This window comes from Symsagittifera roscoffensis, chromosome 8 (genome assembly GCF_963678635.1).
Source record: "Symsagittifera roscoffensis chromosome 8, txSymRosc1.1, whole genome shotgun sequence".
Lineage (NCBI taxonomy): Eukaryota > Metazoa > Xenacoelomorpha > Acoela > Convolutidae > Symsagittifera > Symsagittifera roscoffensis.
In genome coordinates, this window is record NC_087069.1 from 42,292,129 (window position 1) to 42,364,217 (window position 72,089).

The window sequence follows — 72,089 nt, forward strand, 5'->3', positions numbered from 1 at the left end:
AAAGTATAAAAATCTCAAAAATACCCCAGATCACTTGACAAATAAAAATAAAGACAAAGAAGACCTCCCGATCACCATAAAATTCGCCCCCAACAATTTTTCACAAAACTCAGCCCACTTGTCAAAAAACCAATAAATAATCCGACCACACTTGAAAATTGCCTCAAACAACAAAAAATATTCGATCGAGAAGTCATTTCTTAAATGCTCTTCTCTCGACCAGTCAACATAATTCTTAACATTCTCATAAACTTTTTAACGATATTTAAACTTTTAATCATATTTCTTTTTGATACCTTTGAATCTTTTGTAATAATCTTAATCATTTTTTGCAATATTTTTTTAATTTTCTATTCCATATTCGAACTATACCTCCAGCTTTCAAAAGCTGTTGACTATATCCACAGGTACGATTCACAAAACTTATCCAAATGATACGAACCATTTTTAGTAGAACAGATATTTTTTTACTATTTGTAATTTTTATAACATTTCTATCATCCCTCATCTTGACAATATGCAAATGTATAAAGAAAGCAATCATCACTTTCGCCCTAGCAACAATCCTCCTAATTCTTTTTCTAGAAGAATACTATAATAAACATAAATTTTTTCACTAAAAGAATAGATCAAAAACCATCAAAAATTGCTAACCAACAATCACACAGTCAGTCTTCACCGACATCATCCCAGGAAAACCCAACACCACCTTCAATTACCCAAAACCCCCAAACATCTACACGAATTTCCGGTCAAGATAACCCATATACCTTTGAAGAACGACACGCTCGCTTATCAGAACCACTAGAACCAGTTCAACGACAAGCACCTCTAAGTGAACCAACATATAACCTATACCCAACACTACCACAAGAATTAAGTAGAATACGAAATCCTAGTCAAAACCAAAATACAGTCGAAATAAATAGACAAATTATACATCCTCGACTAAACAGAAATTTTCAAACTCCCCGAGTTCATTTTGATATACCTCAATCCCCATCACAAAGTACACCAGAAAACCCCATTGGCATATTACCAGAAACCCCTACGCTTCTTTCACAACGTAGCACCTCAAGCCTACCCTCAGATTACTTAGGTTCAACACCAACATCTGAACAAATCCGTGAAAACCCCTTTAACCCCACAAACCAAACATCACGACTACCATACTGGACAACACATTCATTCACACAAGGTGAACCAAATTTAATCAATGATCCAATAGATATTTCTACGGATAAAACAACATCCTCATCACTACCAGAAACATTATCACTACCATCAACACCATCAATAAGCCAGATTTCACCACCGCCTTTTAACTTAAATTTCCCAAATAACCTCGACGCTAGGTATCGAGAACAATCATCAACAAATATTCCTTTAAGACTAGACTGGAATACATTCACAGCACCCCCACCATTATTTGGACAACACCCAGAAAGTAACCGACTCCACAACTGGGCACTAAATAGACTACAATATAGACAAGACATTCACGAAGACATTCGTGCTCATAACATCCAAATACTCCAACAGAATAGTCTACAATTAAAATTTGAAATCACGGTTAAATTAAACAACATTACTCAACATCCCTATCCATTAAATCCACCAAATATAACAGCTCAATCCCTACCACCACCCTTTATAACAACTGAAGTAATATACAAATACGACAGATATACCAAAAAGACAATTGGTTACATCACATTTTATAACCCATACTCAGGATTATCATACACATGTATATTCTAAAAATATTGATTTTTCTCCAACTCTTTTTTCTAGTAATCTCAAATGAAAACATAAACCCTTCCCCCCGCACAGGACCCCAAGATTTATTAGTAACACATTACGATTGTGAAGAAAACGAACAAAAAACACTACACAAATATGCAATAAATCAAGTATCACAATGCGAAACAGAACCACAAGCCATAGAAACAACAAATGTAATAGCGACACTTTATTCAAAAGCCCGAGCAACAACAGTTATAGGATATAAATTCACAGCAACATTCTCCGAAAAGAAAGTACATTGTTCACAAGTCTCAAATGGAAATAAAAACCGACTTGACCACGAATCGTTCTACCAAAGTAATATCGAACGACTTCTACATCTCAATCCCGAAGATTGTAAAAACGAGTTACTAAGACTCAATATCACAAGAAATAAAAACACAGATAGAAAATTAGTATATTTCCAAGTTTTTGCAGATTCTGTACATCAAGCAGAACTTGAAAGATATCAAGGACATATAAAATTAGATGAAAAATACCCATACAACGGCGCACACGGAAGATTAACTTATGATATACACGATAAACACTGGATACCACACATTGGTATAAATGAACCATCAAACTGCAAAGCAGACACAAAAAATAAAGGATATCAAGAAATCATGTTTTTCGATTGGAAAATACAACTCGAAAAAATACAACTCACACGCGATTTATCAGACAACACAATGATCTATCAAGGAATTAGATTACCTTGTAAAAACGATCAAGGCTATTGTGACCCTACAACACGAACACAAGCAACAATTGTTTGGTTCCCCGAAGACACATGTACAACGTTTCAAGTAGCAAAAATACACGCTCGTATGATAAAATTTCACGAAAAATATTTTATACAATCAATTCCATATGAACAAGTCCATCCATCACGAAGACAAAGTTCTAATTTTAGAAACATAGACAATATAGAAAATAAATTGACACGTGTTCAAATTTATCAAGAAACAGAACTTGCATGTAAATACAGAAATCCACTTCACAAAACACAATACTCCGAGATATTAGTTGAATACGAAAAAGGATTCGACATGACCACTGGAAAAGTAAAAATCGACCCATACGCTACAAGTCACCCTATAAACGAAGGAACATCATATATACCAGTTGATTTTCAAAAAAGTAAAAGTCAACCTGGTGGACATCTAAAGCCCCAAGACACTAGAAGCACACGTTTACAAGAATTATCACTAATGAATAGTACATATTTCGGTAACATCCACTATGATATTCACCTAGATATGAAAATAGACTACACAATTAGCCGAATTTTTCAAGAAATGTCACTCTCTGAATTAGAAACACTTCACCAACTATGCGAATTAGAAAGGACACAAATCCTACAATCACTTGCACTAGCAGTATTTAAAATACCCTATGCAGGATATTTACTATCAGGAAATAGATCAAATTTTTTAGACTATGAAGGAAACATTTTATGGTTTTATACCTGTACCAAAAAAGTATCACCACTATATGTTTTCGAAGATAAACGATGCTATAAAAGAATCCTTATCTTTTATAAGAATAAAGTACATTTCGTTGACACGCTTTCAAGACGAACCTATTTTTGGGATACCGCAGTCCCATGTGGATCAGAAAATAGCCACAATGTAGTACAACTGAACCCTGATGAAGATAAATATTGCCTTCTTACCCCATATCCCACATTAATGCAATCACTCAAAAATTTTTCACCTGAAAGCATCAGAGCTATTGCTCGAAACCCAAATATTGACCTACAATCAATTGGAATATATTCAAAATCCGATATCCAACATCACATTAGAACACAACAATTCCAAGAAATATTAACACAAATGGACACTATACAAAGACAATCAATTGACCAAAACTTACGCAAACTTGCCGAAACCGCAGGATTTGCAGATATTTATACACAAGATTATAGCGGATATTTCAAAGACATTAAAGACTATATATATCTAAACGGTGAAAAATACAGACCTCAAGATATTTCACCTATAAATATTTTTAGCTTCGTTACACTAAAAATGAAATTCTCGATTTTCTAGGATGGCCCTACTACATCTTAGAAAAATTGACTATTTTACACGCAATGTTTAACTTTATAGGATTTCTTTTTTCGCTTTTAAAAGGAATCTACAATACATGCACTATACACACACAAGTAAATAGACAAGCAAGTGTAGCACGCATACTATTTGCAGGATTTTTTGGAATTTTTTCATCATCAATAAACAAAATTTTTTTAGACGCACAAATAAAAGAATACAACACAAAAATAGCAACAAGACAGAACACATATGACGAAGAACATAACAATGTAGACATAACGCCTACAGCACCACAGTTACCACCCCTACCACATAACCATCCATTATCACTAGTCCCACGAAATTTTCGAAATTTAGCAATAACACATAATCCAAATTTTAGACCAACCATATCACAAAGTCCCATTCAACATATAATGACACACCATCCACTAGATGAAAATACCTATGAACAAATTATAGAACAACCCCATACCACCGCTTTTCAGTCTCAAAATAATAATTTTTTTAGCCCACGATGAGCCGACAACTTGGATCCCTACATCGCTCAAATTCCCACCCAACCAATCTCAACACTCCAATTACAATAATTCCACTTTTTGCTTTCCCGCCACCCGACTTCCCAACCAATAATGTAACATCAGGCATGAATTCAGACACTAACTCACATATCTCAGTTTTATACTCCATCTCACAACTCAATAACCCAGATATTGAAACCCCTGATGAATTTGCAGACTCTGAACCATCTCCATCCAATAATTTTCAAACCAACTCCTCAGTTTTTTCAAAACCCCCTTTTCAACCAATCCCGCCAAATGACCCACTCCCATCGATTTCTACACCCTCTTATGCTTCACAAGTCACCCCAACCTACTCTTCATTTCATTCAGACCGATCATCCAATTCTCCAGATACTCCCCAAATCTCCCAGGAACTAGATAATTTTATCACCCTACAAAAACAACCCTTCCACCTCGGAAATTCCACTATAAACCAGATTTCATCCACAAAAGAATCATTAAACCCACCTACCCCTACACCCTCTTCAGCTTATACCGCATCATTAGCACCATCCTCCACGTCCACCGAATCATCAAATAGCACTAATAGAGCTTATCGCACTTTCAAAAGAAATTCCCGAACCATCCATTTCCGACAAAACCAGGAACAGCCCGTGAATATATTAATCATCCAAATCACACTAACACGAAAGATTTTTTAGCCATCACCCTACCCTCATTTCCACAGTATACCTTGAACACCCCTAACGACACTAACGACACACGTAGTTTTGTAGATGAACAAGTTTTAATGCCTACACTTCATTGGACATCATATTATCATTTTACTAACCCCCTTTGCCTACCTTTATCTAATACTCACATCGATATAGAAAGAAATAAAGATATGCTATATCGACTCACCACACCACTAACACATAGACAATTTACTTACATCGGATATAAAAAATCACTAAAAACATACACTGCACCCCGAGCTAACGAATATGCGCTAGAATATTACGATCATAACATCATCCGAACTAACCAAGATCAATTTTTAGATGATGATCGCTTCGCTAACCCACAAATCACAGAAAAATTTTTCATCAAAACACCATATGTTTTTACACTCAATATATTTGATCGCAAATTCGATCACATCATTTCTGAAGCACTAACCGACACACAATCTTACGAAAGTTTTAAAGAAAAATTTCAATTATTTTCACTAACCTTTCATTTCCTTGCACCACATGAAAGAGATTTGCACTGCTCACACGATATTATGTTACGCACTAAGCAAACCCACACATATACATATTATCGTTTTATACAAAATCACTTTGATCTACACACTCCATCAAGACAACCACACCATCGTTTTCAATTTATTAACTCTAAATACACATCACCAATTTTTTCTTAACTTCACATATTGCATCAAAGATACTAACCTTCACGGTATTCTCCGCAATTATGATCCCATAACCCAAATGTATATTTTTTGTCCCATCACAAAGACCTTCAACGCAGAAGAATCCAGACCCTTCCTTATCCCACATGAATTTGTTCAACCTATAGAAATCCCCATATTAGAATTCATCCACAACACTAAATATAACCACAAATTATATAATCTCATCCAAAACACACCTTATGAGTTTGTAGTTGGCACTGAAGAACTAAAAACCATTAAAGCACTTCAATTGCTTTGGCCACTGCTTCAAACTAAAAACATCATTCGCATACTAGCAAAGTTACTAACAAATTCCGACATAATCCACGACATCTTCCCCCACGGTTTATTCCCCGACGACTAACAGGTAAGTATAATTTATACATATTCTAAACTAATAAATTTAAAATAAAACACTAACCAATCTTTATCCATGTTTTATTTAGATTTTTAGTCTTCATCTCACGATCATCTGCAAAATACAATAAAGAAAAACAAAAAATTGAAAACTTCTTCAAATTCTTAAAAACTCTATTAATATTTTACACTAGATAAATTCAATAAAATTCATATCAATGTAGTAAATTAATTTATAAATTATTTCCCTAAAAGCAGTAATTCTAATAATGATGAAAATTTGTAACTTAATTTTTCCCCAAAACTAGCAGTAAAATTGAAATTCTATGTAGTAAATTGATAAAACGCAAATGCAGTACTAATCTTTTGATATTTTCATTCACTCGCACAAAGAATTCTATCCAAACTCGCACAACAGCTCGCCCACGAAGAATTGTTTAAGTAATGAATTTCAGTTTCAAGCTTTCACACTCAACAACTCTAACATACGATAACAAGTTTCAAACTTTCCTTTAACCCGGTTGGAAAGGAATTATATACTAAACAAAACCAACCAATGCAGCTTACTAAACACCACAGCACATAGAATAACAGCATGACTAAGAAAAGGAAACCAACGGTACCCAAACCGGATTAACCCAGTTTAAAACTGGATAATTTATTCTTTTGAAGACTATTATAAAGTCTAAGAAAGAAATAATAAAACACAAAAAAGTCGAAAGACAAACCCATACCAAAAACAATTTGATTTTTGAAAAAAGGACACAACCAACGAAACATAAGAAAAACCACAATAAACTCAACATAAAACGTTATCACATAACAGGACCTCTCACAGAAACCGCACGAAATCATACTCCCACTCCTGGCCTAACCCACCAGAGAGGACGTCCTGAGCATGCTCTATAGCCGGCCTAACCCACCGCGCTACATCCACGCTTTGTGACCACACTTCTATTTTTAATAAGAGGTACTCAGGGGTGAGTAACTCTTCAAAATAACTGAACTAAAACAAAATGCTTTTGTGAAAACAACTAACCAAAATCATAACTAAAACACCAAACTAATAAAAATTTTATAAAATGTAAATTATATCTTGCAGTATATAGATCAGCATACAACACCAAAGACGAACATCCAAAGACAAAATGAACCCACTACACTCGAAAAAGAATGGCCAACCACAATCAATATGCCGCCCACAATCACAACTCAAAGGATTTAGAGTACGACTTGACTTCGCAGAAAAGGACTTCATTGAACTAGAACAATGACCACCTCGATGTTCAAGTATACGTACAGATCCGAGTAACCAGGCATCCCCTCCACGCACAATCTCCACGCCATTCCCAGACAAGGTCAACCCAAAAGAGGTTCTCTACAAGAAACGAAAAAACCTGTCATAGCCAACCATTCTGAAATCAGATTTGAGTTTGTTGCGAAAACCCAGTCGTTGTCATGAGAAGACACAGCGATTGAACCTGGAACTTCTCTAACAAGAGAACCCAGAAGAATTATGATGTTCGCCAAATACCAACGTCCATCATCCATCCTTCGAATTGCAGAAAGACTATTCTAAAAAACTCTGTAAAACCCGGATGGGTGGAACCTGATCTAAACTACATTTTATGATTGGATAAATTAGATATTTTACCACTGTAAAGTATTTAATATTAACCAATCATGATCCATCTAACTAACAACCCACTTATTTGTAAGTGCTGGAATTACTTGTAATTTCAGCACCAGAGAGATTTGAATTTAACTTAGAAATTAGTTGACTCTCCAAGAAGACTTCAGCAGCCGCAATAAACCAGTATACCCTAGATCTATTGAGCCTAGCAGAGACTAGTTAAACAACCTGAGACTAGATAGTATAAGAGTAAGATTAGGATCGGTATTAGACTAAGAAGTTGCACGAATCTATCCGGCCGAAAATAAGATAGCGTGACGAGCAGACGGTGTACCCTATCCGAAATTACTCTATGAGTTAACCACCTCGGTCCTAACTCAGCATGGTAAAATACTTAAGCTTATCTCAAATATGCTGAAAACTTTACCCAGAATAAACACGGAATATAACTTCAGGAAAAAAAGGATCAGTTTTACAGCTTCTCAAATTTCGACCTTTTCGAAAATCGGCTAAAGAGTATATTGATTGCATTTGTATTAACCAAACCAACCAGTTTAATCAGTGCTTTTGTTACACTGAAGAATGAAGAAAATTGGGCAGAATAAGAAAAATACGACATTCAGGGCCTTCCTTCAATACAAGCAGTCTTGGTTTGAGTTATGAATGGAAAGTAATTATTCAAACAATGTTGGCTGTTTTGCTGTTTTTTTTTGGTTATTTCACATTCTTTCAAAATTAACATTCAAACTATTTCCATTTCTCAGACTCACTGACGGTTTTACCTGGCTCAAATGATTCTGTTAACAGCAGAGTATAACAGACTAAATAGAGTTCAGCTTATAGAGCATCAGAACGGGAAGAGATTCAATCATACGACAAATTTACATATTTTCCTCAGAAATCCTTAGAAAAGTTTATGAACTTTTATTTTTCAGAGAAGCAAAACACGCTCAAAAAAGTTTCATGCATCAGAAAAACCAATTACTAATCAATGCATTAGTTTAATGTTCAACTACGCTGTCAACAGACGTCGCTCTTTTAGTCAAACATAAAAAAAACACCTCAATTCTGCTGCTAAAGATCAAAGCCCTATTTCTCAGAAATAGAAAAACACATATATTTAAGACTGTAGTAGTTTGTAACATTATAAATCCGAAGAGCTCAACTACAACAAATACTAATAACCAGTGGTCAGTTCTATTTTTCGTTATTTTATAAATTTCCAGAAATGATCTTTCATTCAAAAATTGGTGCAAATGTATCTCAACAAAACAATCTACTGATCTCGTGATCATTTGACATCGGTAAAACAATTGGAATTTAAACCAAGCTGAATACTCAAAAATAACCTACTAAAATTGCTGCAATTTCTGCTAAAAAATAGCGTAAGGAGTTTGCAATGTATATTGTTATGATGTATCTACAGACAAAAATTTCCTTGGAAAAACCAACTTGCCGGCTTAAAAGATGAACATCGTTTTAGATTTTATTTCAGATCAGATTTTAAAAAAATTGAACCAATTTTTGTTGAACTGCATTAATTGTTACATCATTTCCTTCGTTTGGCGCTGATGACTCATGATTACTAAAAATTTCGTAAAAACGCACGCTTACTGAAGAATTTTGATAAACGCAAAAACACTGCATTTTTTTATAGAGAAGGAGAGATTGTTTTATATAGCAGCAAAACTTTTTGAGGCCTATTTCATTATTTTGATTAAATCGCAATTTGTTCGAACTTTGAGGCCTAGTTGATTTTATTGATTAAAACGCAATTGGTTCTTTGTTACTCGCCATGCTATAATTAAGTGATTTAACGGTGTCTTTGGATTTCGCGACTTTGAAATTCTTGCATTACGCATTATTCGGAAAACACGGTAAATTTAAGCTGGTTTGTTTTCTTTTGCTGGGCGGCGAGAGCACATTGATGCAAAATCTTATAAAAATCATAGCAAACTTTTTTCTGTAACAAAATTCCCATTGTAAAAACAAAGAGACAAGAACAATGAACCGTTTTATCTGCAGACTAGAATCTCGGGTTGACCAAAACTTCTTATCATACAATTTCCATATATGAGAAACTTCTTGTCATACAATTTCATACAATTCCATACGTACAGAAAATTGTATGAAAACTCTATGATATGCATTTTTTCATAAATGAAAATTGTATGATAATTGTTTTTCCATAAATCAAAAAATTGATTTTTGTTTCGAAATTTAATTTTGGAAAAATTTTGGTTGTGGTTGTAACCAAACACAAGTGACAAAGACCTTGGTTTACTCAAAGCACTAAAAATTGGACGGTCATGCATTTACTATGCATAGAAAACGATCTGAATTGTCTTCGAGCTGTCTTTCACAAATGATATAACCAAAAAAAAAACTTTCAAAGTTTGGCAAAATTTTGAACAACGATTGTTTTGAACATTTGAATTTTTAAATTATCAGACATTGATCAATCATACATAAACATGCCATACAAAAGAAATAAGAATTTTCAGCGTTTTCGAAGAAAATTATGAAGCAAAAAGGAAGAAACTCCCAACATAAGTGTATCCAGGACTACGTTATGCACACAAAAAAATTGAATTTTGCATGCAAAAAAAAAATTTTGGAAAATGTTTGCTTGCGTACAAAAATCGATTTGCGGTTGAAAAAAAAATTAAAAAAATTTTGGGGCAAATTCAAAATTACTTGCCATCAAAAAAAGGCTAGTCATACAATTTCTATAAATGGGAATTGTGTGATAAGCATTTTTTAAAAACGAAAACCTCTGATTTTCATCACCAAATTGTTTTATTAGAATCAAACAGCCGCAGAAATTAGTTTATGTCTTTTTTCACCCATTTTCCGAAATTATATGAAAATTGTATGACAAGTATTTTCCCACAAACTTGATGTATGGAGTTGTATGAAAAGCACTTTCGGTGTATGGAGGTCAACCCGGGATGTAGTGTTGGTTTTGTGAGAGCCAAAAAGATTTTTTTTTATAAATTCACGTTTTCTATTTCTTCAAAGGAACTTAGAAGACAAATGCTATCTTCAGAGTCGTGCTCCGAACTAAGGTTAAACTTAACGAATCTTAGCTCTTTTTTGTTCTACTTTTGTACAAGCAAGCAGTTGATGTGCTTAGCTGACGTGATAAACTATGATATAATATGACAAACTTTAAATTAGAAATGAAAAAAACAAACGATTTTAATGGAGATCAACGAAGTCGACAGTGTGCAGACGCAACTTACAGTCTGAAGATGTATCCGTGAAAAGGTGGGTCAAAACAAACAATCATCTGTTTTGTCAATTTATAACTAGTCTCCATAAAAAACTTAAAACCCTAATTATAATCAAGTTGAAATGAGTAATTATGCTACTGAATTTTTTCTGCTTCGCGATAAATTTACTATAAACTAATTAATTGCTTGCACTTTTAAAATTTTTATTATTTTGCACCAAATCTATCCAAGCTATACAATTAATTAAAGTTATATTCAAGATAGCAGCATTGCATGGCTGCAATATGCGGGAAACATCATAGCACAGCCAAAAAATACCGGAAAAAAATTCCTAATGTACAAAAATTATATAATTATACTATCAAAAATTTACTGTTGCAGTCGCTAAAACATGTTGCTTTGTGTAAGTTTTTTCTGTATTTATACTTTGGAGTTTTTCTCTTTTGTTATTTTCACCTCCGTCATTTTTTTCTTTAACTCGCCAATCTACTCGCCATTTTTACAAAACAACCCATTTGAGGATAGCTGAAGGGTAAATACGGGGTTAGAGAGTTAGGTATTCAAAATGCAAATCATATTGTTTTTCAAAAAGTTAGAAAAATGTGAGCAAGTTGAGAAATCGAATATGCCGTGAGCAATGCAGAAATTGTCGCATTTTTGTATCAAATCTATCCAAGCTATTATCCATTAGAGTTCTAATCTTGATAGCATCATAGCATGACTGCTAAGTAGGGTAAAAAGTTCTTGAATATAAGTTTGATCATCAAAGCACAGCAAAAACGCAGGAAAATAATTTTTATTGTACAAAAAATAATTTACATCAAACTGCGCACATTATACAAATAATATTTACAAGTCAATATAAACTTATTGAAAAAATTAGTTATTTTCATAAGTTTTACAAACAAAAGACGAAAATGGTTATGTTTTAAACGATCAATTGAACGTAATTTTTTTTAGCTTTGGATTGTTGGTTTTCGAATAATTCAGATAAATATAATTAAGTTTAAACAGGTGCAGCTTTCAATTGAAATATATGAACGGAACTTGTCGAACTGAACGGAACATTTTTACAATATTACAAATTAGTCAGTGATTTGTGTTGCTAGAAAGAATATTGCAACAATTGAACTGAGCAGAACAGAAAAAAATGAACGCAACCCAACAATTTACAAGTAAACAACAAAAATGCAGATATCGTTGTTTTTAAAAATTCTCCTTATTCTCATGTTCAGAAAATGTTATATATATTTAAACAGAAAATTATTTGCCAGAAAACTGTTTGTTGTTCAAAACTTTAAACTCTTTGAGCCACTGATAGAGGTATAGATCTAGTGCTTAAATTTCAGCATGTGTAGTCGTTATAACTATTTAGAAGAGTCCTTTCGATTGTTTACTTAAAAAAAATGATTAATTCAAATTTGTAATTCTAAAAGTAGCTATTTCTGGGTCTTGAAGATTTGAGACCCCAAAAACATTTATTTTTAGAGTAACAATTTTTTGGATAGTCAGTTATTTTAATCAATCTGCAGTAAATGATTCAAAAAGATCTACCTAATAGTGCAATTATAATGGCACTACTTAGGTAGATCTTTTTGAATCCTTTACTGCAAGTTGATTAAAATAACTGACTATCCAATAAATTGTTACTCTAAAAGTAAATATTTTTGAGGTCTCAAATCTCCAAGACCCAGGAATAGCTACTTTTAGAATTACAAATTTGAATTAATCATTTTTTTAAAGTAAGCAATCGAAAAGTCTCTTCTAAACAGTTCAATTAACGACCACATATAATTAAAAATAAGCACTGTATCTATATCTGTTTGAGTGGCTCAAAGAGTATAAAGTTTTGAACGGCAAACTATTTTCTATTAAATTCAACTTCTGTCTACATGTGTTTTACATAAAAGTTTTCCGAATAAGAGATTTTAGAAAACACACACTAGAGATAACGGTTACTTTTTTATGTTAATGGGCTGGCAATTTCTTTTTGTCTGATAGCGACCATTTGAAACTTTATTTTGTTATAAGAATGAGTGTGCATTCAAGAACCTCAATAAATCACATTGCATACAAATATATGAAAAACTAGAAATACTTTGAATTAGTTCGCGATGAGGAAGCTACGAAACTGGATCATGATCATATCGTATTCAGAGCTCATTTTCTCTTCTGTGTTGCTCCTTTTTGATATTTTGTCATCGCCGCATATCTAAACACAAATTAAACGTCTTTTTCTTACTTCCCGGGCTGATTTGCATCGAGCAACAATCAGTTTTGAAAAGGTTTCAACCAAAAATGTCAGAATTATCTTTGCGGAACTGTGAGGTTGTATGAAAGCAAAAAAAACACGTCAATTGCCTCAACAAGTTCGAATCATTACTCGGAGCAGTACAACAAAGCCGAAGTACAACAGTGCCGAAAAACAAAATGTTGTTCAACAGTGCAAAAATATTTTTTTATACTGTTTTACTCATCCCAAATCGCTGACATGATACTAATTCAAACGGACGGAAGTTGAAAAGACACAATTGGCCATTTTGATTGCTGTCTCTTGTCTTTTTGAGAATTTTAGGTTGAAAAAATCTTCAAATTTATTTTCCTAAACGAATTAAACTCAAAACCTTGTTTAAAAACGAGCTGATATAACTGATTTCATTTTTAAAAATGTAGTAAACTATAGCTATTAATTTTGGGCACTTACTTATTTGATTTTAATTGTTGTGTTATAATTGCGGAAAGGGAGGAAACTCGAGGTGTTTATACTACAATGGCAATTAAAGAAATGATTTTTTATAAGACTTTGAATGGATTGAGCGGTTTTTCAGCAGTCAGAGCGTATTTAGCCAACCGTTTTTTGCGGTTGTTGAGCGTAATCTCCAGCCGGTTGTTTCACCTTAAATACTGAAACGCAAAGTGAATATTTGAAATATGTCTCGAAAACAAAATCAACATTCAAAGATAAGATCCAAATTTGAAATGTCAATTTTTCTTACCTGCCAACCTGTCGCAAAATACGCTCATCCAATCACAGCCATTCAAACCAGCCAACTTCAAATCATGCGTGGACGAAATTTCATCTCGATTTTGGTTGCTGGCAGACGACTGAAAGCTCGGCAAGTCCGAGAAGTGTTTCTGAAAATTGTTCACATGACTTAGAAAGACACGAGTGCTGTTCTTGACTTCGTCACTAATCCAATTATTCAATTGCAACGTTTGGTAGCCCAGCTTAATTGTGTTATAATTATGCAAAAAGGAAGTTTCATTGTTTTTGTCGGACGACGTTTCACATTGTTTGTTGTTACCCAAACAAAGATTGTCGTATAGTTCAGAATTATGAAGGTATTTTTTCCAATCCGAAAAATCAGAATGACTAATTGGATTTGTTTTGGCCAATACGACAAACAAAATAAACATAACAATTAGCGAAAAAAGTTTTGGATTCATAATTGAAGCTACTGCTTTTCAATAACAGGTGAAAATTAAGAATAATTTTTGGAGATTTCATTTTGAGATCTTCGTTTCAGGCGCAACAATTTTCAGTTTTAGTTTAAGTTAAAATCATCACCGAGTTATGACGAGTAAATGATGATTAATCAACACTTTTGAGAGTAATTGTTACAATAAAAAATATTGTTCGTTGGTTACGTTTGATTGGTAACTGAATATATACGTGTTCATCATTTGAAGCGTCTCTAATTTGATACTATAACTAAATCAGAACTTATTGTGTCTAGATACTGTTCAAATACTTGAAGTTGCTTATTGAGTTCCAGTTTGAAACGACTTTTGAAAACAACTTCCAGAGACCGACCCAAATTTTAACCAGGAGATAGCAGACCACCTTCAATTTTTTCGGAACTAAGTTAGCGAAAAAAAAAACAATTAATGTAAAACGCAGTTTTGCTTGCAATACTTGATCAACGAACGAAAAAGAGAATCCAAGCGAAAACCGTTGGACTCCATTCGGAGAAGCGATATCTGCTTCTTGATTTCAACTCAAAAATGATTTTCCCTTTTTGTTAGCGAAAGTGTGATCGTGAATTGCAGACCTCAATCAATGCCGGCCCAAAAGTACCTAAAACGATTATAAGCAGTAAGTATTATTAGAAAATGCAAAAAGGGCTTGAAAATGTCCAACATTCTAAACAAAGCACGAATCAGTTTGATCATCGAACTACAATACCCCGGCTACTATTCCTAAATATGAACTTCAGTTTTGCTACTTAATTTTTTCATAAATTTAGGGAGATATGTTTAGCAAATAATCTTTGAAAACTTAATCAATAATTCGCTCATTTTCTTCCATGTTTTTAATTTTCACCAGGTTCAAAAATATTTCCGAAAAAGTTTTTGAACATGATAAAATTAAAAACAAAGGAGAAAACATAGGGTTATTCAATGAGCGAATTATTGCTTAAGTTTTCAAACATTTGAAAACATATGAAAACTCTATAAATTTATGAAAAAATCAAGTAGCAAAATTAAAGTTCATTTTTAGTAAAAAGGGAAAAGCGTACATGAAATAGTTCAAAACTCTATCGTTACTAGTTTAACAAACTCAATGAAAGTTTTTATCATACAATTTCAATATATGAAAAATTTCTTACCATACAATTTTATACAATTCCATACGTACACAAAAAAGTATGAAATCTCTATGATAAGGATTTTTCCATTAACCAAAAAATTTATTTTGTTTCTGAAATTATTTTCTGAAAGTTTTTGGGCTGTGCTTGTAAGCGAACGCCAGTGCCAAAACTCTTGGTTTACTAAAGGCTTGAGTCACCACAAGTTCGGCGGCCTTGATTTACAAGGCGTAGAAAACGACCTGAATTGTCATAGAGTTGTCATACACAAATGATTGAAGGAAAGTAACGAGCTTTTAACTTTTGGAAAGTATTTTCAACAATGATTGATCAGACATTGATCAAGGCATACAGAAGCATGCCATGTAAAAAATAATATATGTTTACGCATAAAGAGTGTTTAGCATTTTTGAAAAAAGTTTTCAAGCAAAAAGCAAAAAAAAGTTCCAAAAGTAGAGCATCCAGGACTACTGTAGGCACATTAAAAAAATAAATTTTGCATTAAAAAAATTTGGTAGATGTTTATGAGTACAAAAATGGATTCCCAGCTGATAAAAAAACAAAAGAAATGTTGGGACAATTTAAAAATTAATTGGATAAAATTTTGTTGTCGCCATCAAAAAAAAAAGCTAGTCATAAAATTTCCATAAATGGAAACTGTATGATTAGCTTTTCTGCCAAAAGTTTTTTTTTATTCAATAAGATACACCGAGTTATATGCCAAAACAAGAAAAAATTCTTGAAAATTTGAGGCCACCATTTAAGCAAAATGTATGAAGATGTTTTTGATGTGTATTTTTTCATAGACTTAGCTTATGGAATTGTTTGATTAGAATTACGCTCAAAATCTTGCTTAAAATGAGACGTATGAGAGGCTTACGAAAAAAAAATGAGAATTTTTAATCTCATTTTTATGAAATTTAACCAACACCGAAGATTTTTTTTCTTGACGTAGGAAGCTTGAACCTAAACATTACGAGGCCAAACTGTGCACTGGATAGGCGCATAAGTTTTGTGGCTGTATACTCCTAGAATCCAGAGAGAATTCTTTGAACTTGTTAAAATTTTATCGGAACAATCAACGGAAATAAAAGAACCAAAGAAAAACAAAAGGAGCGTCCTTGTAGCGGAATCTGCTTACAATTCTCAAAAAGCACAGTTTGGCTTGGTAATTTATTTTTTAAGGATGTGCTTATTTTTTGTGTACAAAAGACAGGTTTTTAAAGAACTGGCTGGCTTTGCGGTGTAACAATTAGTCCAATTTGGGCTACCCTTGCAAAAAAGCTCAATAATGGATAGGTTTCAGTGGTTTTGAGCAAAAAGGCTCACTTTTTGCCAGGTTGAGTGTTTTTAGTGTTTTGCGGGGTTTTTAAAAATTTGAGATTAGTCTGTTTTAAAAAAAAAAACGCACAAACGGTTCAATTCATTTCGGTTTATGAATGTTCTTTTGATCCAGTAGGGATGAGAGATCAAAAACAAGTTTTGATTCCATAATCTTCGATGAAATTTCTGAGGAAGATCTTTTATTTTAATATTTGAAGCTCTTGGGATGTTACAGTCTAAAACTGCTAGTATGTCTACAATGGACTAATCAAACCGTCCTATAATTCAATTTAACCGGTCTAAGCTGCATCGATGCCAGGCTCAACTCAAAATCCGTATTCAAATCTAGGCGTTAGTTTTTTGTTTTTCAGAAAACACGCGCGACTGTAAACTAAAATTCATTTCAGTGTGAAAAACTTCTTTCGCTGTTGTTCCGACCATTGAAAAGGGAGAGGAAATGTATTAGGGTGTGCTTTAGTTTTTTTCGACCCAAAATCAGGTACCAAAATTAATCATTGGATTGGTTCGAGTGGTATATGATATTGAAACAGTTTGAGTCTTGATTCAAATGACCTGATTCGAAAAAAAAAAGTTTTGATTCCATAATCTTTGATGAAAATTCTGGGGCAGATCTTTCATTTTTATCATTTAAAATTTAGTCCACCATCCTAAAGTTTTCTAGTCTAGGACTACTAGCATGTCTAAATTGAACTTATCAAAACGTCCTATAATTCAATTATCCGGTTTAAAATGCACCCACGCCAAGCTCAACCCAAAAACCGTATTCAAGCCTGGGCTTTTAATACGAAATTTATTTTTAAAATGCGAATTAGCTTCCAGTCGATGAACGCTTGTTTTATTTCACAAAATAACATAAAAAGTAAAAAAAGTGTGGAGTGGTTCGGTCTTCTAAAAACGTATTTTATCTGATAAAAGCCCTGTCATGCCTTGTATCAAAACGAGTTGTTGAGAAATTTTTTCTTTGTGTTTGCGTCCTTGTACTGAAGTCATCTCGAGTTACTCAAGTTTTGTCGAGTCATCGTTGTGATAAGGTCATCGGTGAGAACCTTTTAAATTGTCGATTGAGTTTCTTTGCAACATTTCTGGATAGTTTTTGCTAAATAGTTGTCTGTGCGTATGAAAATGTATTGTCGAGTTGCTAAGATTTTGCTGAAATGAATCATCTGTTGATGCAAATGCGTATTTTTTGCATGATGTTTTGATTTCCTCGTGTTGTTGTTTTTTCGTAATTTTGCATGCCTTCTCTTGGCAAAAAATTGTGGCCAAATTTTCATTAAATTGTCACCCCTCGTGACTTTAAGCTCCAAGTGTTCTGCAGTTGTCTGGGTTCTGCTGTTTGAGCCAAGGTTATGAATATTGTCCACAAGGATGTGCCAATATGCTCCTTTCAACTATGTGTGTAAGTTAACCAAAAACTGCTTGTCTTACATTTCCATAAAATAAACAAAAATAGCCATTTGCTGTGCATTTGTTGTTCCGACCATATTCATAACAAGTATGATTCAAAAACTATACCATTGCATAGTGATTTATTAAATGCGACATGATCCTCAATAATTGTTTTCAAAAAAGAAAACCAAACAAAAAACGAAAACAAAAATAATTTTTTTTGTTTATTGTTACGAGGGCAAACTGTGCACTGGATATAAGCACAATTTTGCGTCTGTATACTCCTGGATTCCAGAGACAAATCTTTAACCACGTTGAAAATTTATCAGAACGATCAAAAGGAAGGGAAGAACAAAAAAAAACAAGGGGAGCGTCCTTGTTATGGAACCCCCTTACAATTCACAAAATGCAAAGTTTGTCTTCGTAATGATTTTTGTACAATAGTTTTTTTTCGGAAACAATTTCGGAATGAGCGAACGATTGAAAAGCCAATGTATTTTCTCCTTCAACGGTTATCATTTATTCCAAATTTGTAATGAAACAAACATTTTCAAAAAAGATTGCATGCAAAACTATTTTTTAGTGCATAACGTAGTCCTGGATACACTAAAATTGATTTTTTTCCCTAATTTTGATCAGTTAAAAATGCTTAACACGCCTATTTATTTTGTATGGCAAGTTCTTCTATGTCTTGATTAATGCATGATTAGTCAAAAATTCAAATATTAAAAAACTAATCTTCGAAGATTTGTACCAAAATTTAAAAGTTTGATACTTTCATTGTATCATTTGTGTGAGACAAATCCAACACAATTCAAGCGGTATCCAAAGCATTGGAATTGCAAGACAGTCGAACTTGTAGCAAATCTACTTTTAAGTAACCAAGTTCTTTGTCATTTGTGTTCGGTTACGAACACCATCCAAAAGCTTTGGCAGATTAAATTTTGAAAAAATCAAATTTTTTCATTTACAGAAAAATGCTAATCATATGTTTTCTATATATGAAAAATCACTAATCATACAATTTTCAAGCAATTTCTGTACTTATGGAGCTGCATGAAAAGTGTATGATTAGCGTTTTTCCATATATGAATATTTTAGTTTTAGTCAACACAAGAGAGCATCTAGACTTGCTATAGTGTTTATCTTATATGGTGTTGTACATCTTTGTTGTTCTTCTACTGGGTAGTTGGCGTTTTTCCACAACTCTTAAATACGAGCGTGTTCGGCGTGCGATCTCAGTTCATTTTTAAAGAGCCACCGCAAGTTTTTATTGTTATGCTTTTTTTGACCGGAAAAATGACGAACTCGCAAATTTTTTTTTCTAGCTATTTTTCCTCGGTTCTCTTTATATTGAGACTTGTTTCCCAAATTAAAGATACAACCTTTTTGAAAGTGCAAATTGCATTCTTTCTTTGGGAGAAATTCCACTTTTTTCCTGGTAAAATCGGAGAATTAGAGAAATAATAAATTAATATTTGAAACATTTTAATCTTTATATTTTAACTATCACCATAGCCGAGCGTTTATATTTTGGTCTCACTCGCAGGATTACCAGGTACAAAACCCAAGAGGAGCTCGCATATTTTATAGCAATGAAACAATTCAAAATTATTATTTTTTCTGTAATCACAAAAAAATTGATCCATTTATCTGTTGCTCACTCCTAAATTGAGTAAACAGGTTCGAACCTCTATCCGAGATAGAAAAAAAACTATCTCTTGCATCTATTTTAAAACTTAACGTACGTTCCGTTTAATTCGAATTGAAGTTTCGAAATTTTTATAAATAAAAGTCGTGAAGACATAGTTTTTATTGAACAAGGACAGTTTCAGGAATGATATTTATGATGTTAAAGTTTCAATTTTTTCATTTTATGTCCATTTCATCAATTCAATGACTTTATGTCAGAACATTTTCACCCTCTCATCTTTTCTTGAGTGCCAATGAGTTATACCAGAGTAGTCTCAGGTTGAGTCTCTGATAAAAACACAGATTTTTTTCACTTTTCTATTTTAATCGATTTGAAACTACTCAATTCATTTGAACTAAATTGTCTGCAATGACTTTTAAAAGACTGATTGAGCACAGGTATATTGAGCTGTTTCGCGTCCCCTCAGAGGTTTGAGCGGAAAAGCTTTTGAGACAAATTTTCACATAGAATTCTAGCTTCAATTGTTCAAGTCATTAGGTAATTTTAAAAAAAGTTTCTAGTTTAAGCCATTGTAATATGATCTGGACAGTTAGGATCACGGGTGAATGGCAAGCAGTACGGAAGGATTTTAATCCAGATGGGACTTCAGTAGAGTGGTTTGACAATAAATTAATTGTGAGGAGGTTAACAAAGCATGTAAATAGCATGGAGCCAAGAACCCTGTTCCTCCGTCGCGCCCTGACTCTGTTCGTATTTGTTCTTTTGACTGCCGCAATGGATGATGTCACCTGGGACCAAAGTAGTTTGGGGGAGGATGTTAACTTGCTTCTAAGTGAGATGTTTTAGCTAACCAGGATGGAGCAGTTTACATGCATCGCTTAAGGAATTTTATATGAATTTAAGGCTGGGAGATGAATTTGACTTGATCCGTCATCTGCCTCATTGTTTTGCAAACTACTGAAAATTAGTTTTTTTAGTATGTACCGTTCAAGCTAGTCGTTGCCATAGCCGTAAAGGGAGCCCATTTCTTCCGCTGCCTACGCGGGTTTGAATTTTTGCAATGAAAAAAGTGACAAAAACAGCGATCGCCATTCATGATTTATCGATGTTCTTTGCCACACTAGCAAATTTTTTTCGATATTATCACTGATTTGGCTAACTTTTAGTGATAAAACACCGACACATAACCTATCAAAATGAGCAAAAATAGTGAAATACTTGGGTGTGCTCCCGTAACCCACAGCTTAGTGGACATGTCTTCTACCTCTGCGCCACCAGGCCTTAGCTATTAAAAAGCGTTTGGGTTAACCAATACTCTTATTTGAAAACTGTTAGAATTTGTTAACTTTTCTTAGGTTTTAGCGCTGATTTTCTATGGAATCATTACTGAATTAGCTCTGAAGTATCGCAGCTTTATTTATGCAAAAAACTCTGAAATTTACAAGAATCATTGCTGGAAAATAGCGATCACTGGGATAGTACAGAAAAACAGAAAAAACAGTAATTAAAAGTGCACCGTAATTTATCGCTTTTTCTGTAGTGTCCCAAAGATCGCTATTTTTCAGCGCTGATTCATGTTTAAGTCAGAGTTTTTTTGCATAGCTAAATCAAGTTGACAGCATTGACACTAACCGTGTTTTCGCATTTTTAGTGTGATTTTCGTGTGTTTCATCTGCATAAGGTTCTGATTGATTTGTTTGATGAAGTAGGCGATACCCGGATCCGCATGCGTGTTCAAGGTGTCGCGTGGTGGAAGTTAGAGATTTCGCATATTGATTTTATTTTTTTCAAAGCTTGAATCTGTTCGAGATCTGTCAGCAATGCTATTGATGTTCGTTAGTTGTTCATTATGAGTATTTTTTTCTGAGAAGCGCAAAAGTTCCAGTCGTCTAGGAATGCGTGTACCAGGTGCGGTTTTTCGATCCGGCAAAACAATTGACGCAAGCTAATTTGAAGAACGAGCGAAAAAACGCTTCTGTTTTGTTTTAAAACGGGCAAAATTCCATTTTTGAGCAAAAAGTTGTTCAATTGAGGTATCAAAAATCAGTTTCTTAGACTGAATGCTCGCTTGAAGAACTTTATTTTGTTTCCAACTGATTCAAACTATTGGAAATTGACGAAATATATGTTTCCATCCTTGAATAGATTGCTTAATGCGGCCTTGACTTTTCCAACCTTCATTTTTAATACTTAGTGCGTGCAGTCCCTAGTTTGCGAGGCGAAATTTTCGCTCTCATGTCCGAGATCAATAAATCAATCGAAAGAGTAGTATTTGGAATTTTTTGCTGAGCCGCTGTTTCCCAATTTGGACAAGAAAACCGCTATGGAATCGAGAAAAAACCATTTTTTTGGAATGTTCTCTTGAAAACGACCCTGCCGATAAAGCACGTTGTGAGATTCTATTCTGCATAATCAGATACTCGCTGATTGTGTTGATGATACGATGTCGCTATGGACTTGGGAAAGTCCAACTTTGAATTTTTTTGACAGTTTTCAGACCTTAATTTGTAAATTTTTATCACGAAAACAACCCATTAGGTATCGATTTTTGAAACATATATTTTGCTGCGAATGGATTGCAAATTTGAAAGACAAAACTCTATACGAATCAAAGGATTTCGAAATCTGCCCGCATAACCGATTACACCCTAATTTTTTGTAGAAAAGCAGGTATGCTTCAGGAAAAGTCCATTTTCCGAAACTTTGTCGTTTTTTTTTGGAAAATTTCCCACTTCTTGAAAATTACCCTGCAAAATCTGTTTTGAGTTAAATTCGAAGAATGCAAGTTATCTCTCCCCTAGATTAATTAATAATACTTTAATTCAGTAGAAACTACCAATGATAAGGATTAAGATCAATTTTTGAAATTCGGAAATTCTACAAATTCTTTAAGACTCTTGAAAATTTATTATGACAGCTGTTTTGTTCGGCTCAACAGGTGAGCAACCAGGAAGTTTTTGACTTAGTTACCGTATGGTAGTCGACCTTTTTTCAACTTAAAATTTAAAAAAGTCTGACTTCCGTCTCTTTTTCTGTTCTTTTTTGTATCACAAGGTTTTTGTTGCAACTGACCCGTTGCGAAGCTCTGCTTTGCATTTTTGTTTTGTTTTGTAACACAAGAGGTGTGAGGTTTCGCTTCAACTGTGTAAATTTTGAAACAACAAAATTTTGGTCTTTTATGCACAAAGTACGCGAGACTGGCGGGTGCATACAAACTATATTACACCTCACAGGGAAAACTTAGATCCCTATTATAATTGTGACATGGGTTTCTAACCCTGTCTGGAGATAAAACTCAATCAATCGACTCACTAGAAACACCCGAAGAGCTCACAGTCTTCTTCACATGTGAATTACAGAAGTCTTGTGAACCAATTATGTTTTCAAAAACATCCCCTGCGCAACATGATGCATAAAAGTGGGCACTGATTTTACCACGGTAATGAAAAACAAAACAATATACATAAAAAGAGATAAAATATGAAATTGTTCAAAGTATTCCAACAATTTAGCTCAAATTCAACATATTGCAGTTTAAACATTTCAACTTTCAGAATTGTTAAAATCAAATGATTTGAATTCGACTACTGTTGAAGTCAAGAATTATCAAATTCAGAGATTTACCACCTAACCGATATTTCAGACGATAGTTATCATTTTTTAAAATTTTATGCAAACATGAGAATGATATGATGACAAAAAAAACTTGCTTTAGTGGAAGTCAGATTTTCTATACAAAATGAGTGTTTCAATCAATTGAATTATCACTCAAATCAAAAAGTTTTGGTTTCCAGTTTCCTATTCGTCTGAAAAATTTTCAGTCCTAATGATTTTGCATTTCGTGGCACTTTTATGTGCTGCTAGACACCCAATATAGTCATCCAGATTTCCAGATTTGATCCAGTTTCAGTTGATCATTAGAGCTTCAGTTGTTTCTGGCTCGCTTTGACTTAGACGGTTATGATGTCGCCAAAATTGCTAACTTGATTGCGATTCTTTTTCTTGCTACATAACTTCCGGTACAATGTAGTTATGACTTCTCTGAAATTGGAAATGTTGATATCTATAACTATTACCATGAAGAATAAAGTTGCAGCAACAGTTGTGGCCCAAAGGGAGGTGTTTTTGGTGGATTTCAGAAAGGAAGCACAAAAATTTAGTATTTTCCAATCATTGTCTAAAGAGTGGCCTTCAAATTCGAGGTAAATCATAAGTTTTCCATGAGGACCATGGGAGTTTACTCTGTAAAATACAGTTCCGTTGATTTTGTCTGTATCGAACTCAATATCGTTGAAGATCGTCCATTGTGAAATGGAAGCCGCGAGGGTGCTTAATATAAAACAGGGCAGAACTACGTTACAAATAAAAGCAGTTGACTGTACTATACGGATTCGTAGTTTAGATTGTTTGCATTCACTAACAGGCGGCAAACTTGTAAGATCGGGCGTTGATTTATTACTATTTAAGTTAGTTACCATGGAACCATCTTGATGAATACTTATTGTATTTTCATGATCTTGCCCTTTGTTTTGAAGTAACATAAATCCTTGTTCGTTAATATTGTCAGCCCCGGTATTGCGTTTACTGCATGTGGCTATATTCTGAGTACGCGTTTCGGTCAAATTGAGAGTTAAACTCAAACATATTTCTAACTCGCTCTTGATTGTCTGAAGGTGTTTTTCGTCCATACAACGTGTTGTTTCTAAAATCTTTCTAAGATTGCTCGCCATTTCGATCGCTTCATGCACTGAAAGCTGATTCACTCTTAAAGATTCCGGAGTCTGTTGAACGTTCAAATATTCAGGGTTGTCTCGTGTCAATCGAACAGCGTCCTCTTCAGCAGTTTCTCCTTGATTTTCTATTTCGGTGGCCATGGAAAACATTAAATTTGAAACTGAGTTTGAAAGAGGAAGGTTGTCGGTTCTATTTCGGCTCAGGTGAGATGATACCTCATCGGCTAAATCAGTATCCAGATGTAAGGACGGATTATTTTCCGTTAGATTTTCCGGTTCGCCATTGACCGCTGAAATTGTTGAATTCGAGTTTGAGTTTGTTTCATGCAGATTCGGGTTGCTATTTTCACTCAGGTGCAGTGATTCCCCATCGACTAAAGAAGAACGGAGATCTAAAGACCGAATACTCGACCCGCAACCACTGGAATTGTCAGGTGAATTCATTGCGCTATTAAAATCTAGGAGTTCTTTCTTTGCTCTTATTCTTTTTCCCAGCAAATAACTTTTTCTTGAACTGTGCAAATATGTTAATGAGCAACTAAATTAAATTTTGCTAAGATAATTTGGTTCTCATAAAAATTGAGTGTAACATCTTGGTGAAAGCTAGTTTTTGATCGCTGTTATTCCTTCAAAATCAGCCGGCCTTATGAAATTTGCTCAAAACCATTCCTTAAAAACAAGTCTAAAACTGAACAAGCAACTTTTTGACGAAGTCCGGCAATTTCCACCGTTTTGCTCTTTTTCCTAAAAAAACTCTCTATACTTAATTGTTATATAGATATTACATAACCGGTTTACGTAATTGTAATATAGATATTAAAATTGCTCAGCTTATTTAAACTGCCTGTAAAGTTATGTGTCTGTGAATCAAAAACGAGAAAACTGCATCAATCGACTGAAAATGCATAACTCTCTTACGTCCGTAGTGTACATGTATCGAGGAAAAAGACCGAGTTCTCCATTTTTAGCAGTCTGGTATCAATTTTCTGGCTCAACAATGACCCTGAAAATTGATGAATTGGACTTGAGTTTGTTTCCATCAGATTTGGTTTGGTATAATCACTCGGGTTCTGTGATTCCACATCGACTAAGTGAGAATCGAAAACAAGAGACTAAATATTGGACCAACGCCATTGCAATTTTCAGGCTAATTTATTGCGCAACCAAATCCCGCTAGGTTGTTTCGGTCGTTTTTTTCATTCTCCTCAAAATAGATTTTTTTCTTGAAGCGTGCAAATGCTTTAATAAGCAACTATTTTATCTGCAACCAAAATTTATCTGCAAACATTTTGCAAGTGGTAGTTTCGACTGATACCGATAAATTGGACTTTTCCACTCAAGATATGTAGTTTCAAAAAACTGCTGAACTTAAAGTTCACTATAATTGATTATTAAATTTATTTTATTGAAGGTTTACTCTATAAAACAATGAATAAAAACTGGTCTGAAATCTGTATTTGTTTTGTATTTCATCAATTATTAACACTGGGAGATGGTTTTTGATTTTAATTGAGTACATATCATGCAGAGGTAGTAGTGCGGGAAGAAAAACAGACGTCCCTCCCCTCAAATTTAAACTGCGTCTTTTCTTCACTTGATCACCTTGTCATCTATGATTTTGCAAAACCTAGACAAAATGGCTAATGAAACTAACCGTCATAGCAAAAACTGGACCGATAAGCAACATAGCAAAAAAGTTCAGCTCGCAAATACGCAAAACAACCGCGCAAAAAACTGACCGTACCCAGGCCGTTTGTCTCAACAGTTTTACTCTATTGCTGAGATATCAGAAGTGGAGAACACGATTTTGAAAATTCAGTTACATCGTAGGCTGCGTAATTCAAACAAACACTTTTAATAAAACTTCTTATGCTACTTGCACAGCAAAGGCTGAACTGGGATCAAAAGTGCTTGAAAGACCTAGCAAAAAAACTTCATTTGAACAGCAGGTTTGCAGAAGAGCAGTTAAAAACAACAACTGAAGTTTCATAGATCGTTTCACGTGCTCAAATTGTATTGAAATTTTTTAAAGGAGACACGCCAGTTCGAAGCTCACCATAATCTGCGTTTGTTGTCTATGAAAGCAAGTAATCAGAAAAAAATGACCTAAAGTGTCAACCATAAAAATAGATGACCTAAACGCTTTTTATGGTTGACACTTTCTCAACACAGAGTCGAAGCTGAGCTTCAAATTACTTGCGATACAACAATTATATGAGTCGAAAGAATGTGAATTTAGCATCGCAAGAAAAATTATCAAGAGGTAAAAAGGTCAAAAACACCTTAGCAGAAACCCTTCAAGACAAAAAAAAATCAAGAAGTCCCCCTCGCCCTTAATACACACACCAAAAAATATACTTGCGACCGTTTTGATGTCCAGCGCGCGTTTAAAATAACGGCTCCAATAAATTAGGTTGCATTCTGTTTTTTAATATTTTTTTTTCAACGCAAAACTAGGTACCAAATCGAAAAGTCCATCAAATTTGAGTGATATGTTTTATTGAAACTTTTCTAGTCTAGATAAAACCGATATTTATAATTTCAAAAAACAGCCAACAAACAACTGGCAGTGTCAAAGAACTTAGGTTAAGCAAAAAAAACTTTAAAAAACAATTTTCAACTTTTAATTTTATGATAACAGATTATTTCACGTTTAACTTTTTAGATTCTCAAAATTTTTCTTCTTGACCCTTTTTTATTAACGCACTCAAGGAAAACTAGGTTAAAAAGTGTTCTTTTAATTCTGCAGAAAATTCTGAAACTCTAAGTCCATTTTTAATAGTTTTTGGGCCATTGGCACTTTTGCCATGGGATAGCGTACTTTGTCATCTTTCAGCAAATGACTACCAATAATTAAACACAATAAAGAATAACTTGAGACAATTTTTCCTAAAAAAAAGATAAAACCAAGAAAATTTGTACCGAAAAACAAAAAAAGGACATGAGTTGAAGACAGAGTCGAAGTTGCCCCGGCAAACAATCGAAAAAACGGCGTAAAATAGCTTTAAAAATAGAAAATGAGAAATGCAAGAAAATTAAAAACCCAACATTTGAAAATACTAAATTCACTGACCCTGTCGGTCTTATTTCTCAGGCATTTTTATTCTTAGATATTAGGCAGAAGAGAAAAGATTTACAACCGAAATAGATCATAGGCTGTGTAGTTAAAACGAATTTTGAATTCAAAATTCGCAGTTTTCTGGTCAAAATTTTTCAATAAGCCTCAATGCGTTTTTTTCTGGCGCGTTTTTTTTTAAAATTAATGCATCCTTTTTTGGAAAATAACGTTGGTAGACCTAAAAAAAATTGAAACTATACTGAAAGTCCACCATACACCCCTCGAGAAAATTCGTTATCCTCACTTGGCTCATTAACTAAAATTTTCCAAAATGTAGACAAAATAGCTGATATAAATTGGGAAAAAGTCACCGTGCTAAAAAAAACATATATCTGCAGATAATTTCGAAGCATTCGAAGAAAAAAAATTGCACGGCCCCAGCTTCAGTATTTAGTTACTAAATTTAGTTCAAAGGACAAGAGTCAGTTATTTTATAGCTTTTTCACGTATGCTCCTGAGCCATTGTACAAAATTACAATTACTGGAAAAATCTGTGAGATCTGTAAATTTTGTGAGATAGTTTGTTAATCAATTATTTTTACATTACTTTCTCTTCGCAATGATGAACAGAAAACGAATCCTCATTTTAAAAAAATTGGATTATTTTATGGTCTTTGTGGGGAAATCGACTTCAGTTTCCCACCTGAACTCTGTTCATCCCTCTGACTGAAGTGTTTTTTCAAGAATTGGTTGCAGTGACAATTTTGAGCACTTTTTGAAAGCAAATGTAAATAACTTTAATAAATTTCGAAGTATCATTTTTTGCCATTTCGCATATTGGCTCTTAAATTTTTGCTTTAATTTCAAAAAAAAATTAAGAAGTTCTTCTTTTTTGAATTCATGGGTATTTGCTATTTAACTTATGCAATGGAGATAAATTCCAGGAGTCAAATATTGGCTTTCAGCTTAGATTTTTGTATACCAAAAACTCAGGACTAAAATATTAAGACGAATTGTCTGAGCTCTCTCCGCAAAAACCAGGCTCTATTGTTTTCTTTGATTTCCAGTAAAGTTGGAAAATAAATGCTTTGAAAAAGTCGGTAGCCAGCACAAAGGTGACATCAACTTTATATCCGAGTAGTTTTATACTTCTTACCTTTTTTCCATACAAAATCAGTATCACATATGCTACTCGAATAATTTTGAGTTCTTTTTAAACCTCTTCATTCTGGATTTTAAAATTTTTAAGATTTTCGAGCCAATAGACAGCTGGCAGTTTCAATGAACAAAATTTACTCTTTGATTGATTAAAAAAAATTTGAATTCCCAAAAATAAACTATATCACGTTTGAATCTCTACATTAAGAAGATTTCGCGCATGACTACTTTTTCATAAAACTAACCCATTGAGAGAAAGCAGGATAAAAAGGCAACACCGACCAAGTTCAGCTCGCAAACATGAGGCGAAAAAAAGGGCGCAACAAAAACTGACCGTAACTCAGCCACGGCCTATTAAATCACAATTGCTAGCGACAAATAAAGCAGAGAGCAGATGTTATGAAATTTCCAGTATTACATATCATGATTATAACTAAATTGCCACCAAATAAGAACACTTATAATAAACACTTTTATATGCGAGCAAGGTTAGAAAAAAGAAGATTCGTACTAATACTCTATCGCTCGCCAGTGTCGCAAGTGTAAAAAGCCAATAAGATCAGAGGCTGCGTAGTTTTAACTTTATTTTTCAAGTAAAGATTCGTTTTTGATTAGAAAAAGTGTGCTGACCGTCGAACACTGCGTTTGCAACTGTTTCAATTTTTTTCAAATGTAGTTTCTTGTCAAAAATTACTAAAGTTGAACTTCAAATGCTACCTTCACACAATCGACTGATGTGGCTTCAAATTTGCTTAAAAGGCTGATTAAAAGCATGAATATTGAACTGCAGGTTCGCAACAGAGCTGTTAAAACCAACAACCGAATAAGGCAAAAAGTATAACAATATGGTTAGGAGGAACTAGGACAAAAGCAACAAAAAATCAAATTTTATGGAACGAAATTATCCTACAGATCTCAAAAGATTGGAGTTAAGATTCTAAACATAGCCAGCAGACAATTGGAAAAGAGTGAATTAAGGCGAATAATTAGAAAAAAAAGCTTTGTTTTTTGGCGACCAGAACTTGAAGCTGGGTTTTAATGACACCTTACTTAATTTAGGTTGACCAAGTAAGTGAAAAAGCAACATGCAAAATAGTTCAATTTAGGATCAGATCAACTGTTTGAGATTCCATTTTTAGATAAAATGACAATCTAGACAGGGTTTACAGGTTAAAATGTCATTGAACATAATTCTTAACAGATCCTCCGTTTGCCTACCTCAGCAAGATTCGTGCGGCAGCTGTTTTTGTTGTTTACTTCGACCTCCACCCCCTGAATTTGATATTCGCTAAGTGTATTTGCTAAATTGAGGCTTAATGTCTTTATTAAATTGAATGCGCTGTTTTTTTCTTCATATGATTTGCGGACTTAATCTCAACTTTAACGAAAAAATAGATGCCCTGAAAGCTATTTGAAATTCTAGAACAATTTATCATTGCACTTTTTTGATAAAATTAACCAAATTTGAGAAAACTGCAATTATTACTCCGTGGAAAATCTGAAAATTAAATTCCGATTATGAAATTAGAAGTCAATCGCGTTTTTCGAGGCCTTGAGATATTTGCTGGTCGATATTTGCTTTTCTTTTAGCAAAGGATTTGAACTGAATGAAAAGAAATCTTAAGACAAACCGCGAAAAAGTAAATTTGAGCCTAAATAAATTTTGAGACTTTTTCCGAAAAAAAAACGAAAAAAAATCATCAGCACCTATATGAGAGACTGAACTACGTTCATCGACTCTAAATAAGTGTTTCTGTAGGTAGCTGGACAGCTTATACCTTGCAGAATTCCTTAGAAACACGCGTCTTGATTTGAAAAAGTTACGCAATCCTACAGTTGAGGGCGAGTTTAACTTGAACGCAAAAACTGATAACGTGATAAAGTAAATTTATTGTATAAGGCTGAAAATTTTGAATTGCAACAAACATATTTTTCATCGCAACTGACATTTTTTCTGGACTTTTAGTCAGTTATCAATTAATATTTATTAACTACAATCTATCTACGCAAATTTGTAATTATCCTGCTAAAGTAACAACATATCATATTTCATAGATGTTTTTAAGTATGCATCGCTGTTGAACTCGATTCTGATTTATTAATTTACATTTCTGCGATGGAATAAGAAAATATCACAGCAGTTTAGAGTATATCAAACGGAAAGAAGAAAGAAAATAAATGACAAAGATGACTCAGCCCGATTAATCAAGTCTCAAAAAGATTCAATGTGTCGAAATGATTTTGATACGGTCAAATTTTCAGAAGACGCGACTGGGATCAATTTTTAAATTTCATGTAGGATTTATTTTTCATTTTTTAAAGAATTTATCAACTATTATTTTCAATGCGTAACTGGATTTTTTCAGCCAATAAAAATCTTGCTCTGATTATGGTTTTTGATAGTTTTACAAAACGCGTTTGTGAGACTCAACGCAATTGGGCCCAGTTCCTATAATTAAGACAGCAGAGGATAATTTTAGAAGATATTTACAGTGATGATACGACATGTTTCAGCATAGGTTTATTGCATTGCATTCCGGATTTCTAACAAACGAATCACTATTTCGCACTAACTTCAGATCTTTAAACTAATGATACAATTTAATGGGTTTGCAAAAACAAGATAGTTCGAAATTTGCATAAAACCGACAATTTCGAAATACTTGAGCCCGAATTTGAACAGAAATAGTTAGAAAATGACAATCGAGGTTTCTGTTTAACGACCCGATAATGGAAAACTGTTTCAACACAATTTTGTCTGAATTCATTAAATCCGATCAAACATAAGCTATTTTCAAAAGCAAAACTTGGAACCCAAAACAGAAACTATCTCGACGTTTTACATGCTATTTTCTTGAATCAAACAAAAATGAGCGATTGAACTGCTTTGCTTCAAAATAAGATCGACCACTACCTAAGGCGCGACAAAACAATTCAAATTAGCAAAATTTGATTAACTAAAGCACAAAGTTGAATATTTGCAAACAAGCAGAAGTTCGAGTGAGGTCAAATATAACACGAAAAATCCCAGCAATTTTAGCGAACCAATGAGAAACAACCCAATTTTCTACGCCTATTACAACCCAAATTAGGGAGTGTTTTTTGTATAAATCTCGCACAATAATACATTCGATATAGTAGCACCAGAATGATATAAATGGAACGAAATGTTTGAAAAAAAAATCAATTTTTACTTCTAAATTTTAAGGAATTTTTAGGGAACCACAACCAAGTTTTTTAGATTCAGAAATTTTCAAAGCTAACGCTGAAACCATCGATTTTGAAACCAGCTGATGCTTCTCCAGTTTTGCTACAATAGCAATGAATCTCCGATTTTACATTTAAAGCTCACAAAATTCCGGATTCTTTGAATCTTGGTTCGTGTTTTGCGTCTGACCAATGCCTTTCGGTAACTGAACTAATATTGCCCTCATAATGATTAGGTAAACTTCTTGGATTGGCGAAAGGGGGTGAAAGCGAGATGGCGGGTTGGCACTTAGAATTCTCTCAAGTTAGTCGGATTTTCCGCCTAGCAGATAGCGTCGTCGCCTAAATTGCAAACAAAATTGGTAGCTATTTCTGTGCAACCCTTAATCCACTGATAATGCTCGAAACAATGAAAAAAATATATTTAATATAAATAAACACTATTTTATCTGTAACTCTAAGACAAACCATAGGCCCATCACAGAGTTTGTTGATCTCAATTTGTGTTTGTTACTAAATGTTTTTTATGCTTATTTAGGACCAGAAAAAAATGACCATCGTTTCTTGTGAGCTAAATCAAAATCACTTTAATTTTATAGATAATGCCAAATTGTTGGCAATATCGGTGACTTTGAGCAATTTAATCGGTCAAAACTACAGCTTATAGGTTAATTAGTTTTTTTAAAATGGTTTTTATGTGTGGAAATCTGAGAGAAGCTAAAATCCGACGTCGAAATGAGCAGTTTTAGGTTAATTAACTTCGTTCAGATTCGTTGAATTCTTGACCGATAAGGATATTGCCTACAATTTGGCATTAGCTATAAAATAAGCTTTAAATGCCTTTTTACCTCCTTTTACCATGAAAATTTAATTACCTGACGTTTTTGTTTTTACTCGGCGTCTTGGGCGACTTCGGTGGTTCCGAGGGCGGTCGTGGCAGTGCATTACTTGTCGCACTGAAACTATTATTGTTGATTGCATCGTCAGTCTGTTTTTGAGAAGATTGCTGCTGATTTCTTGCAGAATTCGTCGTCGTATTATTTGATTGACTGCACCATGAAATATCTCCTTCTAGGGCCGCCAGAGGAGCTTTCGGGTATGCATAAGCCCTTGTTGAGTCACTGAACCCTACTGATTGCGTCTGTTTTGCTAGGTTGGAGTCTTCCACATCACTCGCGAAGTTCTTGTCGACGTTGGAGTCCGAAACCCGTACTGATGTTGGAGTCGTGCCGACGTTGGAGTCCAAAGCCCTTGTTGATGTTGGAGTCGTACCGATGATGGAGTCCGATATCCTTGCCGACCTTGGAGACGTTACGTAGTTCTGAGATGTTATCGAACTCGTTTTGTAGGGTGGTTTGCTGGATGTCACTTTGTTTACGGGTGGGGGAGAGCGGGGGAGAAAAGAAGACGAGGAGTCTTCAGTATAATTTTCGGTCAATTTTCGGCCAGTTTCAAAATTCCCATTCACATCACTTCTTGTGTTGTCCTGTTCTTTACTTTTATCCACAAGATCTTCAGCTTGCTCCAGGATGGATTTAAAACTACTTTGGGTCGTTGACCTGGGAGTCCGCGCCGACTTCCGAGGACTATCGACTAGTTTCAGAGGACTGCCTTTGGAGTTGTTCAGACCACAGATGTCGATACTGCCTATGCTTTTTGATCTGCTTTTGCGAGGAGAATCAGATGCCGCTGTAAAATATTTTATATAATTGGTCAAAATTGTTCGACTAACTCAAATAAGGCAGTTTAAATCCTGAGCAAACATAATTATCAAAGTCGGATAATTTCTGAAGTGGTTTCCAGAAAACTGACTTAAACTGTCCCAACAAAAATAGGAAAAGGAAATTTTAAGTGTGAATTTTTGCATGAAAAATGTCCAAGTTTTTGTCTTAAAAATAAAGCAAATCTAATGAAACACTTCCGTCGCATCGCAATAATGATTCAGAATAACACATTTTATCGGTCTCACCAAAACAAATTGGTCTCACCATTCTGGTTATCCGTGTCGTTCTGTGTGGCGTGTCCGAACTTCACCCTCAGTTTCTTCAACATCCCATTCTGTCCTGAGCCCCATGACTTGGAGTACTTGTCAGTCGCTGCCTCGGAGCCAACTCCCTCCAAGTTACCTCCTGTACAAAATATCATTCTCTGTTAAATCCCACTGTGACGAAAAAAGTTTCAAAAAAATCGAACGTGAAAAAGCAAAAAATTAAACTATCTAAATAAGTGTCCTGATATTGAATCTGAGCGAAAAAATCACGCCATTATATGTTGTTTTTTATATAAAATTAATGTCAAAATAATATGAGTGCTCACCTTTACCTCCAGTTTCCGAAGTAGTCATAAAATCCTCCAAACTCTTCTCGTGATCTTTCACCGAGTCATGTCCATTAAGCATCGCAGAAGAAGAATCAGGTTTGAGTCTCCTTTCACTTTTGGACGCACTACTGCTGTTATTCGAGTAGTTATTATCCTGAGGTGCTAACTTGAAGTAGTTATAACTAGTAACTGTTCTACCTATTGGCGTCGTTGCTGTAATTTTCTGACTTTCGTCTAGAAAATTTTCAACACTGTCGTCCAGATTCAAGTTCCAGTTAGTCGCCATGAGTTGGTTTCTGCTGACTAATACCTAAATAACAACAGGAGTAGCCAAGCTCAGCAAGTAGAAAAGAAAGTTCCATCCAACCAGCAGCCATAGCAAGAAGTTCCAAAAAACGCAAAAGTTGAAAAAGCGAAAGAACAAAAACTCTGCAGTTATATTAAATCTAAAACACTAGTTATTAGGTAGAATGCAATTAAACTGTCAAGCGCCGCTTTCAGAGCAACGGAGTATTCGCATGCACAGAAGTCGTCAGGAAATTCTCAGCTTTGATCTAAAAACTTCCACTGAAAGAAAATATTACTGAAAAAAGAGAAAAATTGTTTATGATTCTAGTGCCCCAATTTTTTCCTGCCAAAGTTTCATTTAAAATTGAGCATTACCTCACTGGAAAACTCTTTTCCACTTTTAGGAGACCTTTCAGATGATTTATGGTTGGCATTTGGATCAGAAGAAGTCGACCTCTGACTGCGATTGTTGTTGAGCTGCATTGAGTTTGGACGAGGCGATAGCTAGAACACACCAAATGTTGAAGTAACTAAGACGTCAGCTCCTCATCAACTCTTTAAATAAGAGGTTTCGACAGCTCGTTTAAAAATGGTATCTTACGATTTGCTCTGGGTACCAAGCCCGACCTCACAAGTTTCAGACAGACGTTTGAACACCTTGATATTTGATTATAATTTTATGGCAGTAATATTTAATGCATTAAATTGTCGTTTTTGAAGATAAATAAAATGGCCTAGTTTTTTTCAGCTGAATAAAAATATTTGAGTTGAATTTTGCAAAGAAAAAACTGCATATTGTTCTTGTTTCCACGTCATGCTTTTTATAGCATAGCAAACAAATAGTTGAAAAAGTGCCAATGAACTCAAGTAAAATAGAAAATAATATGTCATTGAGGCTACAAAACTAGCCCAATTAGAGAAAACTGGAACAATATGTAATTTCATTAGTCAACTTGGAAATCGAAAAAATAAAATTTAAGAGTCATTCACGTTTTTTCAAACAACTTGCAGTTTCTCACTAAAAGAGCGCAGTTTGCCTTCCGGTTAGCAAATGAATATGAATTAAACTTAAAAAGGCACAGGCGAAGCGGAGCTTTTCTTCGCAATACTTGAGATACAATTAAAACAATGCATTACCAGATACTGATAGAAACAAAGGAACTCAATGGAAAAAATTTCGAAGCAACCACAACTAAAACACTTCAAATTTTGTCTGAAATGATACTCTATTTGCAGAAAACACGTCCAGAACACACATTCGATGGGGTTAAATGAAAATAAAATAAAAATTGAGCAAAAATAAATTTGTTGTCTTGAAAAACTTGAACATCTAAGTCTATTCTGAGAATTTTAACGTTTCGTGCAATCCAGAGGAAAGCATACAAACTATGGTTCCTTCGTCCTTCGACCGGCCCAAAATTAGGTGAGTAAGCCAACAAAATAAAGGCCGAAGCAAAAAAAGAAAACACACGAAGTCAATGTAGGTAAAATTACAAATTGCAGGAGAAAAGGAACACACAAAAATAACTACAATGAAAACTGCATACAGAAAAAAATTTTAAGATGTGACAACTAAGCCGACAAAACATAGGCAGACAAATAATAAGCCGACAATTTTTTTGAAACGGAGAACTTCCGTAAAAATAACAGATTTTGGTCAGATTCAAACCCAGGACCTTTGCTGTCCCAGGCGTATTCGTTGCCTCCAGACTAAGTGCGCCGGAGACGCGTGAAAATTTGAATTCATTATGAACCAAGATTATGAATAAGTTTTTAACCCGAAAAAAGTCTGTATGCCGATTTGATAATTAGTAACAAAAAAGCATCAATTGATTAGGCTTTACTTGAGCAGATACAGTTCTAATAACGCTTAAAAATTGCATGTAAATCACTGACTTGTATCTAAACCATGAAATTTGGCTCTTGTACATCTTAAACTGAAGCTTGCTTATTAATGGTAAAAACGTTTTGAATAAAAAATGGTAGCTCGAAATTTGAAACCATGAAAATGGAGATATTGAGATTAGTTTTTCGACGAGACTCAGACAATGATAAGAAAAATACTTCTCGGAATTCTAATCAAAACGGAAATACTTAGATTTGATACCGCATTCGAAGTACTACGAGTGTTCTTTGTTTAAAAACACAATGTGAAAACTCATGTTCATTGTTTTTTTTTAGATCCGCTGTAATATGCCCTGTGGCCCTCCGAACTGCATTTAACCTTGAATCTTTAACTCTGGTCTTTTTCTGGAGCCCAATCGACTTTTAACAGCACTTACTTCTCTGGATATTGTTCCGTTGTGCCCTCTGTTGTTGTTGGCCACTAGTGTTGAACTGCTGATGTGGTTTGTACACTCTGGTTGCCGAAGTAAGTCTCCTTTGCTCTTGCTCTGGCTGCTGCTTGTTCTGATAACGTGATGATATTGGGAATTTTCCGCTGGTTGCGAAGGCACTGCTGCCGATCTTTAAATCACATCAATTTTGAAGTTTTGGTTTATTTTGGTAGAACAAAGATCAAAAAATTACCTGCTAAAACCTACAAATTGGCTAATAACACTTGCCCAGATCATAAATGGATCTGAAACCTTGCCTGCGAACTCAATTTAACCTCTGTTCTGTTATTGTAGGAGAATAACTCTATAGAGACAACCGCGGCTCATAAAACTTATCGAAACACCGAGCTATGAGTTAAAAGTCACGTGTGCAAAGACAGGACGAGTTTGCGTCGAGCCAAAAAATCAATGATTTTTGTAGCTTGTAATTAAGCTAGTTTTTTAAATCGGATTCAAAGAATAAGATTTCACAAGCTCTTACCTTTGACCTTGGTTGATGTTGTTGTTGTTGTTGTTGCTCTCTCCCACCCGTTGGGCTAAACCCTGGTTCTGTGTTTGTTGTTGTTGTCGCTGCTGTTTCTGGTATTCCTGGTTAGTACTACTACTAACCAAATTAACTACATTAAACTCATTGGCATTATTCTGGTTTTGATGAGGATTATGATGATGATAGTAACTCTCTAGCAGATCGCTTGTTCCTGCATTTCCAACATTTTTCATTTCACTACTTATGTTCATGTATAATGGCGCGTTTGCTTTCTGAGCAGCTGATGTATTGGTAGTATAGCTAGAGGTAGTGTTACGATTGGAATGATTTGCAGTTGTTAATTTGGACGACACACTCGCTCCGATTCCCATGGTCGGAGAAATCGTTTCTTTATTATTCCTACTTTTGTGTTCGTCTCGTGACTTTTCATTCGTCGACGGTTCGAAGTCGGATTTGTTCGTGTCTTTTGAAACATAACCCGAGTCTGTTTCGTGCTTGATTCTTCGACTCACCTCTCTCTTAGCCAGAAAACTGCTGGAGTAATTTGTTGTCGAAGTTTTCGCATCCGATTTAAAATCCGACATCTCACTTTTTTGGACCGCAGTGGGATTCGAACCTCCTTGCTGTGTGTTCGAATTATTACTAATCAGATTCAACCTTGTCAAATCCTTCTCCATTTTATGCATCACAGCGTCTGAAGGCATTCTGTTGTACAATTTCAAACCAACGCCGGAAGTTTTTCTGGAAGTATTTGAAGCTTCTTGCCCTGATGCGGTATTTGATAGGGGACTCGAGGGGGTATCTTTACTATACGGCAGCACTGTTGAGGTATTTTTCGGTTGATTAGATACTAACGGTTGTTTGTCAACATCCTGAGCAAGTGCGTTCGTTAGACTTAATCGCTTGCCGACGTTTAAAGGCCTGCGTTGCTGATTTGTATTTTTACTCGTTGTTGCCGAGGACACCTGGGAACCTTCAGAGGCATTGCTCAATTGTTGCGGGGATTGCTTCGCATCTACATTATTACCTCCTCCCGTCAAACTTGACAAACTAGTTTTGACACCGTTCATATCTTGACGAAGATTATTAATCCGGTCGCGAAATGATATCGTGCCGCCTGTAGGTTTAGTACTGTTTGCACTTTCGCGATCATTCGAGCTTAAATTATCACTGCTGACGTTAAAAAGAGGTTTGATTTCGACTAAATTTCCGTGCGATTGTGCACTTCCTAATGAGTAGGTTCTTTGTTGATGCTCTTTTACACCTGGCAAGGGCCTGGCAGTCGTACTTTCTAAAGGAATTGAAGACACTAAGTTGATACCACTGTCGCCTTCTTGGTCAGTGATCGATTCGAAATGTTTAACAGCGTCTCGCACTGACTTGTAGTGCTCTTGGTTTTTACTCGGAGGGTCAATCAAATTGGGGGCGGAGTCTAAATTATCCATGCTTTGGGCACGGGCCGGGGGCACTTGCGGCAATTGGCGTCTTGCTTTTTTCTCCAACCTGTGAGGCACTTGCGAGGATCCGCCACTTGATTTATTTTCAGGGTTATTCAAGTTCTCATTACTTTGCACTTTTTCATGGGGCTGTTGTTTAACTTGCGGGTTCAGAGCCTTAATCGACCCTCTTGGTTTATCTGCAGATTTTTTCCGACCACTTTTCAGCTGCTTGAACAAGTTGCCAAAATCGGTTCCAGGCTTCTTTGGAACCGGAGTTGGAATTCTAGGCTTGGCCCTACCACTGCTTGTTAAACCCGAGTAGGCTGAGCTTGTTTTCTGCTCTTTAGAATCTAATTTTGAGCTGAACTTTGAAGCTGAATTCAATGATTCTGCAAACTGCTTACTTTCACGTTCCGCTTTTTGTTTCTCGTTTGAAAATTGGTTTCTATTTTGAGACGTATTATCGTCAGGAGGTGTTACCGCAGAATCAACGTCAATTGGAGGTGTTGCTGGTTTCAACAGTCCCGACGATTGATGTTCGAAATCATATCCAGGAGTTGTTGTGGTATGATCTTGCACTTTGTCGTTATGGAAATCAACAACACCCCCTTCTTCCTGATTGTTTCTGATGACGTCAGAGAGGAGTGGTGGGTCTGGGTTATTTGAGGTCAACTTTGTTTTATCTGAGGTACCTAAAAGAAAAAAAAACATTTTTTTATGTCAGAAACTTTTCAACAATGAGCATAATTAACGCGCTAAGTTTGTTATTCTGTAAATGAGATTGTATTTAAAAAAAGCACCGAGGATTTTTGAACTTCTTATGCTTGACATTTTTTTTATTTAAAAATTTATATGAAAAACTTAAACAATCCCAATACTTTCTTATACCGCTGACAAATTGAGAACATGGAATCTACCTTAGAAACTATGAGTCAACCTCGATATTCCGCGCCATTTTCACATTGTTACTAGAAAATATAATTTGGTTTCTACATGGTAATAGAAATTCGCGAGCTCCAAAAAAAACACCTAAAACACAAACGCTGGTTATTTAGAAAGTTTGACCCTAAAATTATTTTTTATCCGCATTCCTATCCTGAATGAAATTCGGTTTGAAAAAACTCTCCATTGAAACCCAGACAACAGCTGGGCACTGATTGCAAGCTTTAGCATTGCAAGCTGTACCGCTGCAAGCTACCGATTAAAAAATGAAACGGAAAGAACTAAGTTGACGCAAAAAAGAAAAAAAAACATTGAAAGATTTTTTAGGAAAAAATTAGAATGCTTTTTCGAAAAAAAATTAAAAAAAACAGACGCCAATATTAAATCAGCTTGTAATCTGTGGATAATTACCGAACGGCCACTAAGCTGAAAACTAAAATCGCTAAAAATTGTTATCTGAAAAAAAACCGCGACTCGAACCTCAGACCTGAGTTTGCAAAGGCAACTGCATAGCCTCTACACAAAGTTAGAAGTAGTCTGCAAGCTGTTAATTTTCAACAAAAAACCAAGCTCAGTTTCTTGCAGATTTGCTGTTTCCTTATGGTGTTAACTGGATAAAAATCTATTTCCCAATTACAAGACGCGCATTCTTGCAATTGCGAAATGTGTCCATGAGCTCAAAGAAACCAAAACAAAAACTTTATTGAAAAAATCAACTTTCAAGTTCCAAAGCAAAAATATATCACCATGAAGCATTTTGCATTTCTGGAATCTTGTATTACTGAAACTTTTTGAAACTAACCCTATTTTGAATACAATGGATCAAAAACTAAAAAGAAGAAAAAAAATTGAATAGTTAAAAATTAGTAGAACAAAATCAGAAGTTAGTAAAGCCGTAACCATAAAGTGAACAAGTTCAAGAAATTTGAATATACCGGTTACAGGGGCCTACGAATAGCGAGTTTCAGAATTACAAGGAATGCTTGTGCAAATTTTGGCAAAACTATAATCTCGTATTTGTTTTGCCAACTAATATGATCAATTGGATCAATGCCAACTTATTAAATAGTTTGCTTTCAGGTTAATGTTTCTCCGGAGTAGCCGTGGTTGCTCCGTGTAAATGTATAGACGTTATCATCAATTCAGAACGTCTTCATCTAGAAACCTGCTGATTGCAGACTCTCAAGTAAGGAATCTAATTTTCCCGAATTTCAACATTTTGTCTCTACCTGGAGCTCGGATTGGCAGTGTGATCGACTTCTTGCCGGAAAAGGCTAAATACGATCTAATTGTACTTTTCATTGGTGGTAACGACGCATACGAACACAACGTACCATCTTGTCTCCGAACAGGACATAGTCAACGAGATTTCAAAATTAGCAGACGAATTATCCCTACGCGCCCCAAAAATCTTTATCCTTCGCATTCCACATCGCGGTGAGTACAGAAAGAGAGCATCAGACGTGAACGGATTTCTGAGAACAAAAAAAGGAAACTGGAAATACAGAGGTCTGTGCTACAAAATTTACTGCATATACCATCTTAAAGAAGACGAAGACCATCTAAACAAAGAGGGTCTAAGAGGTATCCAGAGCATCCTGAAAAACAAGATTTTGTACACAAAATACTCGGACTCGTTCAATAGAGAAGGTCACCTGGCAACATTTGAGTGTCGATTTCGGAATTGCAACTGCACCTATTAAGTAAGTTTTTCTCGTTGAATAGAAACTGAACTGCTGGTCTCCCCTCTCGGGAACCATAGGTTTACATATCTGTTCCCAGCCTCAGAGTAGAAACAGTAAACCGCAGGACTCCCCTTTCGGGAACCATAGGTTTACCTATCTATTCTCCCAGTCGTTGTAATGGTCGATAAAGCGAAAGTTGCTACTCGTTCCCGAGTAACTTCGGCTTCCGATGAAGCCTGCAAAACATGTAAAGGACCAGTGCGTGCACGTGACCCACTTTTCATCTGTATAGCTTGCTCTTGCAAAATTCACCTAACCGAAAAATGTACCAATCTGAGTTCAACAGCAATAGATGGAATAACTGAATTGAAGACAAATGTAATGCTATTGTGCAATGACTGTGTGGAGCAAAACAAACGCGATGAAATCATTTCTCTCATTGCAAAAATGGAGGTAAGTGAAACCAATCAAAGCCAAATTACGAATATCGAGAAAGAAATTATTGAACTCAAAAATTCTCTTCTCGAAATCAAAACTGCAATGATCGATAAATCTGATCCACCTAAAACAACGCAAGTAAATCAACCAGCAGCAACCATTCGCAAAACACCTGAAGCAACAATGGTCCCTGAGGGAATACGAGTGCGAGGAATCAAAGAATCAGACGACAGAGATCCTAGAAAGCGACAGGAACACGACCTTTCAGAAATCCAGCAAGTATTTGCCCACATTGAAGTTAACTGCAACATCAACGATTTACTGAGACTTGGACCACGAAACGATACGAAAACCCGAACAATCCTAGTCAAAGTGTCCAATCCTTGGCAGCGCCGGCTTATTCTTTCCTCGGCAAGCAAACTAAAAACGTACGGCAAGCCAGTCTATCTCAGTCGTGAGCTATCACGAGAGGAAGCAACACTAGAAAATGTGGCGCTACAAAAATGTCGCGAACTTTTTAACGAAAAAATTGACAAAAAAGACCCCAGGATCCGCGATGGGAAACTGTTAATACGACAAGACAACAAATGGGTTGTCTATGAGGACCCAAAGGAGGCTAATGATTGACTAAACCACTACGCAACTGTTCTTTTATTCAATGTACGAAGCATCCTAGATTACAACAGAAGAGCTGACCTCTCAAATAGTCTACAAGTTAATGATAACTATGATATAGTGTGCCTTACGGAAACCTGGCTCACCGAAAATTTAGACATTGCAGCGCTCTTTCTGCCGAAGTTTGATATACATAGAAGTGACCGTCCCAGTAAAAATGGTAATACTAAGCATTGAGGAGTCCTCATTGGAGTGAAAAAGAATATAACCCACACGAGAATCATGTTTGACTCACCAGACTGTGTAATCACTATACTTCACTTCAAAATTCCCTTGTTACTCTGCTGCATATATAGCGCACCGTCAAACAGTTCTTACTGCTGGTCAGTAAATAAACTAATGATACTACTAAACCATATCAGATACCATATCAGATATGTGCAACAAGAAAACTCAGTTCGAAATGTGATATTATTAGGAGACATTAATTTTGCACAAACTGACTGGTCTACACTGACATCCAGAGCTGAAAATGAACAGGTGGTATTGGATGCTCTCTGCAGCTTTAACTATGAACAAGCGATTAAAATCGACCATAGAAAATACTTACTGGACGTGATCTTATGCAATATTGGGGATATCCTTTCTGATGTTTGCATTGATAACTTTCTGAAAAGCCACTTCGCCAGCGATCACTTGCCTTACAAGGCAAGGATTCAATTTCAGTCTAACGAATCGTTCCGTCGCGACAGACCACATGAAATTGAACTCGACTTTGCAAAGTTTGCTTATACCAAAGCCGACTGGAGAGCCATAAACGATCAAATAGCTGAGGAGCCTTTCATGCCATACTGCTACAGCAATGTCGATGTTATGACTAGACTGTGGTACCAGTGGATTTATAGTATTCTAACAAAGCACATTCCCTTACAAACTAAACATCGGCTGTCCCTGGCGCCTTGGGTAACCCCCTCAACCTCTAATCTTATTAAAATCCGAGCTACATTAACTAATAATTTTACTAAAAAGCCGAGCGAAGCTAACCTCAGGAAGTTGGAAAAATCGCAAAAAAAGCTGGCCTATGCTCTTCTGATGGATCAGCAAAACCATGAGAGAGAACTTTTCAAAGAAGGGCGTTTTGATAAACTTCAAAAATATCTGCGTAACGTTCGGCGTTCTACTACTGTGCCTAGTGAAATGTATCTCGATGGTGAAAAAGCTCGCTCCGACCAAGATAAAGCTGAACTTTTCAACCGGTATTTCCATTCCGTCTACAGCAACATTCCATATGATTCAAACCTAGACAGTGATAATACGACCCTCCTAAATCATTTTCATTTTAATATCATCGAAATAGAAGACATTTTAAAAAATCTTAACATAAACAAGTCAAAAGGACCTAATAGAATGGGAAACCTGCTCTTTAAACAGCTCTGGAGCTCCATCTCTAAATCACTAATGTTACTTTTCAATACGATTGCGAACAAGCAGCAATTCCCATCTACTTGGAAAGTAAGTGAAATAGTGCTTATCCACAAGGAAAATAACAAACAGGTAGTCTCCAATTACAGGCTAATCAGTCTTCTGAATGTTACATCGAAGGTATTAGAAAAACTGATGTTTGATAAAATGTACTCGAAGGTGCAAAAACTGCTGCATAACTCACAACACGGTTTCAGAACGAAACGCTCAACCATTACTAACATCATACTCTATCTCCACGAAATCTATCTAATGTACGACAACAAGAATGTAAATAACCTTTCATCCCTGTATCTCGATTTTAAAAAGGCGTTTGATAAAGTCAACCACCTGAAACTAATTGAAAAGCTTTCTCATACCGGCTTCAGGGCGCGTGCCTTGGTCTACTGAAAAATTATCTCAGTGATAGATACCAGCAGGTGCGAATCGGGCATTGCATCTCAAAATTACTGCCAATAACAAGTGGGGTTCCGCAGGGATCAATACTTGGCCCACTCATGTTTATTTTGTACATAAATGACCTGCCAACGGTGGCCATGTCCAACTGCTTCGGCTATGCTGACGACTATAAAATTGTCTCAGATAACGCAATAACCCTGAATATCGACTCGAATGAAATTTGGAACTGGTGCTCCAAGAAATTCATGAGTTTGAACCTAAGTAAATGCAAAACCCTTCAGTTTAAAGGCAGTATGTCTGTTTGCATGAAAAAACAGAATATACCAGGAACGGATCTTATGAAAGATCTTGGACTTATAGTCACAAACAACCTGTCTTGGACGGAACACGCTAAAACTAAATCCGCTAAAAGCTTTCTTCTCTTTAAAAAAAAACCTAGCCAATAGCTCGACCATAAGCACTAAGAAGAATGCATACAGAGGATATGTAGTGCCAATAATCAGCTATGCATCGTCTCTTTGGAAACCATCTAAGTCTGAACTGGCACTCATTGAGAAGGTTCAACATCGAGCAAGTATCTGGATATTAGGCACAAACAACCTTTCATATAAATCGCGTCTTCAAAGACTTCACTTACTATCACTGTCCTTATATCATGAAATGCATGTAGTTTTACTTTTTGCTAGGATTATCAACTCGAAAACTGACATTGATTGGGAGAAGTATGTACAGATTATTGATACAGGCATAACAAGATCACACGCAATACCCTTTTATACCAGCAAATGCTTCCGACTGAGAAAATGCGAATCTGATTTTTGGCAACGAGCATGTTCACTTTCAAATATATTTAATAGACATCTCAACCAAGATGTCATCAAATCAACGCAATGCAAAGAAGAACTGTCAACTATCTACTGGCGCTACTTCACTGCGAAATTCAACGAAAACCTCCCCTGCACCTGGAGATTATGCTGCAACTGCACAAACTGCATCAATACTGCAAAACTGAATTTCTATGAGACTCAATAAACTGAAAGTGCAAGTAAGCAATTCCACTGGAACTTATCCTAAATCCTTCATGATTATTATTATTATTATTATAATGTCATGGTAACAAACCAAATACTGCTACCAGAGATGGTACTACGGGACTTTGCGTTGAAACAGTACAATAAAAAATTAGGTTAACATTTAAAAATATCCAATCAAATTAACTCTTCATTTACAGTCTAGTGGGGTTTTTCTTTGGAAAGAAAAAAATTTGTTTGTAATACCCAGACATTAGGGTCAGCGTCGTGAGGGCGAATGCCTGCTGCTGATACTAGGTAGAGATACTAGCTTCGTTTGAACCTGTTTAATTTAAAATAATTTGCTGCTAAATTTGTTACACACAGGCGAAGCGGAGCTTCGCATCATTTGCGATACAACGAAATTGTACCATTGCAAGATGCTGAATGGTCAGTGAGATGAAAGAACTAAGTGATAAAAAACTGAAATAGCCAAAAATCGATAACAGAAAAACAGACGAGAAACCCAAACAATAGCAATAAGCCCGTTTTAAGTATTTTCCGAGCATCCACTAAGCCACGACAAATGGTTAGACGCCAATTGCTCCGAAAACAAAAACACCAAACGATAAGGATGTCATAAAAAATTCAATTTTTTTTGGATGACGAAAAATCAATCTCTGAAAAACAGACTAGAAACGCAGCCACAAAAAATAAACAATCTTTTAGTGTTATTCAAGCGTTCATTAGCCGATAACTCGCAGTTAGACGCCAATTAATTCTGAAAACAAAAAATGTCAAGGGAAATTGTTCAAAAAACTTTGAGCGATTAAAACATTTGAGTTTTAACCTTTATGTTACCAGCCGAGCTGATGTAAGAAAAACATGAATTTTCACTTTTTATCCTTATACCGATGCAAATTAGGTTCACTAAACGAACAAAATAAAAGCAGAAAACGATTTAAAATCGACAAAACAAGAGCCGATATCATTTAGGCCGAATAAACTTTCAAATTAAAAAAAATCAAAAAACCGGAAAACATACCAGTAAGGTATAGTAACTTAGAAAAACTACAGGAGTTAATCAATGACAAGTGAGGCTATTGTGAAAATTGGTTAGAATGAATAAAAAATGTCGCGTGGCAACTGAGACGACAACACAAGTCGACAAACTATAACCCGACTAATCAATTTTCCCGGAAATAGAATTTCAACTTAAAACACTGAAGAAGAAACTTTCCGACCGGGACTCAAATCCCTCTGACTTTTCAAAAGCAACAGCATTACCTTCAGACCAAGTGCAATGAGGCCTTGAACTTACTAAGATTCGATAAAAAGCAACATCAATTTCAATTACAAATGTGTAAGAAAAATTGCATACGGGAAAAAAGTCTGGTTCCAGATTACAAGCAATTGCTCTCGCAAGTGTAAAAATAACATATTACATCAAAGAATCACAAAACACTTTCAGTTACAAAAAACAATCTTACACAAGAAAGATTTTTAAAAATGTGGCAACTAAGCCGACAAACCAGAAGTTGACAACCCATAGGCCGATCATTGTTTGATAATAACTTGAATTTGAATTACTTTACCAGCTACATATACAACGCCAAAAGCATTATGTTATGCCTGGAGGGAGATGCTAAAAAGCAGTACTGCTCATCGAGTAGGATATCCTGGAGAGTAAAGAGCCGGCATCAACAACAAACAAATTATTTTAGGGACTGGAGTTAAAAAACAGTTCATAGAGGTCCTGATTGTCTTTTTCTCAAATTTGAAAAAACTGTTTAGAGAATCTCAAACAGCTAACTTGTTACATTTCACGTATATTAAAGGGTATCAAGTCATTTTGTTTTAAATAGTTAAAAGCCTGCACATTTCCAATTGTAAGCGATCTCTGATTAGCGGTAGTAGAAAATTTCGTCACTTTAATTACGCCTTTCGCTTTGCTCCTGGTACATGGTCCATTTCTTCGGAGTAAATCTTAGACAAAACTATTTTTTTGTCCGATCGCAGTTCCGTAAAAAGTATTTAAACTTCTAAAAAAATAAATCAAAAACAGTAAGCATTTGTTTTCGTCTATACTTAACGTGATTGATTCATACATAAGTTTGAAACAAATTGCTCTCAAGATTCTTTTTTGTGATTTCATTATCTCGGTAAGGTGAGGTTGGAAAGTATTGCCGTATATTAGAAATCCATAAGTGATTGTAGGAATTACATATGCTTTGTACAAGCGAAGCATGTGCTGTTTAGAAAAAAAGTACCTAGCTTTCCAGACAATGCCACAAAATTAAGTTAATTTTTTGCACACACGTTCAATGTGAAATTTGAAAGTAAGTTTATTATCAACAAAAATGCCTAAACAATTACACACAATTGCAATTTGAACTGAAGTACCAAAAGCGAAGTATTCTTTTGAAAAGTTACGACCAAATTTCTAAATGTAAGCGATCTCTGATTAGCGGTTGAAGAAAATTTCGTCATTTTAATTACGCCTTTCGCTTTGCTCCTGGTACATCGTCCATTTTTTCGGAGTAAATTTCAGACAAAACTATTTTTTTTGTCCGATCGCAGTTCCGTAAACAAGTATTTAAACTTCTAAAAATAATAAATCAAAAACAGTAAGCATTTGTTTTCGTCCATACTTTCCTTGATTGATTCATATCTACGTTTGAAACAAATTGCTCTCAAGATTCTTTTTTGTGATTTCATTATCTCGGTAAGGTGAGATTGTTAAGTATTGCCGTATATTAAAACTGCATAAGTGATTGTAGGAATTACATATGCTTTGTAAAAGCGAAGCATGTGCTGTTTAGAAAAAATGTACCTTGCTTTCCAGACAATGCCACAAAGTTTAGTTTATTTTTTGCACACATTTTCAATGTGAAATTTGAAAGTAAGTTTATTATCAACAAAAATGCCTAAATAATAAAACAAATTTGTAATTTGAACTGAAGTACCAAAAGCGAAGTATTCTTTTGAAAAGTTACGACCAAATTTCGTTATTTGAGTTTTACGAGGATTGACACTGAGACCATTCATTTTAAACCATCTATCCACTTTATTTAACAGGCTATCAAAGTTATCGCAATAATTTTTCTCTGCATTGCATATTGTAGTATCATCAGCAAATAGAACTACCTCAGATCTTTCTGCTATTTTCGGAAGATCATTTATATATATTTAAAACAAAAACGGACCTAAAATTGACCCTTGCGGTACTCCACATGACCTAGTGAGCCTAGAAGACATTTGTTTTCCAGTTTGAACAAATTGAAACCAGTTTGTAAAGTAACTTTTCAGAAGACAATGAATTCGACCTTTATAGCCGTATTTGTTCAATTTTGCCAAAAAACATCATGATTTATGGTATCAAATGCTTTTTGAGATCAATAAAGCATGATTGACCAACCAATATTTTGTCCCATCCCTCTCTAATAAATTCTGTAAATTCGATCACTTGTAGGTAAATTCTGTAAATTCGATAATAATTTTAGGTTAAAAAAAACGGTGCTGACCGGATTCGAGCGTAGTCCCTTAGCCGTCCACTATTTATTACCTTTCATACCCAGTACTTCAAATTGAATTTTTAAGAAATTGAACATGTTTGGTTGCTGCAGAAATGATTCAGTGATTCCAGTTTGATAACGATTGCTAATCGCAAGCGTAATGAGACTTGGGATTTTGCTGGAATTCAATCTATTTATTATTAATATATAAATTAATGTTTTTTGTTTCACGGAGAATACTGAAAGAAAAATCCATTTTTAATACAAGAAGTCTGTTTTTTGCGCGATTCATGTTTTTTTTTGTTATCTGGGAGCGTAATTTACTGCCCGTTTAGCAAATGAGTTTGAATTGAAATTGAACACACGCTTTTGCAAAACTGCTCGCCACATAGAATTACCTGAGAGGGGCGAAGTGGCGGGTATTTTGTTCAAGAAGTTCGGGTAAGGCACGTTTGGAGACAGTTTCGAATCTGCGTAGTTGTTAGTCAACACAGTCAACTGCATGTCATCTTTATTCGTTCCTATCTTGACTAAACCTGGCTCTACAAACTGGTTACTTCCATTGTCATCTTCGTTATCCGCAAGAGCAAACTTATTCGAAATCACTCCATTTGACTTATCCAAATCATCGGCATTAAGGTGCGGGGATCCTTGGCCGTTTCCAAGACTTTCACGGCCGGCATTGTTCTCGATACAGTCCGGATCCTCGTCATCGTCTTGCAGGTGTTTCGAAACATCAATTGAATCGTTTTTTTGTTCTTCTTTCTCTTCTTGAAGGTAATCACGGCTAAGATTGCCTTCCTCCCCGTCCAGATAAGCAGCATGAGTCATTCCCTCCATTTCAGAATGCCTCACTTCCATAACTGCACATGTATCTTTATCCGCTATTCGACTATCCGCGTAGTACACACTTTTATTGTTATTCACATTTAACAAAGATAAACCACCACTTAAATCATTGCCCCGGCTCAGCTTCTTCGTATGTGTAAAGGTCATGCCTCCGACACCTGTAGTGCTCAGATTCGGAGGCTGGTTAGTACCATCGTTGTTACTTTTCGACAACATCGAAGCTTTGTTTGGCAACAAGAAACCCCCTGAAGGTCCTCCGGAGCTACCCGCGTTCGAGGATCCTACAATCGGTGCTCTAAGTTGAGGTTGGTTTTGCCCAGTTGTCATGCCTGAACCCCCTGCAACGTTGCTCTGACCCTGACTTTCTGGATAATTTTGATCTTGACCTGGTGGTGAATCAATATCAATACCTGCTGAGTTCAAATGAGGCGAGGGTTTCACTTTAAGTTGTTTCATTTTGATCTTTTCGCTAGTCGCCCCAGTTGGCAAGGGAACGTGGCCCGATGAAGTAAAAGCCATCTTCTTATCTGCACCACCAAAACTGTTGTCAGCGACTCCAGTGCTTTTCTGATCTGGGTTGAGGGCGGATCCGCTGGGTTTCTGGTTCTCGATTGACTGTTGGGCTCTGGAGTCCGGAGATCCGGGTACCTCCCAGTCGTAAGGGTCTTCATCTCGGAGGCAGAAGCGATCCAGATATGATTTGCAGCTGCTCTTCAGAAGCTGAAAACACTTTCAATTGAATGGTTCGTTGGAAAAAATGAGGTCTTTCGAAATCGGCAAAATCGAAAAAAAAGTTACACAGAGGCTTCGCACCACATGCGATACAACAAAAAAAAATAGCAGTGAAAGCTAGCAGACATGAAAATAAAGCCACTAAGACAAAAAAAATTCAAAAACCTACTTGAAAAACTCAAATGTCTGGTATTATGTTTTTTTTTGCGGTAAACACGTTTAGAAACCGAATCGACGGCAATTTACTAAATCTCATGAAATAATTAACAAGCAGCAACTGAGCCGACAAAACTTAAATAATTTCTCATAAAATCGAAAATACATGTTGTTATAAAAAACTTTGAAGTATAAATTATATTTTGAGAATTCTAGCATTAAGTGCGATCCGGAGTGAAGCACAAAACATGCTTCTTGTGAAATGACCCCAAAATAGGTCACTAAGCCGCTGGAATATAAGTCGAAATCAATTCAGTCGATTAAAGTTTTTAAGCTAGAAAAACAGCAAAATATAGTCATGGCATGGATAGTAAAACTAAAAAATGCAGGATTAATTTAAAACGCGGAAGCTACTACATTGAAAAGTACGTAAAAAAAAACAATCAATTCTGCGTTGTGGCAACAAAGAATATTTCCAGTTTGAAAAAAAAACAGTTCCTGGTCAGATTCGAACGCACGACCTTTGCCGTACTAGGCGTTTTCTTCACCTTCAGGCTATTTACCGAACACTCATTGAAGTTTGAATTCATTGTTAACCCTAAAAATGTCTCTCTTCCAGTTTGATAACGCTTGCTTATCGCAAATGTGAAAAAACTAAAAAAAAACACTTGAGCCTCTTGCAAACTTTCATCCATGTTTTCCAGTCAAAATTTCACAGTACTTTCGCAAAACCGATATAAACTTCCCTGTAAATTACAAGATTGTTACGATTATTTTTCCTCTAATTCACAATTTCTTTCAGAAAAATTTCCAATGCAATGAACTTATAATTAACTCAGCAGAAACTCACAATAACCACTTGCGATACGGAGCCACCAAACTAATATCCTTTAATTTCATATTTTCACCTGCGGCAGAATAACGGGCAGCATTAGATTAGCACAAAAATGACCAAGTGGTAACTAAGCAGACACAACCTATGCAGACACGACGAACGTGGGATTTTTTAAAAGCAGAAAAACATGAGATTTTTTATACAGCGGCGAAGCTTCGCTTCGCAAACACTAGCGAGAACACGACAAAAAGCAGCTTTATAAAGTAAAATGAGACAAGATAGAAATAAGTCTCGAATTAGTACAACTTTGCTACGTATGCGCTTCGAACCTGCGATTTTGAGAATTAGAGTCTCACCATATTGCCAAGGCACCAAACACAAATAGACACAATTTTGCATATTATAGTTTGGGATATAACAAATTGAAGTCATCCACGCTAACTTTGCATGAAATAAAATGGAAAGCACAAAGCCAAATTACGAATATATTATACATTTTAAAAAATTGCAAGATATATTGAGTTAAAAATTTCTGAAATCGAGTTATTATTTTTGTTATGTTGTTTGAAACAATTAGCTTTTTTCGGTTCATTTGATTAATTTTGAAATTCATCAACTGTATCAACTTATTAATTTTCGAATGTCAAAGCACGTGCTATCAAAAAGCAGCATAATGAATAATGCTGGCTAAAACACTGTCGTCCATCTCATTTTCTCGCCATCAGACAATTTTGGTAGATACAAAAACGAAAAGTTTAACTTGCATCAAATGTACTAAATACAAATAGTAAACCTACGACCTACTTGACCTAAAAACTAAGAGTCTCACGCACCAACCACTCGGCCACGGACGCAACCCAAAAGAAACACAAGCAACAAATAAAGCCAAGAACAGGTGCTATGAAATTTCCAATGCTACAGATCGTGATTATAGCAAAAATGAACACTTTTAATGAATACTTTTTTTGCGAGTTAGGTTAGAAAAGAAGACGCTTATTGCTAAAACTCTAGCTGCTCGCTGGCGTAAAAACAATAAGCGAACGGAAACAAATAGTTTAAAAAAAACTAAATTTGTTCTTTTGCAATGAAAAGTATCTAAAAATTACGAGCAAAATGAATAAAAAATTTTTAAAGTTAACTTGTGATATGATAGCACTTAACGCCTCCTAAACCCGAGTCTCTTGCTGATAAATGTTATCGCTCTACAAAATTAAAAGACTAGCAAGCATTTAAAGTAAAAGAACAATCTATTGACAAAAAATTGATTGAAAACATGAAAAATGCGGTTCAATTAGGTACTTCAAATACCTTTCCCAACAAGAATTAAAAAGAACAGCATCCTTCTCAAGACGTCTCGAGATCAGGTTTTGAACAAACTTTACAACAAAGAAAAAAAATTCATGATTTTTTTTTTCAACTTTTTTAAGAGGTCGGAGAAGTTATTTTTAAATTTCAACACAGAGGAGAAGCTGAGCTTCGCACCACTTGCGATACAAGAATTACAGGATGAGTGCACTAAGACGCTAAAAAAAGCAAACAGAATTCCGAACTATGTTACAATTGAAGAAGGAAGTAGAAAAACAAAACAAAAAAAAAACAAAAAAAAATGCTTTTTCATGTTTGAATTTAATTAAGTTTTTCAAAGAGGTCTAAGTGGATTGAATTTGGGCATTCTAAAAAAATGGTGCAAAAATCCTATTTAGCTTAAAAGTAATACTTGAAGTTTGAAGGAACAAATAGGCCGACAGAATTGAAGCCGACATCCAACAAGCTGAAAACTCAGCCAGCAATTTTCGTCAAAAAACATTTCGGAAAAAAATTTCATGTTACACCCACAAAGGATCCACGGAAGCTACATAAATCGCGTATGCAAAGCAGACAACATAATTTGGAAACGATACCCCAAAAGAGCTTCAGTCGACAAGCATGAACCCGAAAAACCATCAGTAAAATATTAATGTCAAAACTCTAATTACACATACAATGGTTTGAGTTCTAGATATAGCATGAGTAGTAAAAAGGACCAGGTATTTAAATTTGAATTTTCATAAATTTTAGCAAGTCAGCAGCATCATTAGTGAGTCAACTGGTATTTTGTTAATCTAGTTGTTAACCCGAAAAAAGCCTATGTTCCGATTTGATAACGCTTGCTAATCGCAATCGTCAAAATAACCAGTCAAAGATGAATCGATATCAGAAAAAGGTTTTTCTGGTTACTGCGAACACTTTCTGGATACTTTTTAATGTCGTTCAAATCACGACTGAAAGGACTTCATCTTGGTATATCACCCGACTCGTTCCGATGAGTCATTGTGATACCTGATTTTGCGTGGAAACAAAAGAAAAAACTAAAACACACCCGAATACTAAGTTCCTCCTCATGATTCAAATGGTCGGGAAAAAAATCATAGGCGAAAATTTGCATCTACTACCTTCAAAAGCTACCTATCTACATCTACCACCTATAGTGTAAGAAAGTTAATTATGGAAAAAAGTCTAGTACCGGGTTGCAAGGGCTCAAGTGGCGAATCACGACTGAAAGGAATTTCAGTCGTGATAATAGACACCTATTACCCTAGCGATAATACACAACGATAATAGACAACCTATTATCACAAGGGTAATAACCAATTGTGTGCAATTTAGATTCCATTCACAGTAAAATTCAGTTCATTGACAAACAAAATGAAATCGCATTGCGCGAACGCCATTAAACTTTACAGCCCGTTTTCAGGCGCCCCTAAGTCTGTGCTTCTTCACCTGGTAGTCTGGTTTGGTCTCGTATTGGAGTAGTGTTATGTGGTTGTAGAAGGTGGTCATCTCTTGTGGCAGGTGTTCTAGGAACCGCTTGTGGTCATACTTTTCCTTCTCCTTTCCCACCTGCTCCTTCTGTTTGAACTTACGCCATGGAAGGGAACCTGAAACAATTTCAAAACAATCCAGCGCTTAATTTGAATTAAAGTTACTTGAATTGAAGAACTTTAGCGCGTCGGAATAGAAAAGTTCAAAAACACCTTAACCATCACTCCAACTTTTACAAAAAATGAAAACAAAACTTTACTGAAAACAAAAATGCTTTAAATTCAAACGACTTTTATAACGACTTTCAGTGGAAGTAACCACTTTTTTTTCATTCTAGAATTCCCTAAAGTACTTAAATTTTACTTTACGGAACTTTAAGCTGTCGTTTGAAATACATTGTGTCTCGGATCTCAAAATTAAACGAATTAGCAGCTTCGTGCTCTAAGCTAAAGGTGCTCTAAGCTAGTACTCCTAAGCCAGTACACCAAAGCCGCACCTGTGACGAACTCGACAATCATGTAGAATAGAGACCACAAGTCATCGTGTCTTCCCATCTCTTTGTTGTTGTGTGCATTCATAGAGGCATACCTCACAGTTCCTCTGAATCCCGCAGTGGACCTAAGAGAGCAAAGCTGGATATCAAAGAAAGAACTTATTTTTCCTAAAAACCAATGTAAATATAATTATACTCAATCAAGCGCATTAGATCAACAATGATTTGATGAACTATGAAAATCAGGAGAGGATATACAGGAGGCATGTGAAAGCCTACTGAAATTCTATCCTGAAGAAAAGGCAAAAAAAAATAGAATCAATTCTTCGATACACCAAGATATAGTTTCCAATTACCCGCCGCATTTTCGCGTTTTTTATTCAATTTTTCACTGCATATGCAAAGTTTAAATGTTCAGCAACTGTGCAGATGAAATCAATGCAAAACGAATCAGATCGAAAAACTGGTCGATTTTTGGAATACTTTTTGTGAAATCTGGAAGGGCAAAATATTCATCTCGCTGAAAAAGAACTCTGAAGACCCATACTGAACAAACATTTGTTCAAACACCTTTAACATACCTAGGTTGTCTCAGCTGCCCATTAGCCGTTGTATACTGCCTTGCCAGACCAAAATCCAGGATGAACACTTTGTGCTTGTTAGTCGGGGACCCGCCCATTGCAAAATTAGACGGTTTAATATCTCGGTGAAGAAATCCTATGTCGTGTACACTCTCTATAGCGTGCGTCATTTGGTATAGAAGTCGCATTGTGGTGTGAGTGGTGAAGCAGCCTTTGGGTTGACTTCGACGAAGGTCGGCTAAATTTCTCCCTTGCAGTGACATGAACACGTAGTTGAAGAACTCGTTTCGTCCACAACCTAAAAAACAATCGTTTAGTAATAGATTTCATTATTATTAGATGACACGGGAGTTATTGGACAATTATTGCAACACGGTTGCATAAAGCACTGGCACTGGCACAGATTTCGTTCCACCAATTTTTTAGGCAGAATTCGTCCTATTTCACACTTCTTTCTGTTGCTGTTGAAAAAAAAATTAGAAAATAACCCATGATCAAAAAATCTATTCACACAGTGATTTCAATGAACTTTTAAAAGTAGTTGCGAAATTCTTGAACTGACAGACCTATGAACTGACAGACGTGGTCCCTTCCCTGCAGTTTCTTCAGCACTGCCACCTCCATCTTCAGAACTTGTTTGGCCTGCTTGGCACTCTCTAGCTTCACCGCCACGATTTCCTTGGTGTTGCCATCTAGCGCCCGGTAGATTTCGCCTAAACAGGGGTAAAATTCTTTCATGATCAGAATTCGTTCAACTTCGAGCTATTCCTCAGGACGATTCATACTTTTAACCGAATAAAATAGGGTTTAAGCGGTGCTCATGAAGAGTGTACAAATAGAGCCAAATATCAAACTCACCGAATCCTCCACCTCCGATCTTCTCTATCTAAAACGCAAGAATTCGTCAATTATAAATGCAATTCAACTGTTCGAGAGAAAATTGTTATCATTAATTCAATTATAAAAAAAGAACCGAAATGTTTGTAATATTGTCACTGTTTGAACCCACGCGAAGCTTAAAAATAACTGGGTACTCGTTTAGAAGTATGGTCAGCCGATTTTGATTAGTCCCATTCAAAAGCTCGTTTGGAAGTGTGATCTCGCCGAACCACTTAAAATGGAATGTTTGTAGTACGTCAAACAGATGCAAGCAAAAGGAAACTTTGCACATTTCGTCGTTGGGTTTGCCACTAAGGTTTTCTTTAAATTGCAACTGCCAAAAAAATCACTTCACTGGCTAAACTGAGAAACTATCTTTTAAAAAAAAAGATTTGTCTGACTTTTATCTGACCATACTTCTAAACTAAAATTTAAACTGGACTATGCTTCTAAACCAGTACTAAAAATTGCAGAGATTTAAAGGTTTAAATTATATAAATCTTATCGAAAAAATTGAACTTACTATTTGCCATCGCTCTTTAATTACTGCACCTGGTTGCAGCAAATCTTCATGCTCAGTTGACATAACAGACAATTTGTTCAAAATGTTGAAACCATTGTGGCCGCTCGATTAGAGATTCGCCGTCTGGATTGTTAACGATTAACATAACGCTTCACTATGCAAAAAAAAAACATTCAAGTTTGCATTGCTATCGGAGAAAGTCGCAATGTAATTTGAGATAGTTTGAAAGGTGCTACGTTAATAGGACGACAGGACATTAAAGACAACAAATGAGCGGTAAAACTTTTATAAATGAACTGTTTCAATTTAAGCAATTTATTATGTATAGTTGTGTGTAGCGTCGTCTTAAATTCCCAACAAAAAAGGTTGTCGTCTTATTTGCCGTACACCTGTTTGAAGCAAGCTTACTTCATGTTATCAATTGTTAACTGATGTTTTCGTGCGATCCATTTTAACCTGAAAATACTCTTTGAAAACACTCCAACATTCTAACCTGAGGGTAACGGAATTCTCATCAGTATGAGTTTCTAATCGCCATTTTTTCCGGCTATAAACGTTTAATTTGAGCAAATATTGAACACAGAGGAACTTCTCTCCTCTTGCCAGGCAAAACATGAGCCAGAATTACTGCAAAAAATTTACTGTAACGGCCAGTAATATAATTCAATTTGTTCAAAGTATTACAAAAGGATGTAACATTTGTGATAAACTTTTAAAAATAGAATTCCTTTCCCCGTATACAAACTGTGTATTTTCAGATATATGCCCTAGAGCTAAATCTAAAATCGCATTATTGAACGGAAAAACAGCAAAGTCCTGCTGCTCTAGGTGTTGCAGTTGAAGACTTATGGTGCACTTTGTTGGCGCAAGCTCTTTTCGTGCGGCCATCGACGCATCCCCTAGAAATTTCCAACGAAAAATATTCCCCATCCAGACATCAGTATGAGGATTGAGCATCAACCCTGCTACAAAAAAGAACTACCAGTCGATCCAGAAGAAGGAAAACAAACTTAGTCTGTGGCACGACTTGATCAACAATACTGTGGCCCCCCACCACAGCAACAGTTGTAAACCTTGTTCAGTAGAACTACTGCTTTCGACTCTCCACGGACTGCGTCACCGGATCGCAGCAATAGTATACTTAAAACGAACCAACACCACAGACATACTCAAAAGATTGAGAACATTGGACATCCCCATTATCACAGTTAAAAATTGTTTGTGACATTCGACCAGATTGTACGAAAATGCCTTACGGTACCTTTCATACCGTAATGTTACAGTAACGTAAATGAGCTCCTGCGTCAGTGGTATGCATGGTTATTGGACAAAATAAAGAACAATGTACCCAAGGTTACATCAGGCAGATCAACTCTCCCCCGTGGGTGACACCAAGTACGTCTCACATGCTAAAAAGAGTACAAACATTAAAACGGCGTATTGATTGGCAAAAACAAACTTTAAACACTTTAAACACTTCAAACAAACATACTTTAAGCCTTTTCCTAAAACACAAAAAACTGGAAAAAAAAAACTTCAAACAGCATTGACTGAAGATCAAGCAATTTACGAAGAAACAGTAACAAGCAGTAGACGATTCAGTGACATACAAAAATACTTGAACGAAATAAGTAGTTCCGGGCAATATCCCCAAAAAATGTTTTACAAGGAAAAATCCACTTGTGATGACACCCAAAAAGCTACATTTTTTAACGAATTCTTCATCGGTGTAAATCAAAAGGAATCAAATCCTAACCCTCTCGCACGAAATACAAACTGTTCTCCTACAGAAGAAATCTGTACACAAATACACATTGAAGAAACCAAAATCGATTTCATTCTCAAAAATCTTTTAACAAATAAAGCATCAGGTTTTGATGGTATAGGTAAAATAATCCTAAAAAATTTTTCTGAAACTCTGTCAAAATTGCTCTATCTTCTCTTCCGCACATTCATTAACAAGCGGCTCTTCCCGACCTACTGGAAAACAAGTCAAATAGCCCCAATTTTTAAAGAAAAGAACAAGGTGTCAGTTGAGTGCTACCGCCCAATTAACCTTTTATGCTCCCCTCGAAGGTCTTCGAAAAAAAATATCTTTGATAATATATACCCCAAAGTTCAACCTTTCTTGGAAAACGCACAATACGGCTTTCGGCATTAAAGGTCAGCAGTACTTCAAATGGTTCAATTTTTGAGCAAAGTATTTGAACTCAACGATGACAAAAATGTTCAAACACTATCAGTCCTTTATCTAGATTTTTCTAAAGCCTTTGATAAAGTTCCTCATAGTATCCTAATCGCTAAACTACGGAACACAAGTCTAGGCATTCAAATACAAGACATAATACAAGACTATCTAACAGATAGAATGCAGTTTGTGAAAATCAATAAAAGTTCATCAACTTTGAAAGAAGTAACTAGCGGTGTACCACAGGGCTCAATTCTTGGCCCTCTACTTTTTATCATATTCATTAACGACTTTCCCAAATGCATTGAGAATTCAGATGGTTTTGGCTATTTTGAAGATATGAAGATCTTGTCTACTAAAGAAACTCATCTGCAAAAAGACACGACAAATGTTGAAAAATGGTGCAAAGAAAATAAAATGCCGCTGAATGAAGATAAATGTAATCTGTTAAACCTCAAAGGGAAAATGGAAGTTAAACTATTTAATACAAATGTTGATACCGCAAAGACCCAAAAAGACCTAGGTATTTTAATGTGTGACAACCTTTCGTGGTCAGTAAATGCTGAAAATCGCATATCAAAAGCAATGGGAGCTTTTTACAAAATCAAACGGAATATCTCGAAAAAAACATCATTAAAGTCAAAATTAAACTTATACTGTGGATACATTGTACCAATCATAAGCTATTCATCGCAAACATGGTATCCGAACAAATCAGAATTAAGACAACTAGAAAGAGTACAAAAACGAGTGATTTCTTGGATTACAAATAACTTCAAAATGAGTTATACTGAAAGACTGAAATTTTTAAAGCTCCTTCCACTCTCAATGTACTTTGAATTACACGACATATTGTACTTAGTTTCACTACTAAAAAATAAACATGACATTGATTTGAATACAATTATTCATAAAAACGAATCACGAACAGACCCGTGGTGAGATTGCTGTTCATGCAACAAGACTGAAAAAGTCAAATGAAAATTATTATATACGTTCTAATACGCTATACAACTACTTTAGCCAAATTGCGGACTTCGAAAATCAAGATTATGACAGCCTGAAAATATCTATAACAAACACCTATTGGAAATTCTTCAACAGAAATTTTGCAGAAAACAACTTGTGTATGTGGAGAATTCTTTGCTGGTGTGGAAACTGCAACCCACCGGGAAAAATTATGAACTTATAAACGAGGGTTCAAAACCCATGGAGAAATCCCAAAGCCTATCCTACTACTACTACTACTACTACTACTACTACTACTACTACTACTAGTTTCGCAATCGAAATTTTATCGATCAGAAAAATAACATCTAGCCTGGAAGACTGATTGTTTTGATGGATTAGCAGCGTTATTTGAACGATTAGACGAAACGGGAAGGGTTCATTTTAACTGACATGCTAATTTTTAAAATTTCGATTTGATTGTGAACGACACGTAACCTTTTTATATTTCGCACACACTGAAACGGCGAAACAGAACAACAATAGTTGCAGTGAAAACAACAACGAGAAAATGACAACAGGTTGAAACTGTGATTGGAATTTGTCAGGAACCATTCCGAGTTGTAACGATTGTGCCGCTACAATCGTTACAACGTAGAGCCCGTGAAAAGGGAAGGGTGTTGGGACGGCGTGTCCAGCCTTCCGGAAAGAAATAGGAGTGCTATTTCCCCGGATTCCAGAATCCGGAGGGGTCTCGGGCCCAAGACTCAAACTAATAAATATAAACTTTTAGCTTCCTGGTCGTGTCCTGAGTTGAATTTAGTTAACATCTCGATTCATTTTCAGAGAATGAGAAGCTAGGAGTGAGGGAAAGGGCTGATCCATTTTCGACGGAGATGATGATTTTTATCTACTGAACAAAAACAATCGTGATATAATAAATAAAATAGCCCTGTTTTTAGGAGTGACCTCGTTGTCTGGGTATACTGAGACCCAGCCATGAAATCACTATTTTTGCATATTTTTGAGTTAATTTGAGCGTTCTGGTCGAAGCCGGAAAGCAGTGACGTTTTGTCGACCCGATGTTAGGAAAACCACCAAAAGAACTGGCTTTGGCAGAGACGGTGAAAAGCATGTAGAGCTGTGTTTAGACGCTAGCCAAAGGTTTTAGAAACCCGCTTTATTTTTCGTCGATATGTACTTCCGGACGAATGTTACATAGATGTTTTTATGGCGCTCCTTTAACATCATGACCGGCAGAACCGTTAACGAGCATTCCGCGCCGAGCGGATGCTCAAAACAACGCCCTAAACACCGGGGCGGAAGGGTAGTTCGGAACGCGGAAGCCTTCCGGATTCCCGTGAATAGCTTTTTAACCTAGTTAAGACAGATTTCACGAACCGAAAAAACCAAAAACAGTAAAAAAAAATATAAAATCAGTAGAAATCATCCCCCCAGACGAGATGTGATCCGACCCTCTTGTTTGTTGTTGTTAGATATATTGTTGTTACAGGCATTTATATCAGTCAGGATTGTTACGATCAATTTTGTGGCCCATTTGTGGTGCTTGTACTGTAAGGTTATTTGAGTATTTAAGCACGTTAACGCTAATTTGCGCTCGATCTGGAAGGGTCTCGGGAAAAGAGAAAAAGACTGATCCGGCAAGCAGTTCAAGGAGCGACAAGAAGGGGCTCAGAGACAACAACAATCGACTGTTGGGTATCGTTAAAAGTTTTGTATCCCTTTTGGTACAGAAAGTAATATATTACTGTGTGGGGGGCTCGACAGTGACTGCACTTTAGTGACCCTTCACCGATTTGCGAATTTCCGAGTTAAGCACATAATTCGGAGATTGATCAAACCCGGAGGGGTATAGTATTGCTAGTATTATTATTTATACAGCCTATATTAATAGTCATATACCGGTTTTTAGGGTCAAAATAGCGATATTTTGATCCCCCCACAAATCGAGATTTTTGAGATATCGATTTTTTTTGAAACGGAAAAAAGCGTTAAATTAGTGAGTTACATCGTAACTATAATTTTATAATAGGTAGAAACGTTAAAGTTTAGTTCGGAAGTGGTTGGAACTAATTGGGTACCAAAAACCGAACTTCCTTGATTTTTGAAAAAACGAAACGCTTCAAAATAAGAAATATTTTTGAAATTTTTGAGTTAGGACAGTAAAAATTATTGTTCGGACAACGTTCACTAGTGAATCGACAGGTTTTGAAACCCGTTTGCCGATAACTTTCCGGTTTACAGTGAAATCGAACTTAAGGTGTTTGATTTAGAGGATTCATCAATCCGGAACGGTCCAAATAGCATTGTTTGTGGCAATTTTTTTCATCTGGAACATTTTAGATCGAGTTTTTTGCATTGAACTAGAAGCATAGAAGTCTTCTGAGCTCGGATCAAAAATTTTTAGGTCAAAAAGAACAGAATTGTGAAAAAAGTTAGGCGGAACCTATAAGAGAGAAAATATTTTGATTTTAGAAAAAAGACGTTTTGGTTAAAAACCTTGGAACAACTGGACAGATCCGGTTGATCTTGGTACCATTAGATCAGAAATTAGGTGAGCTTACTCATAAAAACATCAATTATTCAAAAAAGTAAGCGTTAAAATTTTTTAAGATGGTTTTTAGCAAACTCACTAATTCGGGAAGGTAGATCCTTCACGTTTTATAAAAATTTTTTGGAAAGCCCTTACACCCCTACCAAAGGGTAGTAACGGTTGAAAAAGGCAATTTTACGCTGTTCTAGACGAAAAGCGAATTTTAAGGAAACCAGAAAACGATAGTCGAGTCGAAACTAGGCTAGTGATAAGGCCCTTCACAGTTAAGGTGAATTAACAAATAAGAGGCTTAGCTTCAATCCGGAAGGGTCTTGAGAAACAAAATACACCCTTCCTAGTTAGTTCAAACAGCATAATAGCATCGGAGAACGTATCCGGAAGGGTATCGCGTGAAAATTTCAAAAGTCTCTGAAAAGCTATTTTTACAAACCGGGAGAGGTCCCAATCCGGAAGGGTCCCAATTTTGCCAATCCGGAGGGTTCTTAATTTTGCCAGTCCGGAAGGGCCCCAATTTTGCCAATCCGGAGGGGTCCCAATTTTGCCAATCCGGAAGGGTTCCAATTTTGCTGGTAACTTACCTTTTATAAAAGACCAGCCCAAAACATAACAGGTCTAAACTCGGATACTCCCGACACTAAGTCTAAATTGAAAAAGAGTTTGTAACTGGTTTGTGTGGATTGAAATCCAAATCGTTTTTGGGAAAAATGATTGCCCTGAAACGGCGAAAGGACACATTGAAACGGCGAAATAGAACAACAATATTTGCATTGAAAACAACAGCGAGAAAACGACAACAGGTTAAAACTGTGATTGGAATTTGTCAGGAACCATTCCGAGTTGTAACGATTGTGCCGCTACAATCGTTACAACGTAGAGCCCGAGAAAAGGGAAGGGCGTTGGGATGGCGTGTCCAGCCTTCTGGAAAGAAATAGGAGTGCTATTTCCCCGGATTCCAGAATCCGGAGGGGTCTCGGGCCCAAGGATCAAACTGATATATATAAATATATTTAATTAACATCCCGATTCATTTTCAGAGAATAAGAAGCTAGGAGTGGGGGAAAGGGTTGATCCATTTTCGATGGAGATGATGATTTTTATCTACTGAACAAAAACAATAGTAATATAATAAATAGTAGTAGCCCTGTTTTAGGAGTGACCTCCTTGTCTGGGGATACTGAGACCCAGCCATGAGCTCACTATTTTTGCATATTTTTAAGTTAATTTGAGCGTTCTGGTCGAAACCGGAAAGCAGTGACGTTTTGTCGACCCTAACCACCGGGGCGGAAAACCACCAAAAGAACTGGCTTTGGAAGAGACCGTGAAAAGCATGTAGAGCTGTGTTTAGACGCTAGCCAGTGGTTTTAGAACCCCGCTTTTTTCCCGTCGATATGTACTTCCGGGCGAATGTTACATAGATGTTTTTATGGCGCTACTGGGTGTTAATTTAATTTAACATCATGACCGGCAGAACCGTTAACGAGCATTCCGCGCCGAGCGGATGCTCAAAACAACCCCCTAACCACCGGGGCGGAAGGGTAGTTCGGAACGCGGAAGCCTTCCGGATTCCCGTGAATAGCTTTTTAACCTAGATAATACAGAAAATTCCCGAACCGAAAAAACCAAAAACAGTAAAAAAAGTATAAAATCAGTAGAAATTATCCCCCCAGACGAGATGTGATCCGACCTCCCGTTTGTTGTTGTTAGATATATTGTTGTTACAGGCATTTATATCAGTCAGGATCGTTACGATCAATTTTGTGGCCCATTTGTGATGCTTGTATTGTAAGGTTATTTGAGTATTTAAGCACGTTAACGCTAATTTGCGCTCGATCCGGAAGGGTCTCGGGAATAGAGAAGAAGACTGATCCGGCAAGCAGTTCAAGGACCGACAAGAAAGGGCTCAAGGACAACAACAATCGACTGTTGGGTATCGTTAAAAGTTTTGTATCCCTTTTGGTACAGAAAGTAATATATTTCTGTGGGGGGCTCGACAGTGACTGCACTTTAGTGACCCTTCACCGAACTGCAAATTTCCGAGTGAAGCACCTTAATTCGGAGATTGATCAAACCCGGAGGGGTATAGTATTGCTAGTATTATTATTTATACAGCCTATACTAATACTCATATACCGGTTTTTAGGGTCAAAATAGCGATATTTTGATCCCCCCACAAATCGCGCTTTTTGAGATATCGATATTTTTTGAAACGGAAAAAAGCGCTAAATTAGTGAGTTACATCGTAATTATACTATTATAATAAGTAGAACCAGTGAAGTTTAGTTCGGAAGTGGTTGGAACTTATTGGGTATCAAAAACCGAACTTCCTTGATTTTTGAAAAAACGAAACGCTACAAAATAAGAAGTTTTTTTAAAATTTTTGTGTTAGGACAGTAAAAGTTGTTGTTCGGATAACGTTCATTAGTGAATCGACAGGTTTTGAAACCCGTTTGCCGATAACCTTTCGGGTTACACTGAAATCGAACTTAACGTGTTTGATTTGGAGGATTCATCAATCCGGAAGGGTCCAAATAGCATTGTTTTTGGCATTTTTTCCCGCTGAAACGTTTTAGATCGAGTTTTATGCATTGAACTAGAAGAATAAAGGTCTTTTGAGCTCGGATCAATAATTTTTAGGTCGAAAAGAACACAATTGGGAAAAACGTTAGGCGGAACCTATAAGAGAGAAAATATTTTCATTTTAGAAAAAAGACGTTTTGGTTAATAACCTTGGAACCACTGGTCATATCTGGTTGATCTTGGTACCATTAGATCAAAAATTAGGTGAGCTCACTCATAAAAACATCAATTATTCAAAAAATTAAGCGTTAAAATTTTTCAAGATTGTTTTTAGCAAACTCACTAATTCGGGAAGGTAGATCCTTCACGTTTTATAAAACTTTTTTGGAAAGCCCTTACACCCCTACCAAAGGGTAGTAACGAGTGAATAAGGCAATTTTACGCTGTTCTAGACAAAAAGCGAAGGCTAAGGAAATCAGAAAACCATAGTCGAGTCAAAACTAGGCTAGTGATAAGGCCCTTCACAGTTAAGGTGAATTAACAAATAAGAGGCTTTGCTTCAATCCGGAAGGGTCTTGAGAAACAAAATACACCCTTTCTAGCTAGTTCAAACATCATAAAAGCATCGGAGAACGTATCCGGAAGGGTATCGGGTGAAAATTTTAAAAGTTTTTGAAAACTTATTTTTACAAACCCGGAGAGGTCCCAATCCGGAAGGGTCCCAATTTTGCCAATCCGGAGCGGTCTTAATTTTGCCAATCCGGAAGGGTCCCAATGTGGCCAATCCGGAGCGGTCCCAATTTTGCCAATCCGGAAGGGTCTTAATTTTGCCAATCCAGAGGGGTACTATTTTTGCCAATCCGGAGGGGTCTTGTTTTTGCCAATCCGGAGGGGTACTATTTTTGCTAATCCGGAGGGGTCCTGTTTTTGCCAATCCGGAGGGGTCTTGTTTTTGACAATCCGGAGGAGTACTATTTTGTTAAGAATTAAGTAGACAGAAAAACAGAAAATAGTGAAAGGTATTAGGTTATTAAGAGGCAGGCTAGGAACCAGTGACTGCACTGGTAACTTGCCTTTTATAAAAGACCAGCCCAAAACAAAACAGGTCTAAGCTCGGATACTCCCGACACTAAGTCTAAATTGAAAAAGAGTTTGTAACTGGTTTGTGTGGATTGAAATCCAAATCGTTTTTGGGAAAAATGATTGCCCTGAGGATTTTAGTAGGTCTATCTCGGGCAATCCGAAGGCAGATAGGTAACACAGGACTCGGTGGGTGCAATAGACGCCCACTTGAGAAAAACACTGCCTTCAAGTTTTGTCTGTTTGGTGTAGCACCAAGCAGGGAAAGCTCTTGCTTTAGAAACAAGTTCGACTATTACATTGCGACTGACTGAAGAACAAAACACATTAAGTTTTTCATTAAAATTATTCTTATTTTTCTTCATTTTGGTTTGAAATCAATAATATATGTCTTTGATTTGGTAGTGAGAACACTATCTTTTAAATAAATTGATATCATCAAACTGTGCTAGCTTCATATCTTACAACTAATAATCGATTATTGTGAATAAATTCAATACACGCTGTACTGTGATAACATACAAGGATTCGTGGTCACTATTTAAGTGAAACTTTTGGAATTTATTGTGTTGTGTTATTGTTATCAGTAGTCAGTCTAAATGGACACTAGCAATCGAATTGAGTGTATAGGCAGTAAGAAGTGATAAATTGAAAATGAGTCTAGTCAAGTCAATGATACCCAAACTAAGATATAGCTCCACGAAATTCATACCAAAGAAACAGAGAAAAGCAATGAACGACCCTTTTTGTGGAAAGGATCACACGATTCCGGACCGACGAAGGGAAGAAAGTTTCAGGCATAATTGTTGAAACCGGTAGTCAAAAGTCCTCAGAAGGACAAAAGCAAGGTTAGATGTAGAGGTCCATTCGGACCCTGCCATGGATGAGAACCAAGAGGGACATGGACCGGAAGGGAGAGGAAACACAAAATTGGCGAGTGAATCTACTCCGGTAGAACAAGGTGAAGATTTTGCCACTTCCACCGGTACCCTGGACCGAGAAGAGATGTCGGAACTGTCCGACATCTCTACTGAAAATGTGGCGACTACAAGATCACCCACAGACAACACCATGATGCTTGGCGAGACGGAGAAACCGGCAACGTCCTCATCGTTTTCAGAAAGAGTGAAGAATAGTTTCGGAAAATTCTTTCCATTTACCATGGGAACGGGTACAGGCGATGAAGCAGAAACCCATGTAGAAGAAGAAGACGACGACGGGCAAGATGACTTTGGATCTCAAGTCAGCCTCAATAGCTCGACTCAGGAGAATGACGCATACACCGATAGAGAGGCTGGTACCATGGACCAATTTGGTGTGTTAAAAACAATAAGAAAGACCACAAACGGATCAGGCCAGTCAGGAGACTTTGTGAACATGACGAATTTGGAAATGCGAACTTCGAAGAATAGAACCTGTGGCTATGTGACGCACTTGCGGATCCAGAAGTGGATCAAGAAAAGACGCCGAGGCAGAGAATTAAAGCCCAAATCTCGACCAGCACCAAGCTACCTGGGATCGACCGGATGACACCGCCACTGGTGACGCCATTAGTGGATAACGGAGCATCAATTGAAGAAGCCTTGGCCAACATAGTGGGCAGCATAGGAGAAAAAAATGAACAGATGTCCTTAAGAATGAGTGAACTAGAAAGGGCAGTCCACGTCGAGAGAGAAAATCTGAGAGAAGAGATCAACCGCAACAGACAAGAAGTTAGTAGAAGCGAAAAACGCTTGAAGGAGAAAACGAATGAACACTTGGCGAAGAGCCTGTCGCGAATGACGAGGGAAGCTGAGCAGAGAGAGCTACGATTGAGAGACGACATGGAGAAGTTGAGAATTCAGCAAGAGCAGACTCTTGGGACTCTTGCCACGAAGATAGATACGATGACGGAGAGGCGAACTCATGCGATCATGGATAGGTTGGACGGGCTACTAGGCAGCAGGAGTGGATCAAAAAATGGGGAATCGAACTCGGGAGAACCCAGCAGGGAGCCGAAGGTGAGCTTCAATGAACAACAGAATAGGAGAAGGACATATGGATTCACTAGAGGAAGGGGCAGTTCATCAAGCTATGCCACAGGGGACAATAGAACTCGGGGCCCAAACATCAGAGGAAGCTCAACTGGCAACAGACAGACCTCAAACGAACGACCGACGCAAGATACATATGCGACTGGGAGATGTGATTCCAGGAACAGGAGTCATGCGAGTCAAGGAAGAAACAATCCCAGCGATTTGGACAGGAAGGAAAATCCAGAGCCCTTATCAGGGGGCAATGATTATCAGGCGGGGCATGAAAGAGACGCTACATCAATGGCCACAGCCTTTGAACCTCTAAACAGGTCTTTGAAAACATTTCTTACGAGGTTATCTGGAACCAATGAACGTAGTGAAGGGTTTTTAAGAAACCAAGATGCTATAAAGACGAATCTGATGGCTGTTTTGATACCTGGATAGAGGTTATGAAACTATATTTTGAAGAAGAGGACTTGTCAGAAAGGCAAGAATGCAGTGCTCTTACCAGCAATTTAGAAGGGACAGCCCTAAACTGTGTGATGGCTAAAAAGCAATACCAGCGGGACACTGCTGAAAAAATTTATTAAATCTTGTTAAATCGTTTTGGCTCAAGGGTGCAAGGACACCAAGCAATGATGCGCTTCGAGAAACGGAGGCAACGTGAAGATGAGACAATGCACAAGTTTCTAGACAATTTGGAGATGCTGAGAAGGCGCAATCAAGCAGATGAGTCGAACAGAAGGACGAATCTGGCAGTAGCCTCAAAATTCAATGATGGTGTGAAGAATGATGAGCTTCGAACAATGTTAGCGACACATTATACACCACTCTCAACCAATGCGCCAATACCAGAGGAGTTGAGACTCAAGTCAAAAGAATATCTTTTGCTGAAACCTCCATCGAGATCTGTAAATTACAAAAACAATTACGGCAATTTTAACAACGGACTAGCAAACCAAGGAAACAACTGGTACAAACCAAGGGACAATATGGACAAGAGGCGCTCTTGTGCAAATTGCATTTCGACGGACCATCTTGTGTCGGCATGCCCAGCCTACAAACAGGGCTTGAATGCAATAGGCTTTAGCCTCGAGGATGAAGATGCGTGAGAGGTCGATCATGAAGGTTTCATGAGAGGAGTAATTGCGAAATTTGGCCCACGGTGTTTCTTCTGTAACTTGGAAGGTCATTTTAAATCGGATTGTCCTTATTTCCGGGATGCTGTGGCAGACATCAAGCATCCAAGGCATGAGGAAGCTTTATCGGGTGTGAAAGCCAGCAAGGCTCGCCTGTTGAGTGAAGCGGAGGCACGCAGAAAAGAAAAACCGCAAGAGCTGACAACGAAGAAGATGCAGGCGGTAACGGAAGATATACGTGAGCCGGAACCGGTAACTGCAGCGGATTACTTCAAGATCGACTATAGGGCAGCCGCGCGCGAGGGATGCTCTAAATAGAGTCCAGCAGGAATTGGCGACGAAGGAGATCGAACAGAAGGTGAAGCTCGAACTAGAGAATGAGAAAACTCAGGAAAGGCTGAACGCCTTCGAGGCATCAGAAGTCGAAGAAACGAAGGCACCAAGTAGTTTGAGCATGAAACTAAATGTGATCTCTGGGCAGTCGTTAGGGATGGTGCCACAGGGAAGCAGAACACAGTCAACAATTCCAGTTGCGGGGCATCAGGTGATCAGGAATCTAAGTGAACCTTCAGAGTTCACTATGATGCATTTAGACACATAAGCAGATTATCACATAAGCAGACTGAGTCGAAGGCTGTACGAACGTTGTTGACGACGGGTGGCCCTCGAACGAAGAAACTCCACGGGCATTACGTGGAAGTCTATGGACCTTATCAAGTGATGTTGAACGTTGACGGGATAAGTATCTACACTAGGACCTACGTCACAACAGATAGCGACCAAATGGAGCAGATCTATTTGGGACAGGAAGAACTTAAGGTGCGCAGAATTGGCCATGATGCCATGATGGAGCAAGACGCGAATCACATTGGATAGGAAGCAGATGTGACTGCACATCTGCTCGACACCAACGGGAAGAAAATCGGAGTCACAGGGCTTCTGGACACAGGAGCAGTAGTGAGCGTGTTGCCGATAAAAGCTGGGGAAAGAATGGACTTGACGAGGGAAGCCATAATTCCGACAAATCTTCGACTGGCTGCAGCCAATCGAGGAGCGACTTACGTAGCCGGAAGGACACCAATAACGGTCCTCCACATGGGAGGACGGGGTCTTTGGATGAGCTTCTTGGTGGTAGAGAATTTGGACGACTCCGACCAGTTCATCTTGGGCAGAGATTTTGTCAGGAATTTTGACGTGATGATTGACTTGAACAGCGGCCTAATAAGGATTAGAAACCCGGACCGGAAGTATGTTAAGAAACCAATTAATAGATAAATTACAGATGAAAACAAGGTACCAATCTTTTTAGATAGAAAGGTAAAACTACAGCCGGAACAAGCTGTAGTAGCAATTTTCAGAATGAGAAATTTGAATTCGTTAAGTGATAGTATACAGGTTTGTTTGGTACCGAACCCAAGTAGTCAAAGTTCAGTGATTTTAGGCCGGAGCTTCTCTGTAACTCGAAACGGACTGTGTGTCAGTGTGTTATTGAACACACTGGACACCACGGTTTCAATCCAGCGTGGAATGAAACTTGGTCACGCTTTGCCGATGAGGACCGACTATAAAGAGACACAAAATTTGAAGAGATATATTGTGAAGACTGCCCTTATTATGCCAATAAAGATAAAATTAAAAAAAAATAATGAATTTAAATCTATTCATATACTGTTTTCAATGAAATCCGAAACGGACGACGGCTTGTCGAACTGCTCGAATTTTCCGGAACGCCCCTCGTCGTATGAACTAGAATCTGACAAACCGGTTTTGCCAGAAAGAGATAACTTAAAAGTGAAAATAGGCGAGCGAGATTCCATAGGAAAGGCACAAGACGAATGACGCCACATAAATCGGAAGCGTTCCGAGCGGAAATAGAAATGTTGCTCGAATACGACATGATAGAACCCTCGAAATTGCCCTGGGCTTGCGGGGTAGTCATGGCAAAAGAGAAGGGGCAGCTTAGGTTGTGTTGCGACTTTCGTAACTTGAACGCAGTGACAATAAAAGATGCGTACCCGATACCGCGAATACAAGAGAGCCTCTTGAAACTTGGTGACGCCAAGTACTTCACCACACTGGACTTGGGTTCTGGCTTCTGGCAGGTCCCTCTGCGGAAGAAGGACAGAGAAAAGACAGAATCGCATGTGAATTGGGGTTGTACCAGTGGAAGAGGATGCCCTTCGGCTTGTGCAACGCAACAGCCACTTTTCATAGACTGATGGCTCAGGCTTTGACCAGAGTGACGAAGAATTACGGGAACCTGGTGATGTGTTACGTGGATGACGTGGTCATAGCAATACCCACCCTGGAAGACCACACTGATCGGCTCGATGAGGTCTTTGGCTGCATGGAGAGAGCAGGATTGAAATGAAAGCCATCGAAATGTGAGATCCTCAGGGATTCAATCAAGTATCTAGGAAGAATGGTGGACAGGCATGGTGTGAGGCCGGACCCGGAAGCAGTAGAGGCTGTGTTGGCATGGAAGGCTCCCAGAATGGACACACAACTCATGAGCTTCCAAGTATTCGCCAATTAATACCGTGAGTTCTTAAAAGGATATGCAGAGCTATCAAAAGGTGTATCCTATGCAGGAGCTGATGCGCAACAAAGGAAAGAAGTTGGAATGGAACGAAGAAGCACAAGCTGCCTTCGAGAAC

At 36.5% G+C, this 72,089-nt stretch overlaps 1 protein-coding gene across 3 annotated transcripts; it reads right to left on the bottom strand.

The window, feature by feature from the left end:
• Window positions 1–31,312: 31,312 nt before the first annotated feature.
• LOC134852798 (probable serine/threonine-protein kinase DDB_G0282963) lies at window positions 31,313–57,428 on the bottom strand. 3 transcript variants are annotated; one of them, XM_063868583.1, is made up of 15 exons: window positions 57,379–57,428; window positions 56,971–57,124; window positions 56,427–56,454; window positions 56,135–56,281; window positions 55,569–55,866; window positions 54,991–55,112; window positions 54,453–54,610; window positions 49,519–50,689; window positions 37,590–39,726; window positions 37,055–37,238; window positions 35,148–35,276; window positions 34,482–34,794; window positions 34,154–34,294; window positions 33,041–33,854; window positions 31,313–32,507 (listed from the first exon to the last, which is right to left on the bottom strand). In XM_063868583.1, the coding sequence occupies exons 2-15, from the start codon at window positions 57,031–57,033 to the stop codon at window positions 32,471–32,473; spliced, it is 5,742 nt and encodes a 1,913-aa protein (XP_063724653.1). In that variant the 5' UTR covers window positions 57,034–57,124; window positions 57,379–57,428; the 3' UTR covers window positions 31,313–32,470. The 3 variants fall into 3 exon arrangements, with proteins under 3 accessions (XP_063724653.1, XP_063724654.1, XP_063724652.1); XM_063868584.1 differs by having other exon boundaries at window positions 34,488–34,794; window positions 56,427–56,450; window positions 56,967–57,124; XM_063868582.1 differs by having other exon boundaries at window positions 56,427–56,450; window positions 56,967–57,124.
• Between the last annotated feature and the right edge of the window lie 14,661 nt (window positions 57,429–72,089).

Coding starts and splice junctions, on each gene's coding strand:
- LOC134852798 (XM_063868583.1), bottom strand. CDS start 57,033: ATGTCAACTGAGCATGAAGATTTGCTGCAACCAGGTGCAGTAATTAAA. Junction 34,795..35,147: donor GAAAAGAGTTTTCCAGTGAG/GTAATGCTCAAT, acceptor GTTGTTATTTAG/GTATTAGTCAGCAGAAACCA. Junction 33,855..34,153: donor CGACACGGATAACCAGAATG/GTGAGACCAATT, acceptor AATATTTTACAG/CGGCATCTGATTCTCCTCGC.